Source organism: Pinus tabuliformis, chromosome X, assembly GCF_031772625.1.
Source record: "Pinus tabuliformis cultivar Carrire ecotype Pingquan chromosome X, CPIR1, whole genome shotgun sequence".
Classification (NCBI taxonomy): Eukaryota; Viridiplantae; Streptophyta; class Pinopsida; order Pinales; family Pinaceae; genus Pinus; species Pinus tabuliformis.
Genome location: NC_142308.1, coordinates 1093802813 through 1093874901, shown reverse-complemented (window position 1 = coordinate 1093874901; position 72089 = coordinate 1093802813). Strand labels below are relative to the sequence as shown.

Below are 72089 nucleotides of genomic sequence, written 5' to 3'. Positions count from 1 at the left end.
TGGTGTTGGAGCTAATTCAAAAAAAAAAACAACAAAAACAACACCCTTAAAGCCCGAGAGGAAGATTGGAGTCTCAAAAGTAGGTTTTCTTGGATTAAATATGGAGATAAAAATACAAAATTCTTCCACCAAGTTTCTTCCAAGAGAAAGGATATTAATACAATATGGAAAATTAGGGATGCAAAAGGGCGTATCCTTACTTCCCTCAAGGACATTAAAAATGAGCATTTAGTTTCTTCAATAGTCAATACAAACAGCGGGGGTAGGACTACTTTAATGACAATATGGAGTTGGCTAGCCTTTATCCCCATGTTGTTAATGATGATGACATAGATCTGATGGACTCTCCTATCAAAGGAGAGGAGCTCATTGATACATTGAAGGAAATGGCCAAATACAAAATCTCGAGGCCTAATGGGTGGTTCGTCAAGTTGTACCTATCATTTTTTGATATCATGGGTCAGGATCTGCTTCAGTTGGTTGAGTAATCCTGGCTTACTGGACCAATATCAGGTGTTGTCAATGCAATGTTCATTGCTTTAATTCCTAAGAAATATAACTCTATTAGTTTTTCAGAATTTAGGTCAGTCTCTCTTTGTATCTCTATTTATAAGGTGATTTCTAAAATTATTTCTAATAGAGTCAAAAATATTTTGTCCTCGTACATTTGTCCAAAGCAATTTGGCTTCCTTCCTAGCAAGAGGGTCCAGGACATTGTCGCCATACATCAATAATGCATCCAATCAATCAATGCAACTAAACAAAAGGCTTGACTCATGAAAATTGGTGTTATGAGGGCATATAATTGAGTAAAATGGGATTTTCTATGCTTAATTATGCATAGAATTGGATTTCCTCACTGACATCTAAAGTGGATCATGGCATGTGTATCCTCGGTCTCAATGGCGTTTTTAATCAATGGTCTCCCTACCGATTTCTTCTTTCCTTCAAGAGGAGTGAGACAAGGTTGTGCTCTATCTCTCATCCTTTTTATTCTAGTCATGGACTCCCTCAATCGTAGCATCTCTACTACTAAAAAAATGGTGTCATTTATGGATATTCGGTCACTCCTTCTTTAGCTATAATCCACCTTTTCTTCGTAGATGATGTCCTTGGCTTCGGTTCTGCTAACTATTCAGATAGGAGGTTTTATTTCATTTTTGAGCCACGGGACTAATTTTTAACAGGGAAAAATCACCCCTCATATCTAAAGAGAAGGATAGTGGTATGTGAGTAGATAGCCACTCTATTTGGAATAAAATCCTCCTGTTTATCTACAGGATTTATGTATTTGGGTTGTCTACTAAAGCCCTGTAATTACCGCATTGTTGATTGGGAGTGTCTTTTCCATGAAATCCAAAAAAAACTAACTTGTTGGGACCATAAATGGTTGTCATTGGGTGGCAGGGTAATTATGATAAAGACAATCCTTCAAGGAATATCAATTTATTGGATGCATTTATTCTTATTGCCCACAGCGATTACTCAAAAAATTAATTCCATTCTTGTTAAATTCCTGTGGTCTAGAACCAGTCAAGGAAATAAAATCCACCTCATTAAGTTAGCCTCCCTCTACCGTCCTACCGATTCAGGTGGTTGGGATATAATAGACACTAAGCTTTTTAACTTGGCTCTCCTTTCTCGTAATCTTTGGAGGGTCTTCAATGTCTCGGGCTTATGGAGAAACATTTTGAAGGGTAAATACCTCTTTCATCAAATCTTGGACGAATGAGTTGTTGATGGTGCGCCCTCTAGGACCGTAAAATCAATGATTTAGAGCAGCCTTATGGATGCTAAATGTTAGTTACGTGGTAACCTGAGATGGATAGTTGGTAATGGCGAAAAAATAACGATTGGATTAGATGATATCAAGGGTATTAGTGGAGAGCACATCATTTCTCCTCAAATGATCTAAATGTTGCATCGGTTGGGTTATAGCCAGTTGTCAAATTCAAAAAATGTATTTCCTTGAGTGTGTGATGCTCTTTCTTGGCCCTATTCAAGGGAATTGGGCCTTAGTATAGAATTTGAGCCTAAGTGGGAGACATACATGCTCAAACTTGTTGAGGTTGGCATTCATTTTAGTGACAGATCTGATGCCCCAGTTTGGGAAGGAGGCATAGTTGGAGGAAACATTGTTGTCAAGGAATTTTATATATACATTGTTGCTTCTTCCACCCATGGACCCTTCGATTTGTGGACTATTCCCATGTGGAAATGGGATGTGCCTTTAAAGATAAAGTGCTTCTCATGGATGACCCTTCACAATAGGATTTTGACTTGAGAGAATTTGGTGAAAAGGGGATTTCGAGGTTTGGTTTGGTGCCATCTCGGTCACTCCGCTCTAGAAGATGTATTCTACCTTTTTATTGAATCCTCTTTTGTGAAGGCCATTTGGGTTCATGCGGAATATTTTTTAAATATTTGGTTTGTTGGTGATAGGTCCTCCATTTTTTATTGCTTAATGTATTAACCTTCTTATCATAGGCCATTTCGTGCTCTTCCCTTATATTGCTTTTGGGGAATTTGGAGATCCTGGAATGATTTCATCTTTGAGGATCGGGTTCCCGATTATCATTCTACCAATGTCAAGATTGTCAGTTATTTCCTTGAGATCGACCCTTGGTTCCCTAAACCTTCTCGGCGCTCAATCCAATTCTAGGACTTGGGGTCTTTTTTCCCAATTGGATATTTTGATGGGGCCTCTGTTGCTGGGGACTGTGGTTGTGGGGAATTCATTAAAGTTTTCCCCGGCAGGGCTTATCATTTCTTTTGGAATGGGGGAGTTGGTTCAAGTTGCTTGGTATAGGTAGTGGTATTGTGGGGGTTTCTCCAAAGCATTGTTTGGTTGGCTATTGACTCCTTGAAGATGGTTGGCTTATTTTTGTTTGTCATTGAGTGGTTGCAAGGGAGGAATTACCTCCATGTTCCTCTATTATTCCATTGGATGGATCACATTTTCGTGCTTTGTTCCTCCTGCGACATTTCATTTCTCCATGTCTATTGGGAGAAAAATATGGAAGCAGATGTTTTGTTTAAAATAGGGGTTTCCCTTTTTCCTGGAAGATTGTTTTTATTATTTTGATTGATGGATCCATCTCACAAGAGGGATCTTTTTAGCTCTAATTATTGGATGTCTGTTCCTCTGGTTTTTTCTCATGGATTTGGCTTTCAGTAGGCTGAATTTTCATATGTTGAATGAAATGTAGCCTCTTATTATTTTCTCTGTAAAGTCCTTTTAGCTTTGTTCTCAAAGGTTTATTTTGTTTTGGTCTCTTTATCCTATGATCTGGGAATATGTAACTTCTCTTTTTAATATGAATATATCTAAAAAAAATCGCTGACAAAAAAAATAATAATAAAATATATATATATATATATATATATGGTCATTTTGAAGTCTTGTGTCCACAAAAGTCGAGCACAGTGGTCAGTGCCATTACCGGAAATCGACTGAGGCAGTGTGCAACATTATTGGTGTTTCTCTTCTTATACTTAATGTTCAAATAGAATTGTTGCAGGTATGTGAACCAATTCTGATGGTGATCGTTCTGCAACTTTAGTTATGTTTGTATGAACTGCAGGTGTTGATGGTCTGTGTGGATGGTCATTTCCTTCCCCGTAATGAAATGCTTCCATTGTTAGATGGCCTGCACAATGGAATACATCACTTTTTCATAGGTGGGATAATTTTTGGTTGTGTCTGAAAGTGTCTCACTATAATATGCCACTGGATGCCCCTGCTAAGTAAGAATTGCACCAATAGCATAGTCGGAGGCATCTGTCTCAATCTCAGATGGTTATTACAATTCTGGCAATTTGAGCACTAGGCCAAAGCAGAGGTGATGCTTCAACTTGGAAAATTCCTTCTGTTAGGATTCAGACCAAAGTAACTTTTCTTGTGCTCTGCCCTTGGTAACTTGACTCAAAGGCCAAGTGATATGAGAGAAACCCAACACAAACCTACGGTAAAAATTAGTAAGACCCAAAAATATGTGGAGCTCTATTAGAGTGGTTGAGGTTGGCCAATCCCAAATAACTCATATCTTGGTTGGGTCCACATGCACACCCTACTCATCAATGATGTACATCAGATATTGAACCTGGGTCATACCAAAAGTTCATTTCTCCAAATTGGCACACATTTTTTGTTGACGTAGGATTTGGAGGACTTGTCAAATATGGTGAAGGTGCTCTTCCCAACTCTGGCTGAAGATTAGGATGTCGTCCAAATATACTACCACGAATGAGTTGGTAAAGGGCCGCAAGATATCCTCCATCAACCTCATGAAGGTTGTGGGGGCATTCGTCGACTCAAAAGGCATGACCAACCATTTGAAAAGGCCCTCCTTGGATTTGAAGGCAGTCTTCCGTATATCGAAGGGTTCAATAGGTACCTAGTGATAACCGGACTTCAATTCAATCTTGTTGAAATATTTGGCCCCCTTGAGTTGGCCTAGAAGGTTATCAATCTGTGGGATTAGATATTCCAGACAGTGATCTTATTCATTGCCCGATAGTCAATACAGAGACTCCAGGTCCCTTCTTCTTCTGTACCAACATGATCAAACTCCCACAGGGTGATGAACTTGGCTTGATGTGCCCTTTTCGCAACAACTCCTAAATTTGCCTCTTGATTCAATCGTTCTCTAGAATATAGCGTCGATAGATTAGTATGTTGGGTAGTGGCGCACCTGGGGTCATATCGATGGAGTTCTTTACCTGACAGCTTAGGGTTACCCCTGTGGGTGAGGTGAAGATGTCCCTGTACTCCTCCACGACTTTTTCCATGTGTTGTTGTCATACGGAGGAGCCCTATCTAGAGGTCGCTAATGTGGCCACAATCTTCTTCTTGCCCTAAGGGAGAATCATAAGGAAGATAAATTTCCCGGTCTGGGAAATGATCTTATTGCATTGCTTCGTAGAGATCAAAGAGATGGTGGTAGGTGGTGCTACCTCCAGTATCATGTAGAAATTATTTCCCAAAGTAATAATAGTAGTGTGAGGCCTAGACTCACAAATAACATGGTGCTTCCATAATTATGGTTGGCCTAATAATACATCACAAACATCAAGAGGAGCAACATCACACAGTACCTTATCTGTGAAGGCTTGATGTTATAGGGAAGGCGGAACTGTTGGCTGACATGGAGATATTGTCCTTGGTGAAGCCACCCAATGGTGTACGGTTGCAGGTGTGGTGTGGTCAGTAGGCCCAACCACTTCACGAACTCTGTTGAAATGAGATTATTTTGGCTTCCGCTATCGATAATGAGCTGCAACGGAGAACTCTTCACCCACATTTGTGAGTGGAAGATTCGCTCCCCCTCCTCTTGATCTTGGTGGTGGAAATGGTGGCACTGGGCTCCGCATCAATAACATGTTTCCCTTTTTCATGCATCTAATTCCAAAGCCTTCAGCTTGGCCACCAGTGACTGCTTGGCTTGACACTCATTTATGTTGTGAGCGGGGATCTTATAGAACTCACACCATTTTCCTTGTTCATTATTTGTCTTCGTGGTGTTTTTTTTTGCTTGCAACTTCGGCGAGTTGTCCTGGGTTGCCCCGTCTTGGCTTTGTCCTTTTTTATATGGTTTAGGGGCACCTTTCCCTTGCTTCGAATTTACAGATCTAAATTCTCGCTTCTTTTATTTAAATTTCTGCTTGATGTTGAAATTGTATCAATAGGTGACAGCAAGACAAGATATGTCCAAGAACTCCATCTCGTCTTGGATGTACTTATGTAGATAGTCACGATACTTGAGTACCAAATTCTGCTAAAAATACTTGATACATAACTTCGTGCGAAGAATATGAAAAATATTTGTGAACTCTGGCATGTCTTGGTCCCTTCTATGTTGAAGTGTAGTCCACTTTATGTATTTATCTTCATAGTTCTTGGCAGGGTAATATCCTTGATGGCATCTCGAAAAGAATTGCAAGTGGGGGCAGCTAAAAACGGTGAGGGTTTCCCACCAGTCCTTAACATGGGGGACAGCTTTGAGGAGAGAAAAAGTAATGTTTTCTCAATTGGAAAAGTCATGAACCGAAAAATATCCTTCCAACAGACTTAACCATCTATCTACGACATTTGCATCTATCTGGCCTTCAAATATGGGAATGTCAAAGTTGACTTGTACCTTAAAGGTAGTGGCGCCTCTAGAGTCGCTGATGGATGGAGATGTGTTGCCTATGGGTAGTCATTAAAGGATCTGGGAAAAGTTGTCCATCATCGCTCCCTCATATTTTTTTCTTCCAACATGGGAGGTTATTGGGGTTCGCGAGGCTGGTCGTGCAAAGGTTCAACCAGTTCGAGCCCTAACTCCTTATACCTTAACCTCATTGTGGATATGCAAAGAAAAATAGAGAAAGAGCATACCGCTTAATACCATTGATCCATACTTATGCAGGAGCACAACATAACACAAATATAAACATAAACACAGAGATGCAGCAGAAATAAAACTTTTTTTCATTAACATCAAAAAATTGAAATATGCTTACATACATAATGGAAATAAACTTCTTGGGCTCGTAACTTTGGCATATTATTTCCATTTGAAACAAACAATACCTCATTAGAAATATCTATCTGACTACAAATTTTCATTGTAAATGTCAGTCGAAGCCAAAAAAAACGTCGTTTAGGGCCTCAAAACAGCTTCGGAAGTTCAGGACCCGAAAAAGTGCCAAAAAAAGTAAATTGTGCTGCAATTAAGAAAACTGAAAGAAACAATGGTGGGGGTCCAAGTGGAATAGGAAAGTGGCCACCAATATCCACTTGGATCAGTTAATACAACCATAATAATTTCTGTAAGGTACAATTATAGGGAACATGGAAATGCTACTAACTTGTTTTGTTATGGTAGAATTCACTAGCCCTATAATACCATTACCAACATAGGACACCCTTGACATCAAAGGTTCTTCACATGAAGGGAATTAAGGGATATCAAGGATGACGGTGTACCATGATTGTAAGTAAATAAGGCTAAATTGTTGAGATTTAAATATTGTGCTTTTCAACTTTGCACTTGGTAGTGACCACATCTTTAGCAATAGGAAGACAACATGATTTCAAAACCAATTCATGAGGATGACCTTTCTCAAGGTCAATCTTACAAATTTTGCATTGTTTCTACCACTCATTGATGTGGTATGTGATATGTGTGATAGTGGTTTGGTGATATGTGGTAAGGATCTTGTCTCTATTGTCATGGCAAATCAATAATTTAGAAAGGGTCAAGAAGCTATTACAATGGATGCATAGGTAGTATCTAAACTTAAATGAAGTTTAATATATCATTTGGTGACATTTTTAGTGAGGGTTCATTGAAACAATATAAGCCAAATAGAATATTCAATAATTTTATTGATGGAATGCCATCGACGAGAGGTCATCATGTAATTTTAGGGGTCCATTATAAATCATTAATCTAATGTGACATATCCTGAAGGTTCTAACAAACCATAATGGCATGATTTTAGGAATACATTTTCATTTTTCCTAATCCATACATGGTTGTGGATACATTTGTGTTGCATCACACAATGGTGCATATAAATATTGAGATCGATGGAGGTGGGATACCATATATCCAAAGAGAGTGCCTAGCATAGGAAGGACTTGCAATGGTGTCATTGGTGTCAAAACTCTTTGGGTATGTTGCAATCAAATACTAAGTTCTTATCTTAGTGTTAGTATATGAATAGGTCCAAACGTATCAAAAACTAACAAGTGTGTAGGTGATGCAAAAGGTCAGTTTCAAGCATGCTTCCAAATGGGACAAAATATGATTTTGGCCATTAGTTTTCTTGATGAAAAAACACACACACACACACACACACTAAGAAAGCACAAACAATGATTCCATGATATATGAAAAGGGCCTTTAAAATGTCTCAAATGGAAATGATGAAATCCACTGAGTGATTCAATGAAGGTATGAATGAGACAAAGTGTTATTGACTTCATAGATCAGGTAACACATGAATTTGGATGAATTGGTATACTCACAAAAATCCCTTGTTTCAACCCCAACATTGATACAAAAATATGGCACATTCCTTCTACTCATAAAACACACTTGTTAGAAAGGACTTCAAACTCCCTACTTGGAGTTTGTTTACATCACTAACTCCATAGTCTTAACCTAGACCATAAATTACTTTGGTTCTTCAAGGGAGGATATAATAATTGGTTTATTTTAAGTCTTCACTTGGTGACTTAAACCAAGCATATTTTCTTTTATGTTTGGTAAAAGGAGGTAGGGCACTCTCTCAACTATTTCTAAATCACCCAAATCACCAAGAATACAAGATGAAGAGAACACTCTAATATGAAAGTGAGTGTCTCCCATGTGTGCACAAGTACTATGAAGAATTGAAATGAATATAACTAAAAGGAAAACACTGAAACGTAAACTAAAAAAAAAACTAAAAATGAATTATTCAATTCCTTATCAATGTAAATTACTTAATTTGATAAATATTTTGTTAAAACAACACTAATTAATCAAAAAATTAGCATGCACATATATCACCCCTTTAGCAAACAAACAGACGTAAAAAAATGTAATTCTAAACCAAATAAGTGGCTTAAACCTCTGGATAAAGTGGAGATTGTACAAACTATGCAGTGCACATGTACCAACTCCCGCCCCTTAATGCCATCTTAGGTTATGGGAGTGATCCAGATTGGACCACTATATTGTTTTTCATCCATGTCAATGCTTTCAAAGTGGAAAAAAATGGAGGAATCAACTCACAGGACCACTTTACCGGTGGAACCCAATTTTTCCAATTGGCGTATGAAACCTTTGGAGAGCATTTTGAAGCATCAAATGACGTTTTTGGCAGGTAAAAATTTTTCGCTTTCGCATGGCACCCTTTTTTCCTATTCTAGGCATAGATAATTTTCCAATGGCACGAGAATCGCCTCAATAGGAGTCTATATGTAAAAGTTATGTCGCTCAGAAATTGACCTTCCTATTTTGGCCACCATAATTCAAGAGGATGTCACACCAACCCCCATAACTCATGGAAGAGAAGTTACACATGATTATGATGAAGAATACTATAGAAGAGTTCATATTGTAACTATTGTTAATATTTTAGGGAGACAAACCTAACAAGTAGTAGACTATTGGGTTGTGTTATAACCAAACCATTAGGAGGAAAAGGGGTTAAATTATTTTTGAGTGTGTTTGTTCCATAGATGAGCATAGTAACCGGGAGAGATAGGGAGAGAGCACACATAGAGAATTTATGCATTATAGTAACCCACGGGCTACAAGCCATACTACATTGTAATCGCAACCATTTTCTCCTCAAATGGTTTCTCGGATTATAACTTGTATCAAATCATGGTTTGTGAGTTTTATTTCACTATTCTTTATTGTCTGCATAATTATAATTTGCATGCATATGCAATAAATAGTAGTCTACATATCAATCAATCTAGAGAGAAATAAACTCTCATAGTGTATTCCAGGTTCTTTAAGTATAATTTATCAAATATGTTATGACGAACTATCTTGTGGAATATCCACGGTAATTTACAGATCAAATTGGTACCAGAGCAAGTTTCTTCGGGTATATTGTGGATATTTGTAGGGAATCTAGATTGGCCAAGCCAAAAGTTATAAAACCCTATTCATGGCCGACAAATCTATGAATAATCGCCCTAATCCTGCAAAGGAGAGGTTTTTGCGACTAGAAGCACAAGTTGCAAATATAAGTCGTAATGTGAATCTTCTCATGTCTTCCTTAAGAAAAAAGCTTGGGTTATTTAAAGAAGATGGGATTTCTAGTGCAGAGGATTGATCAAAGGGGAGATTATGAGATCAAGAAGAAACAAATAACAAGAAGAATGGTCCCAAAAGAGATCAACCAAGTTCGAGTGTCATGAACCATTCATAGTCTATGTTCAAAATGGAAGTGAATGTCAATATCAAGTTGTACCAAGGTGAGATCAATGCTCTAAAGCTAAATCATTGGTTTCAACGATGAGAAGTTTGTTTCAATGTTCATCATATATAGGAGGAACAAAATACTTCATTAGTGCGGCTCAAATTAGAGGGCCATACCCTGACCTGGTGGAAAAGCCACACGAAGACCTTGAGTTTGGAGGGTGATCCTCCAGTGACTGAGTGGGAGGAATTTAAAACCCTCATAAAGCCACAATTTAATCTTATTGGGTATGTAGAGAACCAGTGGATCCACTTGAACTACTTCAAGAAGAAGTAGAGGCAGAATGTACAAGAGAACACCACCGAGTTCAGAAAGATGGTCATAATGTTGGGTATCTCCCAAAAGAACTCAGATGTACTCCTTAAATATCTCAGGGATCTACATAGCCATCTGTGAAAGCAAGTGATGTTGTTCAAGCCCAAATATGTGAACGAGGCTTTTATACAAGCACGATACCTGAAGAACATAAGCCATAAGAAAGGGAAATAAAATGGGCCGAAGCAGGAGCACCAGGATGCTTCTAGGGAGGCGAAGAAGTGGAAAAGGGGAAAGATAAAAAGATAGCAACCACAGGAAATTAATGTAATAGTCCCAACAACCACTGTAATATTAGTGGACATAAAAAGGAGAAATGATAGAAGTAGCATGTGGAGCTTCACCCAAAGATCAAAAAAAAAGATGATAAGAAGAAGAATCTCATGGCCATTGATTCGAGCAACCGGGTTGAAAGTAACTTGGACATGGATGAGAATATTTTATATACGTCAATGCAGAAGGAGGTGAATTTGAGTATCCTTCAGCAACAGGGAAAGAAATAAATGACCAAACTCTTTGACATCAAGATATAGGTAAACACAAAGATTGGTGCTCTGTTTGACTTAGGATCACAGGTGAATCTCATTATTGCATAGCTGGTTAACAAATTGGGATAGGAAGTTCGTAATCATCCAAGCCCATATATATTGGTATGGGTAAATAAGGATGAAAAGTTGAAGGTAACAAAACAGTGCAAAATTAGATTTGCCATCAATGTTGATTTTATTGAAGTAAAACTAGATGTAGTTCCCCTTGATGTATGTGGAGTCATTTTTGGAAATCTCTACATGTACATGTGGGATGCAATATTCATGCAGAGAGAAAACTAGTATCAGCTTGTCAAGGATGGAAAATCGTTCACCATCAACGTGCAAAAAGACAAGTCAAAAATTTCACTGGTAAGTACCAACTGAGCAAAAAAATTGATCAGTTCTAGCAAAAAGTATGTTTTTGTTTTTAATATAAAATTAGTGTGTAGAAGAGTTTGTAAGAGGAAAGGCATCCCTGGAGGGGTGTGCTAAGAAGAAGAGATAGAAACTAAGAGTTACTATAGGCATACAGGGATGTGTTTTGGGAGTCTAAAGGGTTACCGCCCAAGAGGGAAGTGGAGCACGAGATCCAGCGATTATTGAACACCCCATTAGAAAACATTAGGTTGTATAAGAAAATTGTTTAGAAGCAAGTGCAGTGAAGAAATAGTTATAGTAGCTACTGGAATATGGTGTTGTTTGATAAAGTACATCACCATGTGGGTCACCCATTATCATTGTGTCAAAGAAGGATGGAACTTGGCATATGTATATAAATTACAAGATATTGAACAAAATGATGCTTGAGAATGGACGCCCCCTACCCAAGATAGATGATTTGTTGGATCCATTGCAATAAGTGAGATACTTCACCAATTTGTACTTAAACTCTGGATATCATTAGGTTCAATTCAAAGAAGAAAATACTTGGAAAACCACCTTCAATACCAAGCAAGATTTGTATGAGTGGTTAGTCATGCCATTTGGGTTATTCAATGCACCATCTACGTTTATGAGGTTAATGAATGATATATTGTGCCCCATTATAGATTCATTTGTTATTGTTTATATCGATGATATGTTGGTATACAGTGCTACCTAGGAGGAGCACATCTCACAGTTGACACAGGTGCTAGGTGCTAGCAAATGTCAAGAAGTTTGAATTTGCACGAAAATATTTGGTGTATATGGGGTATGTGATAGGTGGAGGAGAGTTGAAAATAGATATTGCCAAGATGGAGTTCATCATTAAATGGTCAGTGCCTACTAATGTTCCTAAGATTAGGAATTTTGTTGGGTTAACACGGTATCTGAGGAAATTCATAGCCGTGTTTTCAGCGATAGCAACACCACTCCACGCCATAATAGCAAGTGGCAAGACTGTACAATGGGGAAAGGGTCAGTAGAGGGCCTTCGAGAAGATAAAGAAGAAGATTACTCAAGCACCAACTCTGGAATTACTGAACTTGCAGGAACCGTTCGAAGTGGAGACAAATGTGAGTAGGTATGTTATTGGAGTCTTGATGTAGAGATGAAGGTTTGTATGCTACCATTTTGAAGTTTTTCATGGATTAGTTCTGAGCTAATCTACCTATGACAAGGAGATTTGTGCCCTGGTGTAATTTGTGAAGAAGTTGAAGCACTATCTGATGGGGAAGGAGACAGTGATCCGCACAAATCACTGGCCATTACAATTCATGCAGCCTTGATTATGCTATAGCAAAAAAGACATTACAAGTGGATGGGGTTTCTATAGCAGTTTCATTTAGTGATCAAGTACAATAAGGGCAACATAAAGAATTTGGTTGACATGCTTTCAAGGCCACCCACATCGAAGATTACAGCTTTAAAAACTATGATGCACATGGAGCCATTCACCCATGATGCATATAGAGAAGCATATTCAGAGGATGAGGACCTCAAGGAGGTGTTTTAGCAGTTGTGAAGCCAGAGTCATGGGAACAATGTTGACAACACAGATAACTACCCTACTAGATGGGTTACTACAAAATATATAAGTTATGTGTTCCTAAAGGTGATTGATTGTAGTTGATTAGAGAGGCTCACACCTCCAAGTTTGCAAAGAACTTTGGTGTATGGAAGACATTGGCCAACTTGCGTAAGTATGTGTGTTGGCCCAAGATGCAAAAATAGGTAGCTAAGTTCATAAGAGGATGCATGCTTTGTTGTACTAGCAATCCTAGTAACATGAACAAGATCTATATCATCCCTTCACTATACCTAGTAGTCCCTGGGAAAACATTTCCATGGACTTTGTGGGATGCTTACCAAAAACTAAGAAGGGATATGACTACCTATCATGGTAGTCCACAAGTTCAGCAAGATGTGTGTTTTGATACCCTGTAAAAGACCATTTATGGGCAAGAAGCAACAAACTTGTTCTTTGCAAAGATTTGGGTGCACTTTGGGATACCAAGAAGCATCATTTTAAATATGAACATGATATTTCTTAGTTCATTTTGCACTAAATTGTGGGAGATGGATACGAAGTTGAAGAGGTATACAACATCACATCCTCAAACAGAAGGGTAGACAAAAGTATTCAACAAGACTTGGGTGTAGCTTCTGAGGAGTTACAATCAGAAGCATCTAAAGACCTGGGATGAAAATTTGATATATATATATATATATATATACACACACACACAACACTTTTATAATAGAGCAGTCCACACTTCTACTAGTAAATCCCCATTTGAAACTTGTTTTGGATATTTGCCTCCTTCACCATTGGATATTGCATATGTGCAACAAGGACAAGTGAGGGAGGATCATACAAGGGATGCCTTAAGGGCTAAAAAATTGTTGAAAAAATCACACAGATTCATATGCAGGTATAAGAGACACCACAGAAGTCATAGGAAATATATAAGGTCGGGCATGATCAGCACAGAACAGAGAATTCGTTCAAGGTGTGAGATAGACTATGGTTACATTTGAACAAGGAGAGGCGATATGGTCCTCGTAAGAAAATCAAGGCTTTGTGGTAATGGCCCTTTTTAGATAATAGAAAAGGTGGGAGATAATGCATATAAACTCATTCTACCCTCATACATGTGCATTTACTCAAATTGTGAATGTATTGAATCTAAAACTCTATGAGTCCTCTGTTCTAGATTAGGAAGAGGAACAGGTTCTACCCTCTGTAGAAGATTTTGTACCAAATGCTCAGGCAGAGTTGATAGAGCATACAATTTTGCAAAAGAGGTCCAAAACTACAAGACATGATTAGCATAACCTTGGCAGATTGGGTTAAACGGACAGCGTTCATGCAAGGCTAAATGATACACCTGAGAGGTGGAGGAAACTTTTCCTCACCTCATTTAGTAGAAACTTCTGGGAACCAAAATCCTCCCAAAACAGAGGGTGTGATCCAGATTAGATCATTATATTGTTTTGAATCCATCTCAATGCTTTCAGAGTGGAAAAAGTGGAGGAATCAGCTCACAAGACCCTTTTTACTGCAAGACCCAGTTTGGAAAATTGGGTTTTGAAACCTTCTAGAAGCATTTTGAAGCATCATATGACATTTTTGGGGCTAAAACTTTGCCACTTTAGCATTGCACCTTTTTCTACTATTCTATACATAGAGACTTTTCCAATGTCACAAGAATCACTTAGTCAGTGTTTGTATGCAAAAATCATGCCACTTGAAAGTTAACCTTGTTTTGGCCACCATAATTCGAGAGGGTGCCACATCAACTTCGATAACTCATGGAAAAGGGGCTAGTCACGTCATTATGATGAAAAATACTCTAGAAGAGTCCATATTGTAACTTTATTTAAGAGTTGGGGAGTTAAACCTAACCACTAATAGGCATCAAGCCATGTTATAACCAAGCCACTAGGAAAGAAAGGGGTTCCATTCTTTTTTAATCCATTTGTTCAATAGACAAGCAAAGTAGTAGGGAGGAATAGGGAGAGAGCACATAGAGAGGATTTTTGCAATGTAATAGCCCATAGGCCACAGGCCATACTTCTTTGTACTCGTAACCATTTTCTATTTAAAGAAAGAGAGCAAGGCAGCCTCACCTTCTAGCTGGGTGTCAAACCATGGTTTGTGAGTTTTTATTTCGTTGTTGTCTATTCTTTGCATAATTATAATTTGCATGCATACGCAATAAACAATTACCTACATATCCAAAAATCTAAAGAAAAATAAACCCTCAGCGTGTAGATTTCGGATTTTTTAAGTATAATTTATCAAATTTGTTGTGACAAACTATTGGAATATCCACAACAATTTACGGATCAAAGAGTGTTACTCTTTTTTCCCTGATCTCCAAGGTATGTTATGAAGATAGTGTTACAACCTATTTTCCTCAAGGTATTCAAATTCTAAAACCAAGGACTATTTCGAGAGCTTTTTGGTGATATGAAATTTATCTCAATCCAAGTCTCAAATAGAAAGTTAATCCCCTTAGAAATTTACACCATTAAAGTGCCATGTCATAAAGAGAACTCTATGTAGCACCCACATACCCATGCCTAGCCCACATAGTGCCACACTAAATCCACATGGGTTTCCACATGGCACATATTTCATATTGATATTGACATGTATTTTTAGTTCCTAGTACATTGTTTCTAGTATTACCTTTTCCCGTGTTGGTACTAACACTTCCCTCGGATACCACATTCCTCTAGATCACCTACCCTAGTGTCATGTTCCCTGGGATTACATACCCCAGTACTTGATCTCCCAGGCTGATAGTTTTTATCTTCCCTTGGATCATGTTCCCCAAGCTGGTATTCTTTACCTTCCCCGATAGCATACTCCCCAAGCCTGTGAGCTTAAAACATTAGTTAACCACCGATTATACATTGATTACGCTCCTTAATTGAAAAGGATTACTAATTAATCCTATGCAAATCATCCAACATATTTTTATGTAGAACAAATTATTTCGAAGACGCTAGTTAATTTATCAATTCATTGAAATATTTAATAAACTACCATCACTTCCCTACACAAGTTGCACCCTGGTTAAACTTGTTAAGAGGGCTATGATGTCCATTATTCAAGTGATTTATCAACTATACATCAAGCACCAGAGTGGCCCAAAATTCTGTCTAAGTGGTTTATTAGCTATACAACAAACAACACAGCGATTCAGTGTTCCGCTGAGGCTCACATTTACCACAAAGGCTCAAACAACGCAGTTCATCAGCCTTACACAGTTCACAAGAAAATTCACCCAAATTTCACAAGGGTTTAATTCATGCACAGGGCTTTGCATTCTAGCTCAAACACTGCTCTATCTTCCCAACAACTCCCACGCGCTTCCCAACAACTCCCACGCGCTCCAACAATCAACAGTGAGAGCCCACTCCGTTCTCCAACAGGAACCCACAAAGAAAACCACCCTAGCCAGTGCCCTATTCTCTTTAGTTATCTCTATATCTTCCTTCTCAGTGTCCTCATATGTGTTTGAGGTGTTGTTGGCTTGTCTCTTCGTGATCTGCTAGGGGAGAGGGCATCATCTTTCTTCCACCACCCCAATCGCATCTCATGAGTTTACAATCAAAGAGTAGCTCACCTCCAATCACATCACATAACTTTGTCAAAAGTGGCCCGACCAGGCCTGCAACCACTAGCTCATTAAATTCAACAATTACATTATGGGCTTGTTTCATGGCCTTTCAAGCAGGAAACTCCATCAAACATTAGGATTCAAAAGGTCATCCTCTCCTTCAATTGGAAATTAAATTTAAATGTTTAAAACCACCTTGTATCAGCTAAGCATGGCTCCTATGCCCATGTTGGCATTACAATCACAACACATTGTATCAGCCAGCCATGGCTCCTATCCCCATGCTAGGATTAGAGTCACATAATAAAAATTACAATAATCAAGGTAATGTGAGGGTTGTCACAGCACAATTCCAAAACTACACAACTATGTGAACTATTTGTTGCACAACTTGCAAAAGAAGCTTCTATCACTAAACCATTTTTAGGGAGCGAAGAAAATGGAAATTTCTGCAAATTTTAAATGATTGGGGTCACAAAGGTGGGTTGGGCTAAAAGACTATCTAAACAAAGCTACCAACTACCTAAAAACAAAAAGAAAGCATAAAAAAATGAAGATGGGATTAGCAATCAAATCCCCAATGTGGTTTCGTGAATGGATTAAAAGGACTTTCCCCACTGGTGGTTTAATTGAGGTAGATGAATAAGTAAAGAAGGAATTTATGCTCTCAATTCTATCCCCTGAACACCTATGCCAACTAAACATTTATCCAAATGTGAATTCAAATGCATACAATAGATATTTTTTAACAATTGCAAAGGCAATACGACATGGATGTATTACATGGTTGTCTTGTAGAAGTGGTCTCCAAGCTCTATATGTGGAAGGGGTCATTGAATCCTCCAGTGGATTTGATCTATTTGGTAGCAACTTGGCAACTCTTCCCCTTATGCAATGGGCATTTAAGGAGGGAAAATGGGGTAGCATGAGGTTAAGGAAACTCAAGAATAGTGAATGGAAGAAATTTTAGCAAAATCTTGATAACATAATGTTCGAACAAAAAAACTTAAAATGGATGTAAGCAGACTTCATTTGTAAAGTTTCTTAAAAGCGAATGGAGGCAATTGAAGCTGTGTCAAATTTTGGTCCATGTTCTTTCATTTAATCCAAGTATGGGCAAAGGATGGCCAATCTCTTCATAGAGTGGAGATCTGATTGGTATGGGCGTCCCTTAACCAGCTGAGGTCATGAAGTGACCATGGCATTTAATTGATCACATGATTTATTGTGTTTTTGGTAGCCAGCTCTACAGGGTTATATATAAGAGTGAAGCAAAGGGGTTCACAGAAAAAATCAAGATTGTTGTAAACTAGAGAAAAATCAATAGTTTATGACAGCAAACAAGACTTCATTACAACAGCAAAACTAAACATACAAAGTGCATGAAAATTACATACAACGATAAGTCATTAAATTAGCAACCTGGGAACCAAAAATCAGTGAATTTTAATGACCTTATCAGCATTGATTCCATATAAAATAATGACATCAGGCATGAGATAATGCAGAAAAGTGTATGAAAAAACAATGTTGATGCATCTCTAATGCACTTTTAGATTATTCCAACCATTAAGAAATTCATCAATGAACAACATTGAACTAATTAAACACAATTTTTTGCTGAAATGTATCCCCAGCAACAAAATAAAAGAGACTTTATTGAACCAGGGTTTAAGTTCAAAAGAAAATTAAAATTCAAGCCACAAGATGGATGATGACTAGTGCCTTTTCCAACGAACGCATGGAGTTTAGGATACAAACCAAACCTGGGATTTTCTATAGGGAAAAAACCTAATTCCAACAAACTTAGGCATTTGGGGGGATTTGTTTGCAGGATACATTGGGGGAACTTAGCTTATGCATTTTAGGGTTATTTGATCCCCGAGTCCTACAAGGAAGCCTCCCTTGTAGTGGCTGAAAGTCGCCACTACAAAAGAAGAGGGATTGTCGCTGCGGTGACAGTGGCGACACCCATCTTCTTGTGTATTTTCCTAGCCTAGTGACGCTTTGCACCAAGGTGCAAGACTCTGCAGCAATAAGACTACAATCATTTCTTCCACCACGATGGTGATGTGCCTGAAAAGTCTCAATTGAGAAAGATTGTTGCATGATGATCTGTAAATCAATATGGTTCTCCATACAATCTCTCTCATGGTTGTTACACTTTTAAATTGGTATTTGAAAAAACAATTCCTACTTCTGTGGAGGCTCACCACCCTAGTGCATTCAAGGTGAGAAAAGGCAAATAGAGAGAGAAATAGAGTCTACCTGTTCACCCAAAACACAGCCTGCCCAAAAAGCCAAATGACTCCACATGAAACAACTATTTAAGTGGCTTGTGTATGTAACAGTTAGGCATGCATGGGATCATGTGTACCTAACCTCGCAACTGTAATAAAAAATTAATGTTGACACCAATTCAAGGATAAATTCCATAACAAAGGAAAGGGCAAAATCCTTACTTTATTCGGTAATTGTGAGAAACTAAGGATTGTATGCTTCGATGATTGAAATCCCTCTTTAGCAGTTATATTGATCAGAGATTTCAATTATGTTTGCTGCCTGTGCCAAGGCAATGGAAGGCAACCAAAAAGGTATACCTTGATCCCAATTTGTGAAAAGCGCCTATTCTGACCCCTTGATTAGACTTGATTCAAAAATAATGTGCAAGTTCCATGTTTCTCAATATGATGCGTCATGATTATAATTCACTGCCTGTCAATATAATTCAACAAAAGTGAATTAAAAATCTATTGGCATCGTGTGACATGTCAAATATAACCACTAACTGCCCTACATTTGGAAATGGTTTTGTTAACTAATGCTGGAAACCTATTGTTTATACACATGTCAAATACAACCACTGACTGCCCTACATTTGGAAATGGTTTTGTTAACTACTGCTGGAAACCTATTGTTTATGGCATTTAGGGAGATGAATTTGTGAGAGAGGCAACGAGTTTGGTATTGCCCCCAAAAAGTCATCAATTTCTCCCACAACCTTTAAGACCTAACAAGCAATATCCATATAAACTGGACACAATATCCCAAGGTGAAATAAATTTTCTAACCAGAAGCAAAAGAAGAATGGTTTAGGATTTTTCAAATCATATGAGTAACCACATTTGTTTCCAATTTCATGAACAAGCTCTCCCACAAAATGACATTCCATTAGTGATAAACTAAGTCACATGAAACAAGAACAGAAGACATGGAAATGTGTGTTTACATGGAACACATCGACATCGGAAACAGGAGACAAAGGACATATTATATATATCACAAAAGACATGATCCACTTTTTAAGAAAACAAAATACTTACAAAACACCTGGAATCCCTTCAAAGCTCTTTCTATACAGCAGAAACTGAGAAGATAGCAATGAAAAATGCTTTTTAGAGTCAAATAGGTAGGACACATCAAATGACATTCCATTAGTGATAACCTAAGTCACATGAAACAAGAACAGAGGACATGGAAATGTGTGTTTACATGGAACACATCGACATCGGAAACAGGAGACAAAGGACATATTATATATATCACAAAAGACATGATCCACTTTTTAAGAAAACAAAATACTTACAGAACACCTGGAATCCCTTCAAAGCTCTTTCTATACAGCAGAAACTGAGAAGATAGCAATGAAAAATGCTTTTTAGAGTCAAATAGGTAGGACACATCTAGGGTACACATGTTAGGACATGGCACCCCTGGCAACCATGTCATGTTACTCTGGTGAAAAACAAAATTTGTAACCTACAAATAATAGAGTAACAGATTTAACGTGTATGCTATCTTCTTGGATAGATTTCAAGTTAATTAGAGGCTGTATCACTTGGAATGCTTCGCTCGATTGTGTGATCCATGAAACTCCATTAGCATTGATTGCATGAAAAAGTCAGTCCAACAGAAATTGATATAGGGAAATTTAAGCCTCCAATTCTTGAAGCTAGGAAATCACCCCCAACTTTTTCCAACATTCTTAGCGATCATTTCAGCACAAAAAATTGAATGACTCCACATATAACAACTATTAAATGAACTTGGTAGGTGTTCATAGTCGTATGCCTCCATATACAAGAGCCATAACTGAGATGTGCATAGGATAAAACATGCCCAACTACAACTGACTCCACAAATATAATAAACACAAGAGCATCTAACACTCACCAAGTCATGGACAATTCACTTTCATGACAAAGGCAAGGAAATAAATAAAACACAAACCCATGCAAAATTCAGTTTCATTATAAAGGTAAATATGAGGAATTAAATATATGTAATAGAAACTAAATAGTTGTCCAAGCATCCTAAAAATCTAGTACCCCAGGTGTTTTCCATGTACAATAGCCAACCTAAAAACCTATCATCCTAGGTGCTTGGTGTATAGAGTGGAAACCACTATATACAAACGCCCCCGTCTACAACAGCCAAGTATCTTAGATAGTAGTCCAAGCATCCGAAAAATCTTGGATCAGACTGCTGGGACATGTCACTTCAAAGATTCCTAGTTTACTAGATAGAACTGGAGGGCAAGGAACATATACAAGGTGCATGCACACTCCAAAGGGATTCCTAGGTAGAATTGAAGCAGGTTGAGATGCATAGAGAGCGCATGCACCCACTAAATTAGGGTGCACTAGGATTCCTCCATAGAACTGAAGTAGAGTGAGGTGCATACATATAAGGTGCTTGTACGCACCAAATTAGAGTGCATCAAGAATTGAACATGGGCCCACAGTGATACACCTGTGTATTTACAACCCAAAGATTAGCCAACTTTATAAATTTTCCAAGTGTATATATAAACGCCCCATTTACAACAGCCAAGAATCTTAAATAGTAGTCCAACCATCTGAAAAAGCTTGGATCAGATTGCTGGGCCATATCACTTCATAGATTCCTAGTTTACTAGGTAGAACTGGAGGGCAAGGAACATATACAAGGTGCATGCACACACCAAAGGGATTCCTATGTAGAATTGAAGCAGGTTGAGATGCATAGAGAGTGCATGCACCCACTAAATTAGGGTGCACTAGGATTCCTCCATAACTGAAGTAAAGTGAAGTGCATACATATAAGGTGCTTGTACTCGCCAAATTAGAGTGCATCAAGAATTGAACATGGGCCCACAGTGATACACCCCCGTGTATTTACACCCAAAGATTAGCCAACTTTATAAATTAGTCCATTTAACCTTACATGATAGTACAAGCCTCGAGGTAATAACAGCACTGGAAAGTCTCTCCGCATCCTTGCAATTAAAAACACATTTAATACAAATTCATCCTTTACAATTCTTGAAGTTGCCTTTTCCAGAAAATAGCTATAGGAATTCTACCCATATCACAACCACCTCCATCATCGGGCTATATAAATGACTTGGTCTTTCAACTTTGGCTTTCCTTTTTCCGAAGATTCATTTACCATAACAGTTTGGTAAAAAAGGCATAGCCGTGTTGACAAGAAAGAGGTGCCTACAAGGTTTGGGTGTCTTCATGGCAAGCACCCCAAATTTACCCATTGGTTACTTGCCATTCAACCAACCAGTATGCTTCAATTTAGTTTCCAATCATGGTTTCAATTTTCTGATGTTCAAGAATTTTTCTGGTGCCCCAATGAACCATGTGTTCTGATTCCCTCTCAAACAAGGGCTAAGAAGAAAACCAATGGGACCTTGTTCCATTAGCGCCCTTATGACAAGTTGACAATGTCAATGAAAACATTTTCGGTGTTTATTGTTATGTCTGTCATGCTCCAAAAGTAAATTCATTACCTCTTAATTTTGATCGTAATGCAAAGGATCTTCCGTAGTATAAATTCAGATATAGCCTTATTATATTGTACTTTGGGATTTTTACTTCCAAGTAAATAATATAAACATTAAAATGATATATAATGTCGCAAATAAAATTAGAAAAAAAAAGGATCCAAATGGATCCATTCCACCGTCGAAACACTGCTTCAGACAAATTTAGAAGCCCCATATCTTTCTTACATTCAGAATTATACATGGGTCCCTTCCGTAAAAACATCATTACAAGATGGTAGACTTCCTAAATCTTCTGAGCAGTACAATACAGTCTCCTGGTTCAAAAAATGAGTCAATATGTGAAGGGGTATAATGGAGAACACTTCCACTGAACCATCTCCGAAGAAACACTCCACAAGCGCACATCCTAATAGTTAGGTACACAAGCGCACTTCAGTAGCACCACATTATTGTTCCAGTCTCTGCATCAGAAGTAGGAAGACATCACTACTAAGAAGAAATTGTTCATTACAAGCAATTAAATGAATAGAATATAATCTGAAAATGCAACATATGAAAACAACCAATCTTTCATCGAGGAACACATAATGAAGCTAACATTTCTAACAAAACACATCAAAATAACAATCAGAATTTCCATCTCAAAACACAATCCGAAACCACTGGACAGCACCACATATAATCTCAAATGTCAAAATGCCATTTTTATAAATACTAAGAAGAGAACGGAAATTGGGCCACTAGTAATATTGGAAGCCTTATAAATGAAAAGAATTCTATGGATTTGCAAGACTAGACTGATGACTCATAATCAAAAAGGATAGAGAAGCTAGAAGGTTACCAGATTATTGATTCAATCCATCTATGGAAGCGATGCAACCTTTTGTCAGGATAACAAGAAGATTGTATATTGGAACATCTGGATGTCCCTGCTTGCTTCTTGCGATACAGGAAATCTTCTGTGTCCAAAACATATGAAGCCTGTTTTACATGCATGAGTATATTAGCGAAAAACTTGACAGAATATTTAATACAGCTTTCTTGGGCTTACGTGATGCAAATCAAGATAAATATTAAAAACTGTTCATCCTTAATAAATGTCTTTGATGGCATCAAATTCTCTTTGCAAACCTTAGATGTGTCACATGATATTTTATGCTCAAGACCGTTCACTATGTCGACACCCTTCATCACCTTAGACATCACACTGACTTCCTTGCCACTAGCATACTTGGGAATGTTTCTGAAAGACACCATTATCTATTATGAATCTACTTTCAAAAATAATAAGTAGCAAATATGAAGCAGACTTCAATACAAACTAACTCAATAACCTCAGAAAGGGACTCAGCACCTTGAAAGGAAGAATTGTTGCCTTTCCTTTGTGTAATTATCTGTTGCAAGAAATTCATTATACAAATAACTTGAAAAGGTGGGTTCCAGTGCATTAGGAATGACTTCAAGCTTCTCAAGCCCTTCCGTTAGTTGAATTGTCAAGTGATAAGGATTAGATGACTGCAAAGAGATATAATAACAGTTAATAACTTAAATGACAAGTACAAATATGTTTGCTACTCTCGGAAAGCTGCTGCTTCAAAAATCAGAAAATTTCACTAAAAGTTGGCAATCTTGACTGTTATACTGCAGACTGTTGGAATCACGATTGCCGTTACACCAACACCCGCATGTGTTAGTAAACAGACGCATCGCCAGAGTTAACAGATCCTCAAGAGGCGGTTAAGCACATGTCACGAAACACACGGGGAGCGCTGGATTATCCAATGCCCAACAATCTCCCCCCCAGTGCGAGCCGGGTGTGATTCGAACTCGAGACCTTTGGCTCTGATACCACTTTTTGGAATCACGATTTCCGTTACACCAAAACCCGCAGGTGTTAGTAAACAGACGCATCGCCAAAGTTTACGGATCCTCAAGGGGCAGTTAAGCACATATCACAAAACACACAGGAGCTGGATTATCCAATGCCTAACACAGACTAGTTGAAATACTTACAAATTCAAACCTATAAATATTTTCACCATGCAGTAGCGTGTAAGCATTTGCATGGTATATTGAATCAATAAACCTTGAAGGTGATCTTGCTCTCTCATACAATTCTAACTGAAACAACTTGTTTGCCATATCGTCTGATGCAATTATTTGGAGCTGCAACCAAAATGCTTAATTTAGAAATGGTGATACTTCAACTTCTAAGACAAGGTTTAGCAATAAGAATCATACTGAACAATATGTTTTCCCAACTGCACCTGCTTTACGAGTTTGAAAACCAATTTATCCAAAGTAAACAACATATATGACTGTGTTCCAATTACTGCTCGACATTCATCCTCAAACTTCGCATTATCAGCTGATCCATCAAGCAAACTGTATAATGCACTCATGAATCTGGATTTCACATATTCCAAAGTCCTTATATCAAAATTTGTTCAGACTCCAAAAAACGCCCAAAAAAGACAAAACTAGACCATATATATATGATGCAATGTTTCAAGCATTTTCAAAAAAAACTCACTTTGCATACAAATTAGGAGGTGCTGTATCCTTCACATTCTTCCAATTCCGCTCTGCAGTTAATGCATTCTTCTTTGCAGAGAGTATCCGTTCATATAAAGTCTGCAACAAGATCAAATGAGTAAAAGTCCCATTATCCCTAGTAAAAGAAGAACACATCAATAATTTGAAGAGGGAAATACCTGATGTAGCCTAAAAAGTACATAAAAAGTATCATTGCCATAGAAAACAGATCTCTTCTCTGATATGTTGCTTGAAGTAGTAGAATAGAAATGCTCTGACAGAGGCTTGGCCAGGGACAGAAAGCGATCCGACAATGCAAATGAATCACCTTCTTCAGCATCAGGTGCATCAGCCATTTCTCCAACCTCACCTTCGCTTTCTGCTTTCCCCTCATTGTCTTCATGATCAACATCCTCTTCATTATCTTCATGTGAACATCCATCACCATTTCCAGACTCACTTCCTGAGATATCTTCACCACCATCAGAAGCATTCTCACTATCATCAACTGATTTGGGTGCACTCTCTTCTCCATCTTCAACCTCATTCTCTACCACTGCGCAGTTAAACTCATCATTCTTTTCCTGTCTAATCATATAAGTTCTTCCTTCCATCTTGTCATTCCCTTGCAGGATAGCATTCTTACCAGAGACGACGTTACAAGCACTATAACAGTGCACATTTTCTTCATCCTCCACCACAGGAGGTGGAGACAGAGTTGGGGACAATTCACCTTCCTCCATTTCAGTTTTCCATCTACCATGCACTACTTCATGATTATTAAACCTTCGATTAAAGGCATCCAATTTACAATCTGTAGCCCCACATTCTCTTTCCAGTGGTGGTGATGCCCTATCACTTTCCTGTAACATATTGAGACCACAATAATGGTTTAGAAATTCAAGAATAAGATTCAAAAGCATATGAATTACAATCTGTGACCTCAAACTCCCTTACGGGCCTTTCCAATAGCAGTGATTCCCTGTCACTTTCTTGTACCATACTGGAAAACAAAAATAATACTAATTAATTAGCTTAATTCTATCTTGATGATGAAAAGCAAAGGAGATTTCGTAGCAAAGTTGCAAACATATTCTGGATTGCTATGATGCAAAAGATGTCAAACTTGTAAGCCAGAAGCAATGCAGATGGGAAAAAAGAACTTGATGGCAGATAACGATGGGTAAAGAGTTGCAAAGATGAGCCAGAGTCCTCCCTAAAGATGGAGAAATAAAGTAAATAAAAAGCATAATATCTTAACAGAATGGAAGTAGATCCATAATGAGCAAACCCCCTGAAATATAGTATGGCCCTGAAGGTGAAGAATCAAATACAAGAAATGTCATTAATGTGTCTGAGCCTCAGGAGGAGCCTGCAGAACTGTCTCTCCCTGTGAAGTCCCCAGAAATGAGCTTAAAAAGTCATCACAGGAATGGCCAGGGCTAAGAGGAATCAGGTGAGAACAAATATGAATTAAGATGTGCTGAATTTTGTAGCTATGGCTTGTCTTCAGAATTATCAATTTTATCATTGATACATTTATATGTAAAGCATGTTCTTCATGCTCAAAAGAAAATTCTACTATTTATATATTTGTCAAAAGGAAAAATTGAATTTTAAGTTTTGGTTTAAGGCTCCTCAAAAAGACCAAGTCAGCCCTCCCCCATGACAAGTCGGCTCAGCCCTAAAGTGGCACCCATTTGGCCCCCAAATAAACTATATATAAGGTCACTTGATCTCCCTCAATGTGCAATTTGGACATCATCATCAACCGTTATATTTCTGATCCCTTATACAAAGAAGGTAAAGGAAAAAGCAGGCAGCCCTAAAGTGGCACCTATTCGGCCCCCAAATAAACTATATATAAGGTCACTTGATCTCCCTCAATGTGCAATTCGGACATCATCATCAAGAGTTATATTTCTGATCCCTTATATGAAGAAGGTAGAAGCTAGAAGCTAGAAGAAGAAGAAGAAGTGCTCGCACATGTGAAAGTTTATCTCTCTGCTGCTCACACGTGTGTCCAAGACAGGGCCAAAATTCCTGTGATATTTTCTGAGGTCAGGTACAAATTCTCTGTGGTGAAGTCTAAGTTTTCAGTGGGAGAGACAGGATGAAATTCGGTCCCTATTGCAGACCTTTGACCAAAGTTTGTGGATGGTTGACTTGGCTTCTTAAAGGATTGTTGAGGCTGTCATCTTGCTGGTCAGTTATCTATAATCTTGACTCTGATGCCTCTCTTGTTGAATTGATTCTGTAAGGAAAGGATTGCTGGGTTTTTCTCCCATATGGATTTTCCCAGGGTAAAATGTTGTGTTCTTGTGTGGCTGTCCCTTTATGATCCTTGTCGCATTTTTGTTTTACTGTCGAGCTCCTCTGTATAAATGCTTTATGATGAAAAGAACACAAGAAATGGATTAACTTGATTAAATTCATAAGTAATCATCAGTCTAGAGGATGCCCTAGATTTTCAACATGGTATCAGAGCTATGAGCAGCCCTGAAAAGAAATCATCCAGTCATTTGATCCAGGTCTCATCTTTCTGGCCGAGTTGTCACCAAAGAACTGTGTATTTTGTGCCCTAACCAGGGTCTGTTTATAACTTTATTCAATGAATAGAATAAGCGTAGAGTAAAAAAGGATCATGTTACAGTAGGTCAAAAGTCTTCTGTGAAATGAAGACTTGTTTGCAAAAGGAATATCATGCATTTGGGATCCAAATTTTAGATCTGCCAAGTCCAGATGCTGAAGAGGATCAAAGTCCTATTTCTAAACCTCAGTTCATCTACCGACCATCAGAAGTTCTGTTTACAGCATGATACTGTGCTAGAAAAAGGACCGAAGCATTATGTCTCAGTCAAATCTCAATTGGCCGAAGCCCACAGGCCTATTAATAGAGGTCAAGTACCTTCAGAAAAGCCCGAATCATGACAATATGTAATCTTTTTGTGATCAATGAAAATCATTGCATCTTAACCCTGGAACAGAGGATACTTTGTAATGGTAAATGCTAGAAGACCAAATGACTTCAATAAATGTCCGGCCAGTCCACATTTTGTTTTTGATATGTAACCCTTTGTGATCTGATCAAGGCTTCATAAGGTATAAGGATCAATGGTTTGAAGTGATTTTTCTTAGTTATGTTATACAGTTGAAGTATGAAGATTGAAGTGATGAAGATCCGCCGTGATGAAATAGTCATGGGAATACAAACTTACAAAGTCCAGTGAGATTAATAAGAGTGAAAGAAGAGGCTGAGTCCCTCTTTAAGTCTTAAGACCGAAGTCATCAAGAAATCTCACATGCAAAAAGATTGAAAGATTGTTGCCATGATTCTAAAGGATCCAAGTTTGAGAAGTTAACAAGTCTGTCTTAAAAGGCCGAGGATCCAAGCTCGTATCACATTGAAGGCCGAATGTCTATTGTCTTTAAAGCCATGTTAGTGAATGTTTGTAGGATCAAATTGCTCGTCAAGAAGTCATCATGGAAGATCACAAGAGATGGTGCAACGAAATTTGCTTCCATCCAAGGTTTGATGCCTACTCCATGCAAGGAAATCAGATTCTCTGAAATACAAGCTGCCTGCATATTCATACAAAGGTTCTTATCTAAGGATATGCCACCTTGTGAATAATATTCTGTCAAATGTGCAAGAAGATGATTTGCATCCGATTTTGAAAAGTTAAGATGGTCATTTAGAGGTAAACCCCTTGAAACCCTTGTTACTAATCAAGAGCTGGTAACTAGTGTTGCTACCGTCACAAGGAATGCTGAAAAGTGTGAAAATCTTCTAAGCTTAAGAAGAAAAAGAAGTCGAGTTCCTTTCTCAAGGTTGAAGAAGAAAGATCTCTCAAGAAAGATGATTACATATGTGCGAAAGGATTATTGCAAGCATTGCTGAAGTAATTACCAACATAAAGACTCTAGCTTTGGACACTTGGGTATTGAATTGCAAAAGAATGCAATGATGAATGTTATAAAATTAGGTTTGTAAATCCTAAACTAATTTTGAAGGATTATGAATATCTAGGGTTTGAAATCAAAAAACTTAGCTAGACATTTGAAAACCCTAGCAAGACAAAAGGGCTTGAAGAAGAAAGCCTAGGGTTTATGGACAAAACACTAGGATTGGATGTTCCAGCTGAAAGTAGAAACCCTAGTTCTTGCAAGAAAAGGACTGCCATCATGATAACAATGTGGATGAAGCTAACAAAGTTGCAAATGGATGCAATAAGACTAAAGATCAAGAGCAGCTAACCTTCTTCTCAAAAGATAAGTATTTTATATCTCTCTTCTTGGATTATTACTATTGTTGTTTTTACTGGTAGTTAGTCTCGTCTTTATATCCTATGTTTGGTTGTAATTGTTCTTCCATGGCCTCCAAGTAAGCAGATGGAAGAAATTCAAGAACAAAGCAAAGTAAGAGGACTTTCCCATAATCATGACTTGTGAGATATTGTACCAGATGAGGTCTGAACTCAGAGGGAATGATTAGATCAGCAAGCTTGAAGTATGCTTTGATCATGGTGTCTACAAGATCTAGGAATAGAAGGTTCTCCCAGTAAGAGGGAGAGGATCGTGACAAGACATTTGTCCCAGTTGTGAGGTACACTTCTATTATCATTGTTTTGAAGATTGCACCAGGTTGATGCAGAGACTGCTTTCCTCAATAATTGAGGAGGAAGAAGTGTACATAAGAGCTACCTCAAGCTTGTGAGTAGAAGAGCTCATTGAAGGAGCAGTCAAGACCTCCTCAGGAACCATGTTTTAACTTCATACAGAGTTGCCCTCTAAGTTTGAGATGATCGATTGTCATTGATAGCTGATATACTAAAAGACAATAGTGGCAGAGGGAGCAACCTAAATTACCACAGAAGGATATGTCTCAATCTGAAAGGGAGCACCCAGCTTAGGTGACTTGAAAGCATCTATGATCTAGTGAAGGGAGCAAAATAGTTTATGATTGAACCCATAAATGTTGCTCAACATGTATTGGAGTACCAGCATGGTACAACTAGTCATCGATGATTTGAGAAGCACAGTTGCAGATATAGTTTGGACAAACAGTGTCGAAGACAAAAAAAAATCATCAAGATGGTGCTTCAGTTTGGGCTCCATTATAATTTCTTGGATGAGCATGAAGCAATCATTTGTCTCACTTAGAATGGCAGAGGTCGAGTATATTGCAGCTACTTTGGCAAGTTGAGAAGTAGTATGGCTTCTGAGGCTACTTTCAGGATTATCTTAATCAAGTGCAGGTGACGACCATGATGACAGATCGAAGCACATTGGGATCAAATTCCACTTCATTCGAGACATGGTGCTAAAGGGAGTTGTGAAGCTCTAGTATATCTCCACTAATGAGCAAATAAATCATATTCTTATGACGCCTTTTTCTAGAAGGAAGTTTGTGTACTTCCTAGACAAGCTTAGGCTTGTGGAGATTGCCTCTCTTATTGAGAGGGAGAGCTAATGAGCTACCATTATGAATGGACATTTTCCCTGTGTCTTCACGCCCTTGGTTGGAGAATGGTCTGATATTCTCCCTGTGTCATTATGACCTTGGTTGGAGAATGGTTTGATAGATTAGATAGCATCATGGACTGGCAACTGGCATTCTTCCTATGTCTTTATCGCCTTGGTTGAAGAATGGTTCGGCGGACTGATCTAGTAGAAGATATTCTCCCTACGTCAGTTTGACCTTGGTTGGAGAATGATCTAGTAGAAGATATTCTCCCTTCGTCAATTTGACCTTGGTTTGAAGAATGGTCTGACAGAGGATATTCTCCATATGTCAATTGGACCTTGGTTGGAGAATAGTCCTAGAGGCCACTTAGATGAGCAAGAGCCTCCCAACATCATGCTCAGATCCCTTTCTAGAGTGAGTTTGTTTATCATTAATGAGGCCTCTGGTGTCTCGCCTAGACCATGTCTATAATTGTTTAATGTTGAACCATGATTATGTTGATGCTAGTGATTATGACATTGAATTCCTTCCTTGTAGAAATGTCAACTTGAGAACATCTTGATAGTCAATATGAATACCTCCCTAGCGAAGAGGGAGTGTTGAATTTTGTAGCTATGGTCGGTCTCCAGAATTATCATTTTTATCATTGATATATTTATATGTAAAGTATGTTCTTCGTGCTCAAAAGAAAAACCTATTATTTATGTATTTGTCAAAAGGAAAATTTGAATTTTAAGTTTTGGTTTATGGCTCCTCAAAAAGACCAAGTCGGCCCTCCTCCATGACAAGTCAACTCAACCCTAAAGTGGCACCTATTCGGCCCCCAAAGAAACTATATATAAGGTCACTTGATCTCCCTCAATGTGTGATTCGGATATCATCATCAAGAGTGATATTTCTACTCCCTTATGAAAATAAGGTAAAGGAAAAAGGAGGTTGAAGCTAGAAGAAGAAGTGTTCGCACATGTGAAAGTTTCTCTTTCTATTGCTCACACATGTGTCCATGACAAGGCCAAAGTTTCTGTGATATTTTCTGAGGTCGGGTCTGAATTCTCTGCGGTGAAGTTTGAGTTTTATGTAGGAGAGACAGGATGAAATTCAATTGTTAAAGTTGGCAACTAGGGCCAAATTCCACTTTGGACAACTCATTTGATGGAGATATTTATTGCATTGAATTCCTCTTTTCGAGAGGACCATGGTCTGTGGAGGTTTTGCCGCTCCATTGAACTATGCTGATTATTGTGTTATTATTACAGATAATGGATTCGATGCATTATTTGCTATATCAAACAGCAAATCACAAGCTTCTGATAAAGAACGAGCAGTTTTAGCTAGATTTATAATATGAGTATCTTTACACTCTGTAAAAATGTAAGGTGCCATCTTAGGGTTCCATTTCCTAGTTTTATGCCCTAAATGAACTCTTGCTTCCATCATCTCTTCCAATCGACCTAAAGATCACTGAGTTTGAACAAAGAGAAATATGTTTTTGAAGTGAAGCCCACACATATGCAAATTATCAAGGTCGACCACATCATGTAGGCTCATGAAGCTGAACAGACATGTCTATTGACCCTCGTCGATTCACATAAATAACGCATTCTTCTCTCTCCTCGTCTGATTGGCTCGTACACCTTATTGGGCATTTGTTTTTCTTCACACGTGTGGCAGAAAGGGGGACGAATTTCAGGAGGCCAAATTTCAAATTTCTTGCAAGGTTTGACCAGTGTTGACCAAGGGCTATTTGACCTCCTTTGACTCCAATTTTTGTGGGAGATTTTCTATTTGAGCAGGTCGTACTATTTGGCACAAAAACTGAGAAATTCTAGGCACTTTGACCTGCATTGACCATACAGTTGACTTTAGGTTGACCAAGTTTGACTGTTGATCCATTGACTGTCTTGAGTTGACTTTGACCAACAAGAGAGGCCAAGTTCCCCCCTCTTTTCATCCAAAATATCACCAATCATCTATCTCAGGATAAGTTAATAATGCGTTATCTTGCAAGAAAAAAAAAAGAATGGAACACATTAATGATATTTTGGAAGGAAAATCCAATCTATATTAATTCTCATAGATGGTTACATCATTCAAAATGTATAATTATCCTTTATAGATGAGGTTGTACATCCAAGATTTGAAAATCAGCCTTCATGAGGCTTTACACCCAAAATCAGCCTTTATATGTCGCTATATGTGCTGAAAATGAAACAAATCATGAGCTAATGATAAGTACAATTAAATATCATATAATCCTCAACCTGATCTTCATTAACAAAATAGAACATGTTTTTTTACAACTAGAGCGTGGATTGATTAGATATAAATTAGCTTGTGGAGTGATTAAAGATAAAATTGTGGTAGATTAATTCATTTTTGGCCATGGAAGGGCCCAACAACCCTGGGTGCTTGGGTGAGCTCACAAAATCAAAAATGTCATGAAAACAGGGCAGAATTAGGTAGAAATGGGATAAATTTTGGCTGAAACGCCACAGAAACATTTCGGCGGCGTTTCAATAGCATTTCCAAATCAGGAAATGCCACCCAGGTGTTTCAGTCGCATTTCAGTAGCATTTTGACATTTCCAAGCATTTTGAGTATGGGCACACCAGCTTGGTGGTCGTTTCCCGCAACATAAAGGAAAGGTTTCATAAGATTTATCTTCTATTGTCAACCTTTGGCTAAATTAGACCATACATATTGTTGTTCTTGTCATTTTCTGCGTTTTTTGCAAGCCAATTTGACATGATAGCAAGCTAACTGTCAACTTCCGAACAAACAATCCAAACTGAAGAGTAAAACCATATTTGGTTAGGATATTTTACATATATTGAGTTTGACTTGTTGTACGATATATTTTCTATCATTTTGTGTCATTTTATTTGTTGTTTAGTTTCTATTACTAAACCATACACAAAAACAATACATTCACTGGTCTTATGCTTGCCTAAATAGATTCCTGTGGTGCATTAAAGAAGTTAAAAGATCTGTATGGAGCAGTACAATTAATGGCTAAAGATGCATCCAGTGTGAATACAACGTGGCAGTGCAAATTTCAAGAACAACTCCCAGGTAGTCCTGAAAGTAAGATAAAGAAAGCTAAACAAAAAGTGCAGCATAGATAAGTATCTACCTAAGCTAATCACTAGGTCAAATGAACACCAAAAGATATGTATAACAGTGTCATTGATCTAAGCTCAACAAATAGGAAATAAATTCTATAAAATGGAAATCCATTGTTGAAATATGAAGGATGGTGGCATATGCCTAAAGAATATTGTCTTCTAGGATTGGGCCATGGTGATTAAATTGATGACAAAACCCGTCAATGGAAATAAGTCCCAGGAACAGCTAATTGAGAAATGCTATAAAAGGAAAAGGAAAATATTACTAGAAACATTTGATATGAGGAAACATAAGTGCAAGTTAAATTTCTTGTCTCATTTACAATGCAAAAGCATTATAAGAGGTAAGCATATCTTTTCAAAAGATAAAATTGCAAACTACGCACCTGTGCTACTAGTAAGTCCTTTCCTGTTGACTGAATGGCACAATCAGGTCTGAGGCCAAATCCTGAAATCTTTGAGCCAGTCCCTGGCAACACAATAATTCATGAAAATGTTCAAGCCAACTAAACAAAAAAGTGTCATGAACTTTCTAATATTACTTTCTTGCAACATACAAATCTCCATAGCAAATGCCAAACCCATTGTATATTATTCAATTATGCAAAATCTGCCTACCTTCTACACGACCAACACCTGCATGTACAAAACTTGAATTTATTCCAACTGAATGCATGGCATTCAAGTAACTGCTGTTTTTGACAATATCAGTGACATCAGTAATAGTAGAAATAAGGGTTTGAGAATTTTGGATACCTGAGTTTCCAATTGATCCACCATCATCGTGCCAACTCTGACCAATGTGATGTGTGCTAAAGCCTTGCACAGAAGATTTATCATTTCCCATTCTAAGCATATCAGAGATCATTGTTTCCGTAGTGGCATTTTCCATGATATCACCACCAGAAGTGATTTGCTTTGTCGTAACCAAGCTTGAACCATTTCCACCAAAATTTCCTCCTACATACATATCAGTGTTCTTTGCATGAGAGCTCTTAACTTTCACCCCCTCTTCTGTGTCCTCCACACAGTTGGGTCGGGGAGGAACACCAAACATGCGCTCCAAAAAGAGAGTCCAAATACTCATTACTTTATCACATTGCTCCGTACTTGTGCATACTTCTTCACAAGAATATTTGATGATATTGTACAAGTCCTCATAAATGGCAGGGTCAGGATAGTCATATTTCAAATGGGGAATTAAGGGTCTTCTATTTCCAGCTGCAATAGCAAGAAGCATGTCATCTTCTTTACTTTTCTTCTCGTTCATATCTTTAATCTCCTGTAAGAGGGCTGTGAAAAAGTAATATCGCATTCTTGTTAGAAAATGTTGCAAGCAAAAGACTGTATAAAAACAAGTTTAAGTATCATCATGCTCATTCTTATCAACTAACAGGTCAGAAGGCAAGGGTATGCACTTCTATGTTCTGACAACTGAAATCACTCTTGAACACAAAGTCATTACCACATGATATTTCTAACAGAAGAATTCTCATTATAACGTAGAAATTCTTGCTACTGACTTGAAGAACCAGTCCTTGTAGAGGACAATAAGCAACAGTTACTGTTCTTTAAGCTCTTCTACAATAGCTATTCTTTAGACAGAATCTTTTCTTATTTGAACTACTCATACTGCAGCTAATGAATACCTACAATATAAGCTTGGACGGGGAATGAGATAACATGACAATGAATCATAATACACAATTATAAACTACAGTCACCAGTGACCTGCAAGCTACACCCCACATGCAGGTTCCTTTCTCAAAAGAACGGGAGAAATTGCAAAAATAATTGAAGATAACTCGTAGAAGGAAAAATTACAATGGAAACAATGAGATTAAACTGGTAGATTTCTAATCGCTGACCAAACTGAGCAATGCAATTATGCAATGTTTCTAGATGAAGAATCATAAACAAGCCCATATAACACCAGATTTCACACATCAAATTATCATCCCCACGAATTGAGATAGCAAATTTACTTCATACCAGCAACCCTCAATTATCTTCAAGACCCTTGAAAAGGACCCAAATAAAAATGGCAATGACACATTAAAAAAAGTGGAAGCCATAATAATGAGACCATAACCTTTGGCGCTCAAACTTTTTCTGTCCTGCTGCTTAAAATAGAAGCTCCTATGATCAAGAGATTTATGGTAGTTCTTTGCATAAACCTCAGCCCACACTTTGTTCATGTCAGCACGACACCTGCACCATTCATCTTGCTTTTGCTGAAGACGATTCAGTATCACTGGCAAGGCAACAGTTGGGTCTTTTCGTAAAAGATCAAGTACATCAAGTCCATGATCCCCATAAATGCGCTCAATGCATCGTAAATTTATAGCTGCCATTGCCAACAATTGAAATAAGCTGCTTAGAATAATTCCGCTAGTTTCGTGAATGAAATATTATGCCATCTTAGAGTAATAGATAAAAAACCTGTCAAGTGGTCTTCTATTTGGATAGGACCATCTCGCTTGATTGTATTATCTTGAATCTTTTCCAACAACTCTTTTACACACTTAGATGTAGCTGCTGTGGATTCTATGAGCATATCCAACTCAAATCTAAAAATTCACATTACAAACATTGATTAATATATATAAGCTTATTAAAGATAAAGAAATAATGAAGAATAAAGAATCAGTTCTGACTCCCCTGTACACAGCATGCCAGAAGTATCATTTGTTTGACTATCTCTTTGTTCACATCTAAAATTTAAGGTCCTATTTGTTCACGTTTACAATTTTACTCCATTCAACTGTCTCATTAATTACAAACAGAAAGGACCTTAATCCCAAAATAGATGCTCCCACGAAAAAACAATATAGCAATACCTATCATCCTCACAACAAAAAAGGCTTTCCTCATACTGATTCTTGCGCATATGTTTGAAGGAGTAATCCTCACTACCAGATGTCACAGATACCCAATTATCATTCAGTATCTCTGCTGCAAGGCCAGTGCGATAACTAGCAACGGATTTCGTATACTGCAAAACATTGAAACCGATTTCAGTTCAAAACCAATTTTAATCATGTTGTTAGGCATGACATTCCAATATGCATTTCCAAGAGGAATAAAATAGGTTACATCATGTCTTAGGAAACATCAGCACATCATTGATTTCTTACATTCTTGGGCAGCAAACGGTAACTAGGTGTACAACGCTCGCAATTGGACAGGTCCAACTCAGAAATCGGCTTGTTCATAGATTTCTCTTTGCTTGGAAGAAGAGAAGCATTGTTATTCAATATATCCTTTGCCCTGTGATGCCGATCTTTGTCTCTCTCCCTATATCTTTCCTGATCTTCTGCTTTGACTCTCTCATTTTCCTTGTCCAGCTCCCTATCATAGTCCCTATCCTTTACTCTACCATTCTCCATCTTTACACGTTTTGCACATCCCCCTTCTCCTGAGTCAACATCTGCAACTATTTGACACCAAATGGTATTCAAATAAGACAAACATTTCTTAGAGGGAAAAGAATAATTAAAATGTGAGCACAAAACAAATATTTAATCCCTCTTTTGCTTTCAATAACACACCATCATTCTAGAGGTTTAAAGAATAGCTGCATTAGTACAGCATAAAATAGTCAAGATTAAATTGCATAAAAGCCTACTTCCACTGGTGCCACCCCAATGTCACCTTGCAAGACATTGAAACAATATAGAAGATCTTACCCAAACAAGACAAGCAATAACACTCCAAATATTCCAAACAATTATAGGAGATATTTAAACAGCTGTGTAACAAAGCTATGATGAATGCCCAGTTAAACAATAATGATGTAGGAAAAGTACTGCAATAAGAAAAGTATTATACGAATGTTTGAGATCATTACCATTATTTGCAGTTCGAGAAACAATTTCATTGAATTCGTCCATAAGATTTTGATTATTTCCAAGAATGTCAACCACCTAAAACAATTTGGCATGGCGATTTTCTATTTAGTAATTAAAAAACAAAATTGTAAAGGCTGTTACAAAGGCTAAACTGAAAGTACATTCTTATAATCTAGATTCTACACTAATAGTGTGCTTAAAGATGGAAAAAAGCTCGTAAGTAATTACAGGACCAGCTTACAAGGCAACATACCAGTATTTGCAATTCTTGTCGATTGATTATGGAGTTAGTGTGCAAATCAATGCATTTCAAGAACTCTTGATATGTATCATGTCTCAACCTTGTTTTTACTTTCTCAAAAAAACCCCATTCCTGTGAATATAAATCTGCAAAAATAAGCAACCAACTCAGTAAAATTTTAAAAAGCTGCCTTTCCTTAAGATACTGTAAGCAGATGCTGGAAAACACATCAAGCAACTAGTTAGACTACCACGATATAGATAGAGAGTATTATGGTGTTTGAAATATGAACCAAACAAAATCATAAACAGAAATAAAGTGAAGCAATAGAAGTTTTAATGAACCATAATTCAATTGTGTTGTGGGAATAAATTTTTATTATTAAAGTGGCATAATTTGGTCTTATGTTATTTATTAATGGTAATCCTTTAAGCCAATGTTGATAGAAGCGGTTGGGTGTGGATGTGGGTACAAAAGTGGATTCAGCAAGGGAGAATTATGAATCTTGCAGCAGTTTGCCATTGTAAAGAGGATGTAGGCGCAGCAAGGACACATGCAGCTAATAGAGGATTGGAAGGACCCATGCAACCCTACATTGAATATCCAAACATAAGTGTGACAACCTAAAAAGACTATTTCAAGGAGAATCAGCTTGGTCTGTAGGAGGATACGAGTATTACTCACTCTTTAGACTATTACTGTCCTCTACAACAGTGTTTTGAAGAGACTGTATTCCAGCACATGCTCCAACTTGCCCTGTCTGAGTCTGCTTAGGAGTGGATTCATCAGACTTTTTAGTAGATTTCCTCTTATGAGATAGAGGATATATGACATCCAATTCTCTGTCTCTACTCTGTGCTGATCTTTTTTCACCCCTGTCTTTCTCCTTTCGTTCCCAATCTTCTTTTCGATCTTTTTCTTTCTCAACCTTCTTCCAGTGTTCATTCTCTATCTCCATGGATGCCCTTTCATCTTTAACAATTGTGCTTTGATGGAAGTTATTTTGAGAAGTAACTGGTTTTTCTTTCTGTTAAAAACGCAAAAAGAAACACAATCAGCTCAGGGAAGCCACTATAAGAAGGAAAAAACCATTACTAAACAACACAAAACACGCAAACCTAAAGAACAAGATAACAGACCTTAACCACATTTTCTTTATGTAAATACCGAACAGAAGTTACTCCAGAGATGTGTCCAGAAGATGGTCTTGCAGAAGCTGGCACATTGGGAATGGAGGTTGGACCTTCTGGTAGAAATTGAGTAAATTCTTCTAGTAAATCTTGATGATCATAAAATAGTGTTTCCACCTGCATACAAACAAATAGAATTAAATTCCTTATAGAATAGCATAGCTTAAAAGAATTAGAAGAAAATCAATTTTGCAAAACACTAGAAAGTACCTCTTTGTATACTTCATCTATTGATTTGTTCCCTTTTCTATACATGTTTAATATATCCAAAAAGTTGTGGTATACTTGTTCATCACTTTGAAACCTTGTCTGAAAACAATAAACTAAAAGTGTAAATAAAAAAGCTCCTAGCCTTGAAATTTTCAAAACATGAATGTTCTAACAAGGAGTCTATTCGCCATTTGAAAAACACATCTGGTTTCGATAAATTAGGTTGTAAATAGAACTAATACATCATCATCTGCATTATCTTGATTTTATTAACATAATTGCTCATCTGCATTACCTTGATCTTATTAACATAATTGATTGCTTGGTTAAACTCAACCGGTTGTTTCCTTGTTCGGAGTTCCTCGGAAGGAAATGTAATTTCATAACCTTCAGGCAGAAAGGTATTAAAACCCAAAATAAGGGAATGATGGCCTTTAAATAAATCTCTTACTCGAGCTATAACACCAGCTGTATCAATTCTGCAGAATTGCCACAAGAAGCGCCCTTGATATTAAGATTTGTAGTTATTGGAGAAAAAAAAGGAAAGATAACTTGTTTTGTTGATTGATAATGCCAATCTTTATAAAAAGAAGTACAGACCTTCGGGCTTTGAAAGCTTTCATGACCTCAAGGAACTCATCATATTTCTCTCTATTATCCTTGAATATCTCTTTTACTGCCTTCAGATATGCCACAGCATCATTTCTTGATAGCCTCTGTGATCCTTCAGAATGCTGACGCAGTCCCGAGCTGTATTAGATTATCCACAAGCAACAAAAATGTCAGAACATAAGCAGGTTACCCATCATCCCTTTTGTATAAAGATGCAAACAAATGCACTTAGAAGCACCAATTAAGAAGGAACAGAACTGGCTAGAAAGACACTTAAGATATCTGAAAGATACATCATATAAAGACCAAAACCACTATTTCATCAAACAGATAGACAAACCGCATCATATTTAAATTCTATATTGACAAAATACTGGGAATCTGTCCCTTTGAAACCAGGAACTCCAAAAGCTTTAAGAAGTCCATATGAATAGGAATATGATATATGAATAGGAATATATCATATGGAATGGTTGTTCTAGGATATTTTTAAAAAAATATATCATATGGAATGGTTATTCTAGGATATTTTTAAAAAAATTAAGACTAATTACATTGGATGGTTCGAAATACGTCGACATAATTTCTACAATGTGATTTTTTACCGAAAGATGTCTTGTAATAAAGAAAAAGGTTATAAAGCCAATAGATCTCTAAATAACAATAAATGAATTATGAAAAATAAAAAAAAAAAAAAACACTACAGCATCTCAGTGATTCTGAATTTCTAGTAGCAACAAGAATGCCAGCAATAGAAAGAAAGAAAGAAAATTATTTTAACGTCCACGAGGCTAAAGATAGCCTATGGGACAGATTGTTTTTTCATCTAGTTGATGTATTCGGCCCTTTTCCTGTGAAGCCTCGACAAACCCCTCGCTAAATAGATTATCCCAAGAGCTCGCTGCCAGAATATCAGACCTTGCATACTAAAATGAAATGTTTTTCTGTTTCCACTTTTCCGGAAAAACAAAAAATACATTCAAAATTAACAAGCAGCATGCAAAATTAAGAAACAGCATGCAGAACTACCTAAGCAGCATGCAGAACTACCTAAATTAGTTAGGGTAAATCACCTAATATTAAAAAAAATGCAATGGATGGTTAAGAAATGCATGGCCTCATAAGCACAGAAATCCCACTTCTTGCTCACGGGCACAGAAAACCCGCTTCTTTCCCTAGACATTGCATTAACAACGATGATAAAAGGGATGCAAAATCCAGCAAAGCCCGAAGGTTGATCAAATATGCTTCAATCCGATTTAACTTCACATCCACAGTATTCCCCCGATACATGGAGCATGCTACAGTGTTGTTACTGGAGCAATCCGCCACTAGGAAAAGAAAAAAAAGGAATATATTGCCATCTTACTGTTGGATGCCCTTAATTAAGATAGAAAAGAAGCAAAACGGCTGGGAATTGAGTATCTAAAATTAGTTTACTAAAATAAAAACACCTGACCCCTAAAATTGGGAAAGGTTGTGTAACATCACATTCACTGAACACGAAATTGAATAACCTCGATATTCTATAGGATGAATCACATGGTTTTAACATCCTGCCGTAGCTCAAATTCAAAATTCCAACTGAAATGCTTTCGTCATTAAAATCAATTCAGGGTAAAGAAAACACAAAATCGGTCCTTTGCATGAGATTCCGTTCAAACTAACAAGGCCATTACAAAACAAATGCAGTGGGGGAGATAAAATAACTCACGTTTCTCCTCGCCGTCTTCCATGCGGCCCCATAAACCGCTCCTCCCGTCCTCTCTTCATATTCCAAAATAGTTACTACTGTAGTACCTTCAATAAGCTTGATCGAAAGGCAGCTCTGAACGCCAAAAGAAAAACCATAAATCACTTATAATTTCTTCCATACCGGGAATTTACGCATCATATAATGGCGTAAAGCCGCAGCTATGCATACTGAAGAACTAGAGAGACTCTTAGAAATTTGAATTAATGCAAGAAACGTACAGAATTTTGAGGAAAACAAGCGCGGAAGCGCAGCAGATTGAGGGCAACAGAGTTGCGAGCCGACGGTGCCAAGTTTCGATCAGTGGTCAATAACCTCGACTCTTTACAAATTTTCCCAGCAGCAGGAGAGAAGAACACCACCTCTTCTAATTATCCGACTCCAAATACTAATGACGAACGAGCACCTTTCCAGCATATAGACTTTTTACTACTCGTTGTAACTAATCAATATTTATAATTTATCGCGTCCCTCGCCGTTGAAACATCCCGGGTAATTTGTTCTGTCGTGGATTAATTGCCAGCTGACTAGCCCACCTCTTTGTCCACGTACTCTACACGATATCGCTTGCAATTGGGTTTCCGGTATTCCACGTCACCCTACAACCAGCAAAATGGCTTACGTGGGCTTTCATCGAAGTAAGCCGCGTCAACGGTTACACGAGGGATTCAAAGGTTTTGGACACCCCACACGTGTGGCGGGAGCATCCAACTCGGGGGTTAACAAACCTTTATTCCTCTCTAGGGGTTGTATTTAATGGCTTTAAATTTTATTTTTATGTTTTTTTTTTTTTTTTTTGGGGGATTTTGAGAGGATGGAAACTAGTGGCAGTTTAACTAAAAGATAAAATTGTCCAGTAATTTTTAATTTTTTTATGATTTTGTTTATAGATTTTTAAAATGTTTTAGTTATTTAATTTACAAATAGAGAGTGTTTTATAGGTTTTTAACTTGTTAAATCTAATAATGTATTAAAATGTAATTTTAAATTCAAGTTTTAGTTATTTAATTTAGAAAGATAAAGTGTTTTATAGGTTTTTAAGATGTTGAATTTAATAATGTATTAAAAATAAATTTTTAAATAAGATGAAATTATATTTTTATAGAAATTATAAGATGTTAAATTTAATAATATATTAAAAAATGTATTTTAAATAATATGAAATTATTTTTTCTTTAAAATTGTATTGTCAAAATCATCTATGTTTTACTAATTTTTAGCATGGTTAAATTTTTGCCCATAAAATTTCAAACTGATAATGTCTTAATTTAACACCTATTACAATCTATTGGACACCCCAATCCAACCAAAATTATATAATAGTGATGGTTATTTACTTTGATAAATTTTTATATTATTAGAATTTAAAATATGAAAAAAGTTATTTGAATATAATTAAAATTATATTTATATTTTTTTAAATTAAAATTTAATGTAAAGTTATATAATATAGGGTTTCTAGTGGGATTTTTGGAAGTTTTTCGGGTGGCTCTAGGGGTTTTCGAAACTAGTTTAAATAACACAAATCAAGATTTTTCCTTAACCAGAAAATCCAAAAAATCACATTAAAAACAACTTCTTTTCCAATTTTAATGTGATTTATATTTAATAATATTACTATTAATCAAAATATTTTTAATAATTCAAATAGAATTTAATATCTTGTTTCTCCTTTTACCTCAAATAATTCCAATGAATATACATATTCATTGTTGTTAATAGTAATTATAATTTATTTGATTTATCTAATTTATTTTAATTTATTAAATTATAAAAGGATATAAAAAATAAATTAAATTCGTTATTGAAAAAGGTTTTATATATGTATCCAATAGAGACCAAAAAAATTGTAATTAAGATAGTATATAGTTTTAAATTTAAAATTGCATCATGGTTAAAATTCAATATTAATTTTAAGTACATCGAAATTCATTTTTCCTTGATATAAATAAAATTGTGAATAATTTTTTTTACAAATTATAGGCATGTTTTTATTATATAATTGTGATAAGTTTATGTTTTTGTTATATAATAGTAATGAATTAATTTGCTTGAGAAAATAAAAATTAGTAATAGTTAAACTAGTTTAAACTAAGTTAGTTCTATGCTTGTGACAACTATTAATAATAAGATAATTAATTTTGAAAATATTATTAATTATAAGTAAAACTAAGGCAATATCTATTATATAATAAAGATATTATAATGTAATGTATTTTAAACATTTAATTTGGTCAAATAAAATAGAAAATAATTTTATATTATATATATATATATATATTTATTATTTTTTGTTGGATAGTAAAGATAAACTTGACTTGGTGAAGTTGTTGGTTGTTTTTGAGCTTCATGTTCATGAGAATTCATGGTATCGACCCATGGTATTCATGTGGGATATATCTCGATCTATTTAAACTCTAGATCTAGGGTAGAGATGTTGTAATGTAATGCAATGTCCTATAAACATTCTACCTCTGTCAAAATAAAATAAAAATAATTTTTAAGTATTAAGATGGGTAGTTAAAGTAAACTTGACTTGGTCAAGTTATTGGTGGTTTTTAATATCCAAGTTTATGAAAAGCTATGGTATTCACCCATGGTATCCATGTGGAATACAACCTATTTAAAGGGGGAAATTAAACTAGCCTAAATTCATCTTAACTCTAGATATACCTTTTAGTTAACTTAAGTTGATTAATTAATATCTTAGTTATAATAAGTTTTCATTTTGAAAAAAATTATATATATGATGCATAAATTTGTTGAAACCTTGGAATATGTAATAGTTAGGGGCTTTGCCTAATTTGATGAAACATAAAATTGAGAAAGGTGATATTAATTATATATATACACACACTATTAATTATTTATATATATATATATATATAGATATATATATATGAAAAATTGAAAGTTATTCTAATATATTTTAAAAGGTGAAGTCCCAAGGGTTAGTTTAATTGGTTGAGTTCTAATCGTTAAAGGGGAGGTCATGGGTCAATTCTTCTCAACACCTTTGTGGTTAAAAAAAAATGTATTTTAACTAATATATAAAATGATTTTGCCTTGTGAGATTGTGATTTCTTGTTATTTAAAATAAGTTTTTGAATAGATAAATGAGTTTTTGAACTTTGGAAATTAAATAACTTAAATTTATGGTTCTTAAAATCTCTACCTAATTTTAACAAAATAAACCAAGAAAATGGCAAAAAAACTATTTCATTTATTAATTAAAATACACTCATCTTAAATTTTGTTTTAAAAATTAAATAAATTAAAATAAATTTCAAAACAATACTTTCATCATCTTAAATTTTATTCTAGAAATTAAATAAATTAAAATAAATTAAAATAAATTAAAATAAATTTGGAATTTTTGTAATACATTTTTCGATCCAATTTATCTCAAAAAATTATATATTTATGTTTTTAATTATTTAAATAAATTTAAAACATTTTTTTTTTTTTTAAATTGAGATTGAACAAAACACATGTATTCAGAACATCTTTATATTGGGAAAGATGGGACAACATAATTTGAACTTCAGTCAAGATGGGACAACATAATTTGAACTTCAGTATTCCAAAGATTCTCTTAATATGGAGAAATCTCCCAAAATATCTAAATTTTAATATAAATTTATACAACTTAAACTTACTAAATACAGAAAATAGTAAAACAAATGAGATATAATATGGAGAAATCTGCCAAAATATCTAAATTTTAATATAAATTTATACAACTTAAACTTATTAAATACAGAAAATAGTAAAACAAATGAGATATAAATAGTCTTTAGTATACATGTGAGAATGAAGGAAATTAAAAAACTTGTTAAAGAAAAGAAAAAACATGTAATGCAAATAATTCTGAACTTTGATGCCAAACTTGAAGCGTGGCTCAAAGATTTAATTTCATAACGTCTTTTATTCTTAGTCATCCGTCCAAATAGAATATCGATACTCATATACAGTAACTGGTGCTGTTAAATGTAAATTTATTTCTATCCATCCTTAGCAATGGCCGCCTCGCTATTTACCAGCGGACATGCAATACCACGTGCCACACCAGATAAATTAGTCGGCTCTTATTCTTGCTTACAGTCTGGAGAATAATTCAGACTACAGGAGTTTACGTACGAAGATTTGATCTTCGAATACATTCATGATCTTCTATATATTGATCTCCCGTCCACACTGAGTAATTGACTGATATGAATTTTCAGGGCAAACGCAAATGCGGCTTCGACAGCCCGGTTTAACCCTGCAAATACACGAATATATTCAATACACAGTGCGATGGCTCGCAGCTCGAAAACTGTCATCCGAAGACTTCATGGCCGTTCATGTCAGCCGGAATATGTATGGCTGGATGCTGCATATATTGACATTCACGATACGTATGGCACACGGCAAGATATATGCTGTTACCTTACTGTTAGTTACTGTTTTCAGCATATTTAGGGTTTCTGACATACTCGGCCCTCTGATCATTCCAAGGACAGTTGCAAAGAATCTCTGATTCCAGTTAGACGACTCAACGCAAAAGGAGGCAGAAACCTTTCTGAAACTCGTGATGAATCTCCACGGCTGGGATTGGAGCACAGATACCACCCGAGGTTCCAACTTGAAACTTGTTTCCCCAATTTGGGATCGACTTCCAAAAATATCTTTATTCTAATCCTACAGAGACTCAATTGCCTAATAAATTTAAGATTCAGATGGATATCAGATTAATTAGGGTTAAGATGGATTGATTCAGATGGATATCAGATGAATTAGGGTTAAGATGAATTGATTCAGATGGATATCAGATGAATTAGGGTTTAGATTTTAGCTAACTTAAGAATAGTTAATCTGTTTTGTGAATTTTATCTACCTAAATAACTCATCTATATTGTAAATTATATACTATGGTATATTTTCAAACATTTACTGTATATGATAATTTTGGTAGGTGTCATAGTTACAAGGATGTAACCTTAAAATTATGAAATGTGGTTTGTATTTTATATGAATATTTTGAAAAATAAGGAAAAAATGTTATTTGTTAAGGGATAAAGTTTATGTTAATAAAAATGAAATCTTTGTTATGAAAGAAGGAGATTTTGCTTTCATAATGGATAGGGTTCAATTATGATGTAGTTTTTACCAGAAATTATATTTAATAAAGTTATGTAGAGCTTTTTAGATAAGTATACAACGATTCTAATTTTGAATAAGCGATTTTTTCATAAAAAAATAAATAATAAAGTTGTGTTAAAGGGTTTAATCATGGATATTATAAAGATATTTAGAATTGGATTTTTACGTGAACTTTTAATAGATCTATTAAGAATAAAGCTTTTTGAGGTGCAACTTTTTTTTATTGTAAAACTTAAAAATATATATATAGAGAAAGATTTGATTTCTCTTAGTATTTAATAGATTTAAGGACATAGGTCTATATATATATATATATGGAAAAAATCACTTTCATCATAAACAACACACTAACCATAAGAAATTATTTATTTTTATTTGCTTTATATAATATATATAGTTGAGAATATGACAATAGGAAATCCACTCACTTGTTTGAGTAGATTTCCGATTGTCATATGTTTACATAACTAAACAAGAGGGTTGATGCCTTGCCAAAGGAAGCACTTTCACTACCTTTTTAGTATGTTGGTCTTTATGAATTTAGTGATGGGTGGCATCTATGGAGAACATCTTTTGATTCTAGGTCATAATTTTTGTGATTTTAGAACTCAAAAAAAAAAAAATGTTTTTGTATGAAGGAAAGGAAGGAAAGACTTAGGCAACTATGCTAGAATAAGTTATTTGATGTTTTGTTACACATGAATCAATTGATTGATAGGAATTAAATATATTCTCCTTATGAATATATAACATTTATTTTATTGAAAAATAATAGTATATACATAGTTGCAATTGAAATATTTTATTAAACATGACTATTGGATTATCTTATCTTTAACCCATATTTTCCACATTAAAATGTTTTTAGTTATTAATATATTTGTATGTTGATTTTTTTTTTACCAATATTTTTTTTAAATGTTACATGTCTACTCTATTTTAAGTATTAGTATTACAAATATCCCTCGTACCTGAATTAGTAAAAATGTGCATATTTAAATATAGTATTTATAACCTACATTAAAAAAATATTATGTATCAATTTCATATAATCATTTCCTTCACAATAACAAAGTAAAAAAAAAAAAGATAATTTTAATTACTTTATCTCTTTTTATATAAAGTTGAATTAAAATTATGTTAGTTAACATCAACATTAAAATATTTTATTTATAGGGGATATTAAAATATTGTTTATATATAGAGAGAGAAATAGTGTCAATTGAAAGAAAAAAATCACATATCTCCTTTATATTAAAAAATAATAGAATGAAGTTAGAAATTTTTTATTTATAATAAACATTAAAAATATTTTATATTGTTATTATTTATTATATTTATTATACATGTAATAGGCATGGTATAAGCATTAGTTTTGCTTGACTGTATTAGATTGTTTTTTACCAAAACATTATGCTGTGTGTTTATAATTTAATATTGGGAATTCATTTTTATTACCTTTTTGTTGAGGTCTCATGAACTCTTTAGTAACTTCTATTTTTTTTTGTTAGTTACTACTTTTTTATTTTTAGTTTTATTTCATTTATTTTTATTAAACTTTTTTTATTTTTTTTCTATTATTTCCATTTTCATGGATTATAATTTTTTCTCCATATTTTCAATTTAAGAACTTATTATTATATTAAAATCATGTATATATAATGTTTATATGTCAATATAAACAATATTAATTAATCATATTTCTTAATCTTTTGTAATGACATTTAATAATACAACATTTTATTAGTTGTTTTATTTTTATAATGAAATATTTATTTTTATTATTTTTTGTTTAATTACCTTATATTTAAACTAAGAGACAGGTACTAGCTACTATATAATGATTGTTAATTTATTAATATAAATATTATTTATTAATTTTAAATTAAAAAAAAAAAAACATATAGAATAAAAGACTCAAACTAATCATTAACTTCCTTTGTACAAAATTTCAACCTTTATTTATAAAAAACCTATAAAAATATTTTATATTATTATTATTTATTAATTTAGTGATATAAATATTACTTACTATTTTTAAACGGAAGAAACATGTAAAGCGTCTTTTAAAAAAAAATCAAAAAGGACTCAAAGTTATCATTGACTTTCTCTCTAGAACTTTTCACCATGAATCATGGGTTATGGTCTATAATACTACATAGACCATTAAGAGTTTTGAATGTTGGCAATCTAAACAAGTTGACCAGCAAACTAATGAATAGGCTAGGAGGCCTCGTGTAAGAGATTGGGGATTGGAAAATACTCTTAGCTAGCCGCATGGCTGAAAGGGACATCCCCTCTTCATGAACCCATTATCTCAAGTAACACGATGAGTGTCTCAATACGAATGATTTAGATTTTTAGAGTATTTGGAGGAGGTTATAAATTTGTTTGGAAAATAGTGGAAATTCTAGTATGATTTTTGTTAAAATTTGGTAGAAATTTTGGGAAATCTAGATTATAGTTGTCAAATTTCAGGATTTTGGGTGCCCACGAGGTTTTTGATGGTGCTAGAAATTCGTCTTGAAAATAGTGGAAATTCCAGTATTATTTTTGTCAAAATCTTACAGAAATTTTGGAAAATGTGGGTTATAGTTGTCAAACTTCATGATTTTGGGTGCCCAGGGGGTTTTTGATGGCATTGAATCCATTTCCACCATAAAAAAAATGACTCAAACACTCATATGATCGCATTTTTTGAAAAAAACAAATCGTCGAATTCTGGTGAAAAATAACTTTACAAGCGAAATTGTGGCCGCAGTAGACAATACCATTTTAGAGTAGTCTAAAGAGGCTCTCAGTAGTCATAAGTTTTTCCCATGATCAATGATTGGAGCAAGCATTCACCACTTCGGTATGAAGGCATTTCCCATATGTTCCTTCAACAAAAAGCAAGATGAGGTTCTTTGTTCCTTTTTCATTTTCTTCTCTATGTTCAATGTGCCTTCAATCTAGAACTCAACTCGTTCACGATAAGGGACCTTAGCAAAAGAGGGAAGCATCACACCAATGCTAGATAAGAGATTTAGCCTAAGGCATGTGATAGCCACAAGTTGTATGGAAATTTCTTAGCATACCCAACACAGCTTTGTTGGACCAATGAACAAGATTTTTTGAATTGGATTAAAAAAAAAAAGTCAAAACAAAAATGAGATCATCATATGATAAGATTCGCTTGTCAAATTTACTCAGCACAAGAGGGATTGAGATAAACATACCTCTGGTTAATAAATAATATTTAAAGAAATATATATTATAGATAAACATACTTCTTATTAATAGACAATATTTGAAGAAAAATATATCACATTACTAAAGAATTTATTTAAAGTTTCAATTTAAAAGAAAAATTAAAAAAGAAAAGTGAGAAGAAAAGGTACTTAGGAGGAGACTGTGACAGTCCCAATTGTTTACAGTCATATATGCAATGTAAATATTTTATAAATGGACTGAGTAATGGGACATGGATTCCAGAGATTGGGGAGGTTGCTTGCCTAAGATGGTGTAATTTCCTTGAGGCAGGGAAATCTGAATTGTTGGGACAACCACTGAAGGCACATTAAAGTTTGGTCATTGACTGCCTTAATAGATTGGGTCTTGAACTTAATGGGATTGCAATAAGGTATGCCAAAACCATACTCTCTTAGAGAATAATGCAAGCAAGAGAGGACACAACAACAAATGAAGTTGACTTCGTTGCTAAGGAATTATGCCCAAAGCACACGAGAAAGAGTGGGTCATTGAACCGCATTAACAAACTGGTGACAGAGGAAGACATGGCTCACTTTCCATTGGTTGTCAAGATTTTTTGGCAATGTTATTGTCAGAGGTTATGTAGAGGAGAAGACGACCCGAACAGTAGGGAAACGTATAGGCAGAGCCACATAAGAAAATTGAGAAAAAAAAGAGCAACAGAGAAAAGGGAGGAGTCGGAAGAGAAGAGAAGACATAGACACAAAGAGCAACAGAGAAGAGGAGACACTCTCAGTTAGCCAGATGCCAGAGAACCGCTTCCAGGTGGGGAAGAAACTACCTCTCGAGTTCCTAGTGGCTAGAGGGTGGAGATGGTGATTCTCAGAAAATCCCGAAGGGTTAGGGTGGAGGAATTATTCCTGGAAAAATTCTTGTAAGGCTTCTATATGGATTTCTTGTTGTTTATTTCAATTATAGTGGTTCTGGAGTCCCCAAGTTGGGTGGAACCGCGATATTGAGTTGAAGGGTGGAGACGGTGAGTCTCTCATGTCCCTGTATAATTGTTGAAGGGTGGAGACTGTGAGTCTCTCGATTCCTTGTGCTTTGTTGTTATAGCTCATCTGAAGGGTGGAGATGACGAGTCTCTCAATTCCCTGTGCACTTGTTGTTCACAACTTAGTTGAGGATGGAGGTGGAGAGACCTCTGGAGTCCCTGGAGCAATTGCAGGTTGTGGTTATCCCTTGAGCAGAAGACCCCATAGTCTCTGGAATCTAGCTTGGGTGTGATAGTTGTAAGTGAGACTTGGCTGTAGTGATTTACGATTGGGTTGAGAGTCATAGTCCCTCACTCAATTGCCCGAAAATCTATAAGATAAGTATCCATATGTAATTTTCATGATAATGAATGTATATTACATTTGGTGTCACCAATGCTTAAGACATGGTTGTGTAAATGATATTTTACAAGGCTAGCTAACATACTATGTGATTGCTTTAAGTGTTGGGACAACGGATAACAATGTTGATATGTATTGTAACCTTTCTTGTGTAGTGTGGTGAATATTTGATGACTAGCTTTTATTTTATTGTTGTGCTTGCACTATGGAATGATAAGTTCCCTTTTTGTTTACCCTTGTTGACCTGTTATCTGGTATGAGAGTCTTCTTCCACTATTCAGGATGTATTCACTAGTATTGGGCATACATGATCATTGCATTAAGGTATTGAGCCTACAACTCCATATGTTGTAAGGTGTGGAGCACGACCAGGTGGGTCTATTGACGTGGGTTTTTACCCCATGCTCCCGGCGATGTTGCACTTTTGTTATGAATGCATTGTTGATTAAATCCTTCCAGACTAGGAGTTCTAGTTTGTATGTTGTCTCGATGTTGGAGCATCTTAGTAATCTTCACTTCAATGGTCGGTTATAGTTAGGCTAATTAACTTAGTGGGTTCCATATCTATGGGAGACCAATTACGTGTCCGTGCTAATAGCCGAGTTGCCTGGAAACTTTTCACAAGTGTTGCATTCTTGTTCTTTATATTGGAATTGCTTGTATATGTGTGTATGACCATTTGCAAGGTTGGAATTTGCCCTAGGTTGCACCTTAGTGTGTGGTAGAAATGTTGAATTTCCTTCAAGAGTCGCCAAACTGGTGAGAAAGGTTATTTGACTTCCATCGATGTATCTCATGCCTGGAATTCCCATGCATAACAAGGGGATGGTTGTAGACTTATGGTATTATTAACCTTGCGCCTACATATATGGTTCAATCTTATCAATGAACTTGAAAAGGGATCCTCCTCCTTTTTAAGGGAATACCATTCTTCCTACTTTCCTTCTTAGCACCATATATCCCTGATTGTTTCTATCAGCTTACGGTGTTTGTTAATTTTCAAGAGAGGTTCTTGGACCTCTAGGCAGAAATGAAATTATTGTGGACTCTTAGTGTAGTCACTTATGTATTCTTATCCATGGCCCATGCTTGTGATTGAACTTCAAAGGATGGATTCCTAATTATTTAGTATGTGTCAGTCTCCTTGTGGCCATTTTGGCACCATATATCGTCTGTAGACTAAGAAGGGGAAACCTAGTTGTAAGCTCAGAAGGGATAGCACCTGTATGTGCTTCATAGAACCCCAAGTTCAAAGGTAAAATTTTGTCGCAAGTTTAAGTGGTTATAGAACCACTAAGGTTGAGTCATGGTCAAGACCTTCATGCATGGCCCTCTGTGGCTTATAAGGCCCATGTTAGGTAGAAATCACTGTTATCACGACGAGCAAATGTCACAATGAATGCAATAGGGTTCCCTTATCTTGTTCACGAACCAAATGCATAATATCGCAATGGGAATTGAAGTGTGGAATGTGCCTCTATAGTAGGTTATAGTTCAATAACTCATTTGTCCTTCATCCCTCATGACTAGTGGTGTGACCAAGTCCTTATGGGCAAGGTTGGGGTCGACCTCACGACTTGATGGGTAAGTGGTAGTCAAGGTCGGGACCAACTCGACGGAACAAACGTTGTGTCGAGGTCAAAGCCAACCTCTGACTTTGGAGTTCATATGCGTATGAGGTCGAGGTCGAGCCTAATGCAAAGGATATGATAGTTGCTACCGAAGTAAGAGCCAACCTTAGACCATGAGTATTTTTTACCTTTGAATCATTTTTCCATGGTAAGGGTTATGAGTATGATGCAAGGGGAATGGTAAAGTCCCAACACATGAACGGGTTGGCAGCAAATACGCTTGTGCTATGTGGCGTTGAGTGAGTTTCTAGGCTAACCATGTAAGAACCATGTCATGAGTTGATGACTTGGCATCATCTGATTCATTAGAACTTCAATTAGCCATAATTTTGGTCCAGAGGTCGGATTGGGGTGAAATTTTATATCACCGGAACTGTATCACCGAGACAAACATCATGGTAATATCCAATGCAAGTTTTAAGGACAAAAAAAATTATCCCATCTCTCTAATTGTACAGGGGGAGATTAGATTAGCAAGTAAACACCTCTCACCCTAGATTGGGATGGGAGGGGGTGTTTTACATAAACATTTCATAGTTGTTTAGATATTTTTACAAATGATAAGTTCAAACACCAACTAACAATGTTTAAAAGCACCACTATCTCTTTAAATTTATAGCACGATATGGAAAGATAATATCTAGATTTAAGGTATGATATGTAAATTTTTATTTATTGTGGATAAAAAAATGTCTTTAATAATAGGAATGATAATATACATGTTTAATTTAATTTAGAAATAGATAACATGTGGTTAAGTTGACAAGAGATGGAACTCATCAAATTTTTACACATATTTAACATATCTAAAACGATTGAATAGACAATGGAGCTCTGAACTGAAGTTGTGAATGAATTTGGATAAGGTTTCATATTTCGTATCCCTTTCACTATTGCTAATGTTGTAGCTATTCACGTCCCCCCAGCAGCGTGGAGTGCTCACCGTGACGGTCTGTCGTTCTATCCTATGTCTTCGCAGTCAATGCTTTCTACGACCCATTTCCTCCTGTTCTTGTTTTAACTGTAGCACTCGTCGGTGATGGAGGTTGACACTGTCGATTATTCAGAGGAGCCGTTTCCCTACGAACCAGTCTGGACTTACCTTAGCTCCCTGTCGGATGTGTTAGTTTTTGGGTCCCCGAGTTATCCTCTCCCACTATGGTCAGGACCGCTGCCTGTTCGATCTAATCCCATCCCCTCCGCGCCCTATCTGTCATTTTCTACTCTCTGTATCTCCTTGCTTGGTCTCGACTTCCCTCCCCTTTCTCCGGCCACCTTTCATTTTCTTTCCTCTTTTATTCCTCCATCTCCATATTTTGACTTTCCGCCTCCAGGTCCTCCCCATCTGTTGTCCACATCCACCCTCCCCTTGTCTATGGGTACAACATCTAGAGCTAATCCCCTCTCCCATGTCCCAGAATCATCTCCCTTCTCGACCACTATCGATGAACCTGGGCAGACATCTCTTCCGTCCGGTTGCTTAGATGCTCCGGTTGTAAAACCTAGGTCTTGTAACGTTAAATCTCAGGAGGCCAACTTGGGTATGTAGGACCCCCTTTAGGATCACCTGACGGCCCGTAGCTCTGGAAAAGCTAAAAAACCTAAGTGCGTCAAAGCCTCTCGTAAGGACCTGTCTCTCTGCTTCGGTGAAGGAGTGCAAATGGGTGATGTTGTGGACACTGCAAACAAGGTCCTGGTGGGTAGAGTTAGAGGTAGAACATACTTGGCCACTCGACTTCGTCTCTGGGTTATGGATATTTGGGGGAATATTCTCAGGAAGCTCTTGTCTATTACCACTCTAACTCGAGGCTGGTTTGCCCTTAGTTTTCAAAGGGAGGATTACACCTCATGGGTTCTCTCTCGGTACTGGCACATTGAGCTGGCTCCTGTGCTGCTCAAGAGATGGAGTCCACTTTTTTATCCCGAGCAGGAACAATTGGGCGCTTGACTGCTTTGGGTCCGACTTCCGGGACTTCCCTTGCACTTTTAGTCTGAGGATATCTTCACTCGTATTGGGAATGCATTGGGTACTTTCCTGGATTATGATAAATCATACATTACCTCTGGCAATAAATAAATGGTGTGCATTCTAGTGTACCTAGATACCAGAGAAGGATTGGAGGAACATATCACACTAGAGTGGAGAAGATTCACTGGCATCCAAATATTGGATTATGAGGGGGTATCGTTTAGATGCAGAAGGTGTCACAAGGTTGGACATCTCTACAAGGAATGCCCTCTGGTTACTACCGCCTCCTCTCCCTCCAAAGTTTCGGATGACGTCAGTTCAGGGGCATAAGCACCTGTGGATGGACAGTCTTCTCGGCCTACTCATCTGAAGCCTTTGGGTCGCTGATCTACACAAATGACTTCATTAGCCTCTCCCTGGCCTCCTTCTCCTCCCATGACGAGATCTCAAGCTGTTGCTTCGGTCGCTCTCTCTGCAGGTATTCCTCCTCCTCTTTGCTCTGCATCTTCTTTATCTTTATCCATTTCTACACATCAATTGCATGTTTCTTTTGCATCCATTGCAAGCATATCCTCCATCCATCTCACTTTCCCTTTAGATCTCCCTCCCCCATCCTATTCTACCACCCCGCCTTCCTTTCCTAGGTTGTCTATTTCACCTCCATCTCCTGGTCTATCGACCTCCTCTGGTCACTCTCACTCCTACAATCTATGCTCTTGGGGGAAACACCCACCTGAGCCTTCTGGGATTGGCCTGATCTCCCCTCCTAAAATCACCAAGCTCCCAAGGGGTCGACATTCCTATATTTCTAAAGCCATTATCCAAGCTGGGGTGGATGTGGCCCAGGGAAAGAAATCTACACTTGATAGGGTTCTTAGAGCATCGAAAACCCTCTCCCGGTCTCATCCATGAAGTGGATCTCATTTAACTGCAGAGGGTTGGCTAGCCCTGCAAAAAAATTAGCCCTCAGAAGACTACTGGATTCTGAGCTGCTTGACATTATCTATTTACAAGAAACCCTTGGGATGGCCGAGCAGGTCACCACTGTATTGCACTCCCTGAAGCCGGGATGGACTTTACATGCTCTGGATGTTAATGGATGATCTGGGGGAGTTTCACTTGGCATCAACCCCCACACTATCAAGCTTATCACATCCTGGGGGGTGCAGGATTTATTGGTATGGATATTTACTCCTCGGAGCTAGGTCTGGATTTCAGAATTATCAATGTTTATGTCCCCTGTCTTAACATGTTCGATTTCTGGCACCATCTACTCAACTTATCCCTCATTAACTCTGAAAATCTTATTCTAGGAGCAAACCTAAATTTCTCAATTGGACATGTGGAATCTTGGGGTCACAATGCTCAGTTGGACCCCCTCTCAGACACCATGGAGCAAATTCTAGAGCAACACCATCTGATAGATATCCCTATGAATAAGATGCAGCCAACTTGGTGAAACAGAAGGACAGGAGTTGCATCACTGGCCAGACGACTGGATCGATTCTTAATCAAGGAGCATTTGGTTAGGACCTTGACAAATTACCGTCAGTGGGTGGGATCGGGTGGTATATCTAACCACTCTCCTATATTCCTAGAGCTGTCGGGGCCCTTTCTGAAACCAAGAGCTCCATTTAAATTCAAGTCCACTTGGCTGATGGATCCTGATTATATCACTTTGGTTAAAGATTTTTGGCGAGCATATGCACCTACTCAGTGGAGGTCCATATCAGAAGGCTTTTGTCACAACCTTATTGAACTTAAGAGTTTATCTATTCAATGGGAAAAAACAAACGAGACCAGGACGACCAGACTCTTAGACTCATCAAAGACAAGCTGGTTGATCTGTTGGACTAGCAGGGGAGGGGATTTTCCACTAATGAAGCTAAAAATATTCACTAACCTGGAGGCTTAGAGGACCAAAATTCTTAAAGAATGTGAGGAGACATGGCGCCTTAGGAGTAGGGCTATTCGGTTACAAGATGGGGATGATAATACCAAATTATTCCACAATTATGTGAAGGGGAGACAGGCTAGTGTTACACTAAAAAATGTCACCTTGACTACTTACAGTTAGTATGACTCAAATCAACAGTCATGTTACCCTCTTAGGCAAGTCTCATGCCTCTGTTATCCATCTCAAACTCAAAGAAGAGAGAAAGTCTTGTAAAAACTATGTTTATCTCTGGGGTCGCAGGTTCTCTCTAGCCTTACCTGCGGGGACGCTGACCTTGTTCACAAAATATGCGTCCATGGACGCTCTGTATGTTAAGGGACAGGTGCGTCCCTCTGTAAAAGGCAAAATGCGCGAGTTTTATCTTGAAAAAGTTACTTGTGGTTACTTCTAGAACATTCTAGAGGTCGGTTTGATGAAATGGATGCGCCTCCAGTTGGTTCATGTATCTCTATTAAGGGGGAACTTATCCCATCAATAAGGGAGCTATCCCACCCATAGAGGGGGATGATCCCATTGATAGTGGACCTGAATAACCTCTTTACAGCACTATAAATAAAGGCATTGAGCCAGAAGGAGAGGAGGTTGGAACTATACATTTTCTTTGGGTAAATGCTGCAGGATTTAGGTCTTCCATTAGAGCCTTTGTGAGGAGAGATTGTCTTCACTTGATTCTACTTGGGAGAGGGTGAGCTTTGTCAAAGTAGAGGAAAACCCTTGATGGACCCTGGGAGGAACTTGCACAACACCAAGGCCAGGTTGTAAGAGTTTCTTTGTTTCGTTATTAATACAAACTGGTTTATTTTTCTCAATAGCTTGTGTTAATGAGTTATTTCATGTGTTCCTTGGTCTGCATGTTGAATATATGTTTTATTATATGAAATGCAAGTGCTTGGTAATTGTTTGATTGTTTGTGGTTGCAGGAATTGACTTGAAGGAGGAGCTCATCCGGATCGTCAAGAACGGACTTCAACAACAGCGTTTTGGAATAAGGTAAGCCTAAACACTTGTAGTTTTCATGTTGTAAAAGGTGTATTTAGAGAAAGATCACTCCATTTTGTCTTGTTTGTCATTAGAATGTCTTAGACTTCTAGGAAGGTCAGTCGTGTCCGCACCCTTGACAGATTCCGTGTGACAAATTGGCGACTCCACTGGGGAATCCATTAATGAGAGAGTCTTTTCCTTTATATGAACTTTGCTTTGAGAAAATCATTTTTATTTTCTGGTTTTTGACTGTGAGAATTAGTATTTGGGTGGCTTAGCTTTAGATTTAGTTAGATTTGGTTTTTCTTCATTTTCCAGAAGGACGCACCCTCTTAGTACTGCACAGTGCGTCTTTGGACGCGCTGTTGCCGTCTGCACAGAGCGGGGCCGCACCTGTGACAACGGGTTGCCTGCGTCTTCCTGTAAAACTTAAGAAAATTCCATTTTTGCTTTAAATTGCTTTTAGATTTTGTTTTTCCTTAGTGTTTTCTGCCCAGATCCTTTAGTACCCTGTCAAGAATTTTCACCTGAACTAGTTTTGTGAGCTTTGAGTGTTTTAGTGGTTTTCAACGAAGTTTAGACCTAGGGTTTGATTTTTGGAAAGGCTTTGTAGTGACTTTGATAGTAGAAAGTTGTCCAGCCTTAGATCTCTCTGGTTAGTCAACCTTCTTAGAAGCTAGGCCTGTCGTAAAGTCTCCTTTTGTGAGCAACTTGCCATTTGAGTTGTTTTGGGTCAAATTTCGAATTACTTGTTTATAAAGTATTGATTTCCATTTTACAAAAAGAACAAAAAGATTAGAGTTTTGTTTTGGCTAGTTTTTGATTCTGCAATAAGCTAGTCCTTGATTTGATTGTGATCAAGTAAAACACCTTAGAAATAATCATTGTTAGTTTTGGCCTCGTTAAGATTGCTTAGAGTAAATTTGCCTTTAGTTTGCTTATGAGTGCATTTTCATAGATTTTAAGAGTTGTTAAGATTGATTTTTTGGTTACATTAGATTTACTTGCTTTATTAAAAGAAAAATACAAAAACATCTTCTTAAAAAGTCTTGTTTCAAGTAGCTTTTTGTTTTCAAAAGAAGAAAAGAGTTTTTTCGTGCATGTAAAGAGAAGTTATGTTTTTATGCTTGGAAAAGAAAAACGAATTATTTCTTTGATTGTCTTCAATTAAGAAGTTGCTTTTACAAAGATTGCATTCTCTCAACTTTTTAGTTAAGCAATTCATCGAAAAAGTAAAGTAGTGGATAAATCATTCTAGGTGCATTTTGTAGTGGTTTCGAGTCGAGTCAACACACCACTAGTTTCACTTCCATCACCTTTTGACTTAAGAAACAACCTTAAAAGTAACGCTTAAATTAAAATCAATCTAGTAATCTTTATTTTTCTAGGGCTCTGAAGCACCAACATAGCTTAGGCTAAGGTCTTGGAGTAGGTGAGTACTTAACTCTCCAAGACTACAAAACCAAACAGATAGTCTATCTTGAGTAGAACAAATCCAATTGTTTCAGTTACATTCTGGGAAAGCTCCTCTTAAAGGAGAAGCACGAGCTCGTGTCCGAACCAGTGAGGGGATCATTCCTCCCTCGTTGGGAACGACGCCAGGCAGTACGTATTACAAACGGTAAACCTCGGATTAACCATTGTCGAGGAGCCAGGGGTCACTTATCGGTAAACCTTGGATTGTTGTCAAGGAGCCGGTAAGGGGATTGGAGCTTGCTACTCTGCCCTTGCGTGCTGTCGGAGTTTAGACTGTTCCCCCAGGTGTAATTGTTGTGATTGGTAACCTTAGTGGCCATAATATCTAGGATTCTACCCAAGGTGACGGTGGAGGGAAGGTCCCACTGTACCTGGAGCAGACGTCGGTTATACTCACTTGGATTTTCTGGGGGGTTCGCTTCACTTCGAGACGGTTAAAGTGGAGGAACTTGGTCCAGTCTATTCATTAAGCAGGTTGCCGGGGTAACTGTTCCACCCACTATTTCTGTACTGAATCCTGCGAGGTTGGAGCTATACATTTTCTTTGGGTAAATGCTGCAGGATTTAGGTCTTCCATTAGAGCCTTTGTGAGGAGAGATTGTCTTCACTTGATTCTACTTGGGAGAGGGTGAGCTTTGTCAAAGTAGAGGAAAACCCTTGATGGACCCTGGGAGGAACTTGCACAACACCAAGGCCAGGTTGTAAGAGTTTCTTTGTTTCGTTATTAATACAAACTGGTTTATTTTTCTCAATAGCTTGTGTTAATGAGTTATTTCATGTGTTCCTTGGTCTGCATGTTGAATATATGTTTTATTATATGAAATGCAAGTGCTTGGTAATTGTTTGATTGTTTGTGGTTGCAGGAATTGACTTGAAGGAGGAGCTCATCCGGATCGTCAAGAACGGACTTCAACAACAGCGTTTTGGAATAAGGTAAGCCTAAACACTTGTAGTTTTCATGTTGTAAAAGGTGTATTTAGAGAAAGATCACTCCATTTTGTCTTGTTTGTCATTAGAATGTCTTAGACTTCTAGGAAGGTCAGTCGTGTCCGCACCCTTGACAAATTCCGTGTGACAGTAGTCAAGTGTTCAGACCCCTGTAACTTCTGTAGTTACTCAGCCGCCAATTGCACCTGGTACTCCACCTCACACGGCTGCAGCAACTACCGCTTCATCTACCATGCTTACTTCTGGAGTATCGGCAGCTCCGGTTTCTACTGTCCCTGTAACCACTCCTCAGACATCTGTACCGTTGTCTGGACCCACGGTTCAAACCACAGTCCAGATGCCTGTAGGCCAACCTGGTACAAGTACGGTTGTTACTACTCAACCTCAATTTGTTCAACCTCCGTACCAGGGACAGTATCAACCTGGGCAAGCTGCCCAACAACCGGTTTACCAGTATCAACCGTATCCTGGGTACACTTATCAACCACCTCAGCAACCCCAGTACGGTCCGGTTAATCCTGGTTTTCCAGGAGGATATAATATCCCAAATGCGACTCCTGTTCCTAGTTATCCTGGATATCCTCCTCCTGGGGCTGGTATTGTGACTCAGAGTTTTAGAGATCCTAACCGGCAGTTACCGTTTATTGCGACTTTAGATTTACCCGACTTGACGCGCCTAACGAACGATCCAATTCAATATCTTCCGTTCTGGCCGCCAATGCCAAATAAGTTGCCCAGCGATATACCCAAGTTCGAAGGTAAGTCTGGAGAGGATCCGTCTAATCACGTGATGACTTACCACCTCTGGTGTGCATCAAATTCCATCTCAGATGATTCCATCCGCTTACGTCTTTTCCAGCGTACACTCATTGGTCTCGCAGCCAAGTGGTACATTGAGTTACCACGGGCCTCTTTTTACAACTTTAGCCAGTTAGCTACCTCGTTCTTAACTCATTTTCAGTTACCAGTCAGATACGATAATGGTACAGAGTTATTAACTTCGCTAAAACAATCGACATCCACGTACATTTCTGATCACATCCATGAGTGGAGACGTCGAAGAAGATTAGTGAAAGTTTTTATCCCGGACCAAATCTTAGCTGAATGGTTTGTCAAATCATTATTACCAAGAATTACTGAAGATGTAGCTAAGGCCGGAGTAGTTACTGAGGAGCAAGTCATTGCTCAGGCACAATACCTTGACTTAGTTTACACTCAGTCGGGTACGTTACATGAGAAAATTCCGGATCTTCCAAAGTCAAACCAAATCGCTGCTGCTCCTTCGGGATCTCATGCCGCTGATGGTATGATCGGTATCGTGACTACGAAGAGTAAGAAGAAGTCTTCCAAGACCTCCAATACTCCAATTATCACTTTGCCTGATTCTCCGACAGGAGAGTCTTCTCCTCCTGAACTTACCGCCGACATTCACGCTGTAGAGTCATCTACGGCCAAATCCAAAAACGGTGGAAAGAAGAAAGGAAAGAAGAAGGCTAAAGCAGACAAGGCTCCAAAGGAGAAAACGGAAAAGTCGGAAACCAATGACGAAAAGCGCAAACCTCACTATCCTTGTCTTATTTGTGAAGAAGATCATTTTACGAGAGACTGCCCTCATCGGGCCGAGGTAGTGAAAATAGTCAAAGGTTCTCCCACTCCTGCTGTGTTAAAAAATCCATTTCCAGAGCAGGAGAATAAGATGATAGGTTCTTCTTCGAATGCCAGTGAAGAACCCATTTTGATGATGTCTCATGTCAGGATTGCGACTCGATCGCAAGATTATGGTAGTAAGGCTCCTGTTGATGGTAAAGAAGCAGAATCTTCTCACTCTAACCCATCAACCTCAGCTCCTGGTTCCGATCCACTACAGATCGAAAAACCTAACCCAGACTTAGTGATTAAGCCGCCCGCCAAGGGTGTACTTCGAAGGTCTGCTTTCAATCCACATGCGAGAGCAGCCCAGAATTACAACATTGTTGAAGACTTAGCTGTTTCACCTTCAGCAATGTCGGCACTCGAAGTGCTGCAATCATGTCCAGCGCAACGAAAATTGCTTTTGTCGGCTATTGGAGCTGTCGATGTTCAGGACCCGAACCTAATGATCTTTGATCTAGAAAGTAGTACACCGCGTCTCCCCCATCAAATGGCTTTCCAAATTCCAGTGATAGTCAAAAACAGGCCTATTCATCGGACTGTGATTGATGAGGGAGCTTCTACGTGTATTATGTCGATTCAATGTTGGAGATCGCTTGGTTCTCCTTCGTTGAACCAATCCCCCACCATCCTTAAGGCCTTTGATGGCCGTGGGTTCCGTCCGTTTGGTATTCTACAAGAATTGCCTATAGGGGTCGAAGGTAAAACCGTTAGTCTGGATGTGGAAGTGGTTGATGCCCCTCTAGACTACAACCTTCTTTTGGGTCGAAGTTGGTCATATGCTATGACAGCGGTCGTTTCATCGGTCTTCAGAGTCATTAAGTTTCCACATAACGGTAAGATCGTGACTATTGATCAGCTGACATACTTTTCATCCGACCCAACCTCTTTAGAAACTATCCAGCATGTTGGTAAAACGACAATCCCTTATAGGGACATTGGTGTAGGTTTAGTTAAGGATTCCGGTTTACTGGGAACTTTTCCTCTCCCTCCACTCAATGCAGACCCTTCGTTTGCAACAATTCATATGATCACGTCAGAAAACATTATTTATGATGATCCTTGGTATGTTCCCTCTGACTCTGAGCTAGACTCACTCGGTGATGTTATGCCGTTGAGTCCGTATGAGATTGCTTATGAAGCTCTTATGTCTTTTACCGACTTTCATTCAACCGACCAAATGAATGTGGTCAGTGAAGAGTCACTTTTCACCTCACCCTTAGAACGGATAACGTTTCCCGAAGAAGTGTCATCTGACGAACAACTTCGCGAAATCCTAAGTGTAGATGATCTACCATGGGAAGATCTCCATCACAGATCTTCGTTTTTACCTAAGGATGATGCATTTGAAAATGATTTTTCATCTATCTTTACCGCTGAATATGTCAAAGACGCTCAGGATCCAACGAAACATTCTGATTCAGAGCTGAATTTAGGGAATATTTCTCGTACTATTCCCATTGATATTTCAGTGAAGCCCGGAATCGAGGAGAACATTCATATAGGTGCCGCATGTACTGAAGAAGAAATCCAAACTTACAAGGCCCTATTCCAAGAATTCCGCGACGTGTTTGCCTGGTCTTACGAGGAAATGCCGGGAATTGATCCTGCCATTGTTGTTCATGAAATCAAAACCTACCCGGATGCTAAACCCATTCGGCAACGGTTGCGTCAGATTCACCCTCGAAAAGCGGCTGCGATTAAAGCAGAAGTCGAAAAGCTGTTGAAAGCAGGTTTCATTTATCCGATCCCGTTAACGGATTGGGTATCGAATATTGTTCCCGTCAATAAAAAACAAGGAACAATAAGAATCTGTATCGACTATAGGGATATCAATCGAGCTTGTCCAAAAGACAACTATCCTACGCCTTATATCGATCAAATTATTGATGATTGTGCCGGAAGTGAGATGTTTTCCTTCATGGATGGTTTCTCAGGCTATAATCAAATCAATATTCTACCTGCCGATCAACCAAAAACGGCATTCATTTGTCCATGGGGGACATTTGCTTATTGCAAATTACCTTTTGGACTTAAGAATGCCGGGGCCACTTTTCAACGGGCAATGTCTTATGCATTTCATGACATCAAGCACATTGTGCAACCCTATCTCGATGATTTGCCTGCTCATTCTTTACAACGAGCTGATCACCTTGTCCACCTACGAGCAATCTTTATGAGGTGTAGGCATTATCGAATTCGGTTGAATCCCCACAAGTGTGTTTTCTGTATAGAAACAGGTCGATTGCTGGGATTTGTTGTTTCAAAAGCCGGCATTCGCGTCGATCCCTCGAAAGTCGAGGCTATCATCAAATTGCCTCCTCCTTCGAGTTTGCGCCAACTCCAAAGTTTGCAAGGGAAAGCGAACTTTTTACGCCGATTCATCCCAAACTACGCCGAGGTCACTAAAGGTTTTACACGGTTGTTGAAACAGAACGCACAATTCTTTTGGGACGAGATTGCCCAACAATCTTTTGATGCACTGAAACACGCGTTGACCCATGCACCGTTATTGCATCCTCCCAACTACAACCAGGACTACTTCTTATACCTCGCAGCTTCGCATTCCACCATTGGAATGGTGTTAGTTCAAGAAGATGAATTCAAAGCAGAGCATGTGATATATTATCTTAGTAGAACCTTAAATCCCACTGAGTTAAAATATTCGCATGTGGAGAAATTGGCCCTGGCAGCCGTTCAAGCTGTCCAGCGTTTTCGTCACTACATTCTTCTCCGCAAGACTACAGTTATTTCGGATTGCAACCCTATGATTTATATTTTGACAAAACAACTGCTAGGGGGCAAGTACTCTAAATGGATTGTTATCCTGCAAGAGTTCGACTTGGAGTTCGAGAAGTCCAAGTCTAAGAAATCTTTAGTTTTTGCGGAATTGATGTGTGATTTCCCGAGTGCTGACACAGAGACTGTGGCAGAGGAGTCCATTGTGGACGAATCTTTGTTTCTTATTAGCACTTTAGATCCGTGGTATGGGGATATAATCATCTATCTCCAAACCCAAACCTTTCGGCCTGAAGCTTCCAAGGAAGACCGTCGAAAAATTCGGTTTCGATCCCAGCAATACAGAATTATTGGAGATACACTTTATCGCCGGGGGCAGACTTAGTTTTTCGACGTTGTTTAACTCACGAAGAGGCTGAGAGAGTTTTGAATGATTGTCACTCTGGAGCATGTGGCGGTCATATGTCTGGGTATGCCACAGCTCAGAAGGTGTTGCGCGCTGGCTATTTCTGGCCGTCTATGTTTAAAGATTGTATCCTTGCTGTCAGAACATGCCACAACTGTCAAGTGTTTGATCGAAAGATGCGCGCTCCACCTGCTCCTCTCCACCCTATAATTGCCGCTGGTCCATTCGCCAAATGGGGCATTGACTTTATTACTTGTAACCCTCACTCGGCCGGGGGGCATGCGTATATCATCCTCGCGGTTGATTATTTTACAAAATGGGCCGAGGCGATGCCTACATTCGACGCAAGCGGCAAGACAGCTGCAGTTTTCGTATTCAATCATATCATAACTAGGTTTGGTGTCCCACAAGCAATCATTACTGACCATGGGAGCCATTTTCGAAACGTCATGATGACTGAGCTTACAAGCCAGCTTGGTTTGCGCCACGATAGCTCTACTCCTTATTATCCGCAAGCCAACGGTTTGGTTGAGTCAATCAACAAAGTTCTAGTCATCATGATTCGACGGATCATTGGTATCCATCGAACGAATTGGCATAACATGTTATTTTCGGCGCTATGGGCATATCGAACTTCAGTGAAAAATTCAACAGGTTTCACCCCTTTCCAGCTAGTTTATGGCTTAGAAGCTGTGTTACCTATTGAATGCGAAATCCCATCACTTCAAATGGCTGTCGAATTACTTCCAGCTACTTCCGAAGAGGAGAAACGGTTATTATACTTGGCTAAATTAGATGAGACTCGACGTGACGCTACTTTAGCTATCGAGACTCACGCGAAACGAATGAAAGCTCAGTACGATAAAAATGTAACCCCTCGAAGTTTTTCGGAAGGAGACCTAGTACTATTATATGATCAAGCTAACGATAAGCTAGGTGCCGGAAAATTCGTTCCCATGTGGCATGGGCCCTACATTGTAAAGCGAAAGCTAGCAAAAGGGGCTTATGAGTTAGTTGATTTTGATGGGGACTCTTTGGGTAAACCCAGAAATGGACTTTACCTAAAGAGGTATTATGCTTAAAATGATGGGTATGGAGAAATTTTTAGATAGGTTAGATTTTCTTTCTAGCTAGCAAGTGTGTTAGTTTAGTCAGTGTGCTTAGCTTAGCAAGTGTGGTTTTTCGTCATTATTCTGGCTTATCTTGGTTTTACTCTTGATATTGTAGATGTCGACGCCTCTCCAAACATACATTGGATTTGCTGATGGTGCTTGTCGTAATACACGGAATATCTCTTCCGCAGCTTGGGTTATCTATTCGCCCTCTGACGAGTTAGTTTCTATGCATGGGGTAAGCCTCGGTCAAACAACGAATAACATTGCAGAATACAGTGCAGTGGTTGAATTATTATCCGAATCTATTTCATTTGGAATTCGACGTTTGATAGTGAGGTTAGATTCTGAACTTGTTGTATTACAGCTTAATAGAGTTTATGCCATTAGAAATCCTGTGTTATTAAGGTTGTTTTTGAGAGTGCGTCTCTTGGAACGTGAATTTGATTACATTGAATATCAACATATTCCAAGGTCTTTGAATACATTAGCAGATGCAATTGCTTCTCGAATGTTGGACAGACATTTACGATAATCATGCAAGTAAATTTAAAAACATTTCATCACATATGTTAAACAAGATAAGCCGGTAATAGTGATATATATAGATAGAAGTGTGTCAAAAAATATATACATCGTCTTCGATCATAGGTTTAAAACACCTTATGATCGGCAAAATGATAGTACAAAAAGTCAAAAATGTCACATGTGACTACAAAAGTGACTAGTCAATCACTGGTGGTGCTCTCTGTACGACACCACTGCGCGGGCTACCTTACGCAAAAATCTCCTAAACGGTCCAGGGACCGCGACTACGAAGCGCTGAAGCCTGATAGGAATGTCGTCCATAGTAGTCTCAGGTATATCTGCCGTGAGACGCTCTAGATCATGCTCCAACTCAGCTAGTACTTCTGCTGTCGCATCCTGTGGGGCCGGTACCGGTGCAGCTGGATGTAGTCTATCATAAGGCCGGAGGTTGGCTGGACGCTGTGGACCAACATCTGCATTTTGAAAAAGTTTACTATTAGTTTTGAGACGATATATATAAAAAATACAAAAAATACATAACTAGAAAACTTGTGAAAATAAAAGTACCTCTGTCATCCCATTGTTCTCCCTGTGGAAGAACCATGTCCGGATCACCTCTGAAATCCATTCCGGCATACGGAAAGTCCTGTATCACAAAAAGCTGGCCCTCTAACCAGTCAAAATAACTATCTGAGAATCGAACTACTGTCGCGCCCTCGTCAGGATGCCGGGCCATCACCGCAACCCATCGTATCAGCTTTGGCTGCTGGGACCCAAGATATCAACAGTGAGTTGCTGAGGGATCAGCATTGGAATTCTCTCCAAGGCAAAGCTCACGACTATAGGCCCATATCCAAAAGTCTTTAGTCGTCCGTTCTTTGCCTTGGTCAGTTGGCTCTTCATATGAGCCGACACAGCTTCACACCAGTTGAAAATGGTGCCTTGGTAACAGTCAATTGCCATCCGCATTTGGGATCCGGAAGCAATGTGTAAAGCGGCCGCGCCGCAAATTCTGGTAACCGTGAACGCTATGACTTTGAGTTCCGGCAGAGTGATGTGTTTTATCTCTATGCCTTTTGAATGGTGAGCCCCAGGTGTGCACCAATTCTCGCGGAGACTATCAAGGGATTGGCCACCCGGCCTAGTCCCCGCAAGACTGAGTTGCTCACCTCTGTTTGGCAAGCCAGTGAGAAAGTATACATCCGAGGGCTCTATCTCGAGCTGGTGCCCTCCTATGTAAAAGCATTGTTCTTGTACGTTCCATCGCTCAACCAGCCATTCCAAGAATCTTACCTGGCCCCTCATGCCCGGTATGGTCCAATATTTGTATAATCCGCATGCTCTTAGGGCATCCAGGGAAGGTTGATGATTTATTGCAGCTTCATCTTCCTCTACATGCTCTCTTTCTCTCCAGTCTAACATGATTAATGCCCTGCATATCAAAAATAGCAATTAGAAATTAATTTGGGAATTTTTGGTGGTTTTTTGAGAGAGTTGGGGTTTTGAAATGCGCGTTTCTCGGAGGACGCACCCCGGCTTTGTAGCACAGGGCGCCCGGACGCAGCTGGCCTGAAGGCGGGCTGCGTCTTCCGACCGTTTTCCCGTATGAGAAAAAGTCGGGGGACGCAGGTCACCCGAAGGGCACCTGCGTCCGCCGAGAGGCGCATTCCAAAACCAAAACCCCCCCAAAAAATGAAACTAAAACCTAAAAATTGATTCTAAACGGATAGAAATGCAGAGTAGGATGTGTAAAATACCTGGATGAGACGGCGTTCGATTCCAACGGTCAGATTTTCCGCAGCGACCACGGGAAGTTTCTTGTCAAAAGCTCCTTTTTCAACCTCAACAGTGAAACGGTAAAAATGACATGGTAAAAGGTCTTTTTATAGGTTTTTTGGATGAATTAGTTCATTTTTTACCATGAAAAGATGTTTTTGAATGTATTTTTGCCTATTTTAAACAGGTATGAGTAATGTGTCGCTTTTGTGCAGGACAAAGGGATTTCGAGGGAAATTGTAATTTTTTCACAAACAAAATATCAGAGTCATCTTTTAAGCCCTTTTCTGACTCCTAAAACATGAAAAGATCGCCGAGTGTTTCTTTTTCACTCGTTAAAACGGAATTAAAAGACGGTCCCCTTTTAGCTCTTTTCTGACCGCAAAATCAGGAAAAGATTGCCGGGTTTTTGTCGTTTCGAACTCGATAAGGAAATAAAACGACGTGTCCTTGATCGCTTTTTACTTTTCAGGTTAACGACACTATTATGAAAGTACTCCTTGGTCGCAAGATCAAGCGGTTCCCCCAGGTATTATTTTATACTTTTTCGGGCTTGAGGGACACAAATATACGAAAAAGTTCAACGTGGAGTCTCCTTTAGTTTTTTCAGACTCTCTAAAATTGAAAAACGCCGAGTTTCTCCTATACTGGGCTCGTTAAACTTTTACAGTAGAGGACCTGTTCAATTACAAACAGGAACGAACCACTCCTTCCTAGGGTTCGAATTTAAACTAGGTTGGACTCGTCCGAAGGATGAGCTTATAATCAAGCATATGTTATCCTCCTCAAGCTTGTTAAAAATAAAGAGGTACTTGCCAGAAATGGTGGGGGAAAAAAGAGAAGAATGAACCTGTTTGTCACCTTTTGTCTCAGAAGAAACTTTATTACCACTCTTGAACACGACACTTTTCATTCACCTGGGTTGGGAAATCTTTTACCTCACAGTTGACCAAATCACTTTGAAAGTCTTTAACCGGGTTCCAGGGGTTAACTTTGAGTTATTCGTCACCAAGCCATCTGTTGTGTCGTTATGTGTTCAAGAGGTCTGCAAGAAAAACTTTCATCTGCAAAATACTTGTCATCCATTTGACCATCCCTGAGTCAGTCCTTACAGCAACATTTCTTCAACTTGAACAATGATTTCGTGTTGCGGGCTTGCCTGCAACGGGTCGCTTTCTATCGACATCGACACATTATCTAGAAAGATGACTTAGGAATCGACAGTACCTTGAAGTCTGCATGCATCAATGGCAGGTTTCTCGCCTTTGACGTCAGTTTACATCATTGACTTTCGATCAGAGGATTCCGTGAAGTGTTCGACATCAAAACATCTATTCACATTTCACGGGTTGTGCTTGGTACTTTGAGAACCATTGACATTACTGGTGGTTTCTCTCACGCTTGTTAACAGTTTACATCATTGACTGGTAATCAAGTGGTTTCTACCATGTTCGACATCGAATCATTTAATCACATGGCTAGAATCGTACCAATTCGGGAAGTAGAAGTGAAGACCCTGGATCTAGTTTCTACCATCCAGGCTGCGAGGAGTTTTGTATTCATTATCTATGTAGACTAATCATAAACAGATGGCTGCGTCCATACTGTGTCTACAAAAGTCTATAAAAATGATGTACTGCAAGATCATTCCTGTATCAGAATAGTTAGTCCATTAGTTAAAGTTTTGAATCTGAGTATGGGAATGCCTACCTCAGTGATGATATAATCTTATCCATGTATTTTGTGTTGAAAATTGCAGGTTCCAACCAGGCCATCCACAAGGCAATCCTTGAAATGATAAAGCGCTTCACCCTTCCTAGAATTACAAAACCCTATTCTATTCCAGGCTTCGCACTTTAGGGGGCAATCTGTTACACTAAAAAATGTCACCTTGACTACTTACAGTTAGTATGGCTCAAATCAACAGTCATGCTACCCTCTTAGGCAAGTCTCATGCCTCTGTTATCCATCTCAAACTCAAAGAAGAGAGAAAGTCTTGTAAAAACTATGTTTATCTCTGGGGTCGCAGGTTCTCTCTAGCCTTACCTGCGGGGACGCTGACCTTGTTCACAAAATATGCGTCCATGGACGCTCTGTATGTTAAGGGACAGGTGCGTCCCTCTGTAAAAGGCAAAATGCGCGAGTTTTATCTTGAAAAAGTTACTTGTGGTTACTTCTAGAACATTCTAGAGGTCGGTTTGATGAAATGGATGCGCCTCCAGTTGGTTCATGTATCTCTATTAAGGGGGAACTTATCCCATCAATAAGGGAGCTATCCCACCCATAGAGGGGGATGATCCCATTGATAGTGGACCTGAATAACCTCTTTACAGCACTATAAATAAAGGCATTGAGCCAGAAGGAGAGGAGGTTGGAGCTATACATTTTCTTTGGGTAAATGCTGCAGGATTTAGGTCTTCCATTAGAGCCTTTGTGAGGAGAGATTGTCTTCACTTGATTCTACTTGGGAGAGGGTGAGCTTTGTCAAAGTAGAGGAAAACCCTTGATGGACCCTGGGAGGAACTTGCACAACACCAAGGCCAGGTTGTAAGAGTTTCTTTGTTTCGTTATTAATACAAACTGGTTTATTTTTCTCAATAGCTTGTGTTAATGAGTTATTTCATGTGTTCCTTGGTCTGCATGTTGAATATATGTTTTATTATATGAAATGCAAGTGCTTGGTAATTGTTTGATTGTTTGTGGTTGCAGGAATTGACTTGAAGGAGGAGCTCATCCGGATCGTCAAGAACGGACTTCAACAACAGCGTTTTGGAATAAGGTAAGCCTAAACACTTGTAGTTTTCATGTTGTAAAAGGTGTATTTAGAGAAAGATCACTCCATTTTGTCTTGTTTGTCATTAGAATGTCTTAGACTTCTAGGAAGGTCAGTCGTGTCCGCACCCTTGACAGATTCCGTGTGACAGCTAGTAACACTATCTGGCATATGCCTAATGAGGATGGACATCCTGTACATACCTTTCACCAACTAGCTCATCTCGGTACAACTCACTTCCAACAACTATTCAAGGCTCCTCCTAGGGCCACTCTTGTTGAAATAATCTGAATTGTCAGACTCTTCCCTCGATTTGTAGACCAAGATGCAGTAGAAGACCTTATTAAGCATGTATCCATGGGGGAACTGGAAAGTACACTTAAATGGTTCTAAAAGGATAAAATCTCTGGCCTGGATGGATGGTGTGTTTTTTTTAGATGATTGGCTAGGACCTTCTTAAGGTTGTGGAGGAGTGTAGGTCATCTGGTCGTATGTATGAGGCTATCAACTCCACCTTCATTGCCCTCATCCCCAAAGTGGACTCCCCACTTTCTTTCAATGATTTTAGGCCTATCTCCCTCTGCAACTGTCTCTACAAGATTATTGCCAAAATCATTTCCAATAGATTAAATCGCATCCTATATGTCCACATTTCATTCGAGCAATTTGCTTTTCTGCATAACCAACAAATTCATGAGTCCATTTCTACTGCTCAAGAGGTACTCCACTACATTAAGACGAGGCATTTAAAAGGAGCCATCCTCAAGATCGACCTCTCCAAGGCATTTGATCGTGTTAGTAGGTTATACATAAGAATGCTCCTCACTCATTTAGGCTTCCCCCTCACATTCATTCATTGGATTATGTGTTGCATTACTACTATGTCCTTCAACGTTCTTATTAATGGTTCAACCTCCAATTTCTTTCATGTTGAGTGAGGCCTCAGACAAGGATGTCCTCTTTCTCCACTCCTCTTTCTCCTTGTAATGGAAGGTCTGAGTAGATTAATATTGCAAGAAAGAAGAGATGGGCAACTTTTGGGTCTCAAGATAACAGATCACTGCATCATATCCCACCTACTATTTGTTGATGATGTGCTCATCTTCCTCAATGGGGGTATTTAGGATTTCTCTATTTTTTATGATATCTTGCTTCTTTTCTCCACTGCAACCAACATGGAATCTAATCAACTGAAATCCAAAATCTCCTTCTTAGCATGCTCCCCACAGGAAATTTGGATCGCCCTAAAAAATTCCCTTTTAAGAGACTTCAACTGG

At 37.8% G+C, this 72089-nt stretch overlaps 1 protein-coding gene, 1 long non-coding RNA gene and 1 pseudogene across 3 annotated transcripts; all 3 read right to left on the bottom strand.

The window, feature by feature from the left end:
• Positions 1 to 22128: 22128 nt before the first annotated feature.
• Positions 22129 to 38698, bottom strand: LOC149143637 (paired amphipathic helix protein Sin3-like 2). Of its 2 annotated transcripts, XM_089448618.1 has the most exons (19): positions 38507 to 38698; positions 38052 to 38394; positions 37380 to 37513; positions 37126 to 37201; positions 36413 to 36711; positions 36116 to 36270; positions 35718 to 35845; positions 35368 to 35622; positions 34032 to 34568; positions 33894 to 33911; positions 33662 to 33744; positions 24863 to 25546; positions 24682 to 24782; positions 24416 to 24554; positions 24162 to 24314; positions 23503 to 23663; positions 23280 to 23391; positions 22990 to 23129; positions 22129 to 22609 (listed from the first exon to the last, which is right to left on the bottom strand). In XM_089448618.1, coding segments are annotated over exons 1-19 (3693 nt in total). In that variant the 5' UTR covers positions 38681 to 38698; the 3' UTR covers positions 22129 to 22608. The 2 variants fall into 2 exon arrangements, with proteins under 2 accessions (XP_089304744.1, XP_089304745.1); XM_089448619.1 differs by lacking the exon at positions 33894 to 33911.
• Positions 38699 to 38822: 124 nt separating this feature from the next.
• LOC149143636 (paired amphipathic helix protein Sin3-like 1 pseudogene) lies at positions 38823 to 39724 on the bottom strand (annotated as a pseudogene).
• Positions 39725 to 40691: 967 nt separating this feature from the next.
• Positions 40692 to 41560, bottom strand: LOC149143635 (uncharacterized). Its single transcript, XR_016264537.1, has 3 exons — positions 41354 to 41560; positions 41094 to 41207; positions 40692 to 40710 (listed from the first exon to the last, which is right to left on the bottom strand). It is a non-coding gene; the product is annotated as an uncharacterized LOC149143635 (long non-coding RNA).
• Positions 41561 to 72089: the final 30529 nt, after the last annotated feature.

What these genes read in the sequence shown, in the direction of transcription:
- LOC149143637 (XM_089448618.1), bottom strand. Translation starts at nt 38,680, where the DNA reads ATGCAGGTGGAAACACTATTTTATGATCATCAAGATTTACTAGAAGAA. An exon ending in TTTTGTTGTGAGGATGATAG is followed by an intron (nt 35,846 to 36,115) that starts GTATTGCTATAT and finishes GTGAATTTTTAG; the next exon opens with ATTTGAGTTGGATATGCTCA. An exon ending in AAAAAGTTTGAGCGCCAAAG is followed by an intron (nt 34,569 to 35,367) that starts GTTATGGTCTCA and finishes ACTTTTTCACAG; the next exon opens with CCCTCTTACAGGAGATTAAA.